Genomic DNA, 72,089 nt, shown 5'->3' with positions numbered 1-72,089 from the left:
GTGGGTAGAGGAGCTGGGGCTGGCGTTGGAGGAGGGACTGTGGTGAGGTGCTGCGGAGGGTGAATGCATCAACCGCGTACGGGAGGCTGGGGCTGATACAGCTACAGGCAGTGCACAGAGTGTACCAGACAAAGTCGAGGATGTGCCGGCTGTACTGGGGGGGGGGGATATTTGGAATCGGTGTGCGAGGGGTCTGGCCAATCACGTTACCCGTGTTCTGATCCAGCCTGAAGTTGGAGAGGTTTTGTGGTTGTTCTTCAGCACCATGTACCGCGGTGACCTTGCATGTGGATTGGGAGCCCAGACGCCTGGGGCCATACTCGGGGTGTTGGTCCTGCCAGAGTTACAGACAGGTGTGGGGCCAGATGCTTAGCCTTCGCCTCGTTGATCACTCACAGGCAGGGCCTGTTGGGGTGGAGGTCAGCTTCCCCACCCTGTGCCTCTTGGCGTGGCTGGAGGATTTAATGGCATGCTTATACTTGGAGAGGGTGAACATTGCTCATTACCACGAGAGACTGCAGTACAGGATGTGAATTTAATTTCACTGTATTGGTATTCATAATGCAGAGCAATTTAAAACAAACACCACTCCCACGCCTCCAGCTGTGGGCCTCAGCACAACGAGCAGAAGACCAAAAGACGTAGGAACAGAAGGAGGCCATTCGGCCCATCGAGTCTGCTCTGCCATTCTTTCGAAATCACGATCGGATAATCCACATCTCCACTTTCCCGCCTTCTCCCCATAACCCTCCATTCCCTCTCCGATTAAAACTCTCTCAGCACCGACCATACTTAACGACCCGGCCTCAACAGCTCTCTGCGGTGAAGAATTCCACAGATTCACTCCCCTCGGAGAGAAGAGATTCCTCCTCATTTCTGTCTGAAATGGGTGACCCCCTCACTCTGAGATTCTGCCCTCTGGTCCTAGACTCTCCCACAAGGGGAAACATCCTCTCAGCATCGATCCTGTCAAACCCCCTGAGAATCCGAGATGTCTCAATAAGGTCGCCTCTCATTCTTCTAAACTCCAACGAGCACAGGCCCAACCTACTCAACCTCTCCTCACAGGAAAATCCCTCCACACCCGGGATCGGCCCAGTGAACCTTCTCTGGGCGGCCTCCAACGCCGGTATATCTTTCCTTAGATACGGGGATCAAAGCTGTTCACAGTATTCCAGGTACGGTCTAACTGGTCCCTTGTATAGTTGGAGCAACATTTCCCTATTGTTATTCTCCATTCCCTTTGCAATAAAGGCCAACGTACCAGTTGCCTTCCCCATTACCTGCTGAACTTGCAAACCAGCTTTTTGTGATTTATGCAGAACAATCCCCAAATCCCTCTGTGCTGCTGCTTTCTGCCGTCTCTCCATTTAACTAATATTCAGCTCCTTTATTCTTCCCAGCAAAGTGCAGAACTCCCATTTTCCCACTTTATATTCCATCTGCCGAGTACTTGCCCACTCCCCTAACCTGTCAATATCCCTCTGTAGACTCTGTGTGCCACCCTCACCACTTCCTTCCCACCTATTCTTGTGCCACCCGCAAAGTTGGCAACAGTGCATTCACTTCCCTCGTCCAAATCATTGAGGCAGGGTCCCACAGCGCGAGTTGAGTGTGCCGCACAGTCAGAGCTTCCACCCAGTCCTCCAGCATTGGCTTCATATGTCACCTTTGCAACTGGATCCACAAAAAAAATCAAGATGGGCAGCAGGGTAGCATGGTGGTTAGCATAAATGCTTCACAGCTCCAGGGTCTCGGGTTCGATTCTCGGCTGGGTCACTGTCTGTGCGGAGTCTGCACGTCCTCCCCGTGTCTGCGTGGGTTTCGTCCGGGTGCTCCGGTTTCCTCACACAGTCCAAAGTTGTGCGGGTTAGGTGGATTGGCCATGATAAATTGCCCGTAGTGTAAGGTTAATGGGGGGGTTGTTGGGTTACGGGTATAGGGTGGATACGTGGGTTTGAGTAGGGTGATCATTGCTAGGCACAACATCGAGGGTCGAAGGGCCTGTTCTGTGCTGTACTGTTCTATGTTCTATGTTCCATTTGGCTTCACATCAAACATGAGATCAGACCGAACGAGACTGTGAACGATTGATCTGCTTGCTGTACACTCATCGTTCGCAGCGAAGGGGTCTTCCTCAACTCTCTGCTGTTTGGATGTTTGACCAGATGCCATTCGAGTCCCACAACAATGCAGTTCATTCTGAACCACCACAACAATGCAGTTCATTCTGAACCACCACAACAATGCAGTTCATTCTGAACCACCACAACAATGCAGTTCATTCTGAACCACCACAACAATGCAGTTCATTCTGAACCACCACAACAATGCAGTTCATTCTGAACCACCACAACAATGCAGTTCATTCTGAACCACCACAACAATGCAGTTCATTCTGAACCACCACAACAATGCAGTTAATTGTGAACCACGCTGAATTGGCCTGACAAGCAATTCACTTGTATTAAGTGACTACAAAGAATATAGTTGCTGGTCAAGAAGGTGGCATGGGGGCAGCATGGTGGCGCAGTGGGTTAGCCCTGTTGCCTCACGGCGCCGAGGTCCCAGGTTCGATCCCGGCTCTGGGTCACTGTCCGTGTGGAGTTTGCACATTCTCCCCGTGTTTGCATGGGTTTCGCCCCCACAACCCAAAGATGTGCAAGGTAGGTGGATTGAACACACTAAATTGCCCCTTAATTGGAAAAAAAAATGAATTGGGTACACTAAATTTATAAAAAAAAAAAAAAAGAAGGTGGCATGGGCACTAAATGCCAGGCATGGTCATTACGCACACCTTCTGAAAACAAATCATAAAAACTCTTTGTGCAGTGGAGACATTGAAACAAGGAGCATTAGACACGACTGACTGATTTTGTTTGTTTCACTGACTGTAGCAAATAGTCCCATCGGGGGTTTCTCCAGGTATAAATCAGGAGAGGCTGGAGTGTGTGGATCAGTGTATCAGGCAGAGTGGGTGCCTGTGACAAGAATAGATATCATTGCTCAATAAGATGCAACGTGCCATCATCCTGCAGATACAAGACATTTACTACCCTGTGCTGGCAGCTGTTGGTGTCCCCGGTAAGTACGGCAACTTGTTGGTAAATAGATGACTGGCTGACGCTCAGAGACATTAACCTGTTTTCCTATTTCAGGTTCTGACTGAGCTGCCCTTCATTTCCAGAACTCTAAGCCCTTTCGTTCAGACCCGTTAAAAGTTGTGGCTTGAAATCTGACTGCAGAAATTTAAGCTGACATCTATGGTGCAGGGCTGAGGGACTGCAGCACTGTGTGTGGTGAAGCATTGGCTGCCCTTTCAGCTGGATCTGAAAGATCCCTTCATACTACTTTGAAGAGCAGCAGGACAGTTCTACCTGTGGTGGGTTTGCTACCTGCTCAGTTAGCCTGTGTCAGCAGGGCCCATCTCGAGGCCTCTCTGGCCTATTTAATGAACTAAATACCTCACTCTTCCACCAGTCTTTGGTCACGTTTTCCAACAGCAGAGTGTCGAATCTTACTGAATAACACTACCATGTGTCACCTTGAGCCTCTTTTCTGCATTGGTGGAAAAGGAGTAGAAACATCAGCCAGCATCCGTCTACCCTTCTGTGAATGCTTATTGCTATGGATAGTGGGCAAGGATTACACTGAGTTAACCGTGAAGCTGGTTAACATTCTGTGTCCAAGCTCACGAGTGACCATTTTGGAAAAGAACACCGAACAAACATTGATTGGTACCTTGAAATAATTCAACATCTTCAGGAGAATTTTTAGGTAGCAAATAAAAGGATCAAAGTTAGAGTCATCCAAATTAAGTCACCTTAAAATCAAACAATGAATTTAGGAGAAAGGTCTTTACCCAGGTGAGCAGCAGAAATGTGGAACTTGCTACCACATGGAGTTCTTTCCTTAATTTTCACCAAGGTGAGGACCTTGACATTGTAATGTTTATTCTCTACCTTTCTTCAAATCTCTCTCAATCCATGTCTCAATATTTACCGCCCATCCAATGTTATTTCTTCCTCTTCTGCTTGCAGCCTCAATTTCTCTTTCAATTGTTGCCAGGACGAAGCTTTTGTTTCTTTATTTCCCATGTTTTGCACTCCGCTATCTTTCCGACTCTGACTGTACTTGGCAACCCTTTTTCTTTCTCTGAACTTGTACTCTTCATCAGCGCACTTATTTGTCTTTCTGCCCATCCACGTTGAGTGGTAAGACAAATGGCTTAGATATTCTTCAAGGGAAGCTGGATAAACAATCAGCGGAGAATGGAGAAGAAGGATATGCCCACAGGGCGAGATGAAGTAGAGGACATGGCGACCCATGTAGGGCAGATGGGCCAAGTGGTCTGTTTCTGTTCTGTACATTCCATGTAATTCTGTACAATTTATTTGTGAGACAAGAGAAGCTCTCATATAATCAGCCTGCAGTAAGCCTAATCCTTTTGTTTGTTCTTTTTTTAACCAGTCAACTTGGTTGCGTTGATCATTCTTTCCCGAGGAAAATGTGGTCTCTCCAAGTGTGTCACTCATTACATGATAGCCATGGCATCGGCCGATCTAATGGTGATTATCTTCGATGTCATATTGACTCAGATTAATAACATTTATTTCCCATATTGTTTCTTGGACATCACCGTTATCTGCAGTCTCAAATCAGTCCTGCTTTTTATATCCACTGATAGTTCCCTCTGGTTTACTGTTGCCTTCACCTTTGATCGATTCGTGGCTATTAGTTGTCAGAAACTGAAATCAAAATATTGTACAGAGAAAACTGCAGTTACAATTACAGTCGTGGTGTGCGCATTATTCCTAGCAAAAAATATTCCAGTGTACTTTACCTATACATCTCTGGACACGTATGATAATGTGGAATGGTTCTGTGCTGTACATCCAAGTTACTACATTGCACTCGGATGGAGGGTATTTGAGTGGCTTGATTCTATCTTAACCCCGTGTCTTCCACTTTTCCTCATCTTACTGCTCAATGCCCTGACTGTCAAACACATTTTAGTGGTTGGTCGAGTGCGTAGGAGACTTCGAGCTGATAGCCACAACAATGGGCATGATGATCCAGAGATGGAGAGCCGAAGGAAATCCATCATTTTACTCTTTGCTGTTTCGGGCACCTTTCTGTTTCTGTGGATGACGTACGTCTTACAATTTTTGATTAATAGGTTTATCACCCTTTCCCTGACCCGTGGATTCTATGGCGCCGTCGGTATTTTCGGTGAAGTTGGATTTATGCTTCAGCTTTTGAGCTGCTGCACAAACACATTTATTTATACATTGACTCAGACTAAATTCAGAGAGGAGTTGAAGAACGCGGTCAAACATCCTTGGACGTTGATTGTTAAGTCAATGAAACGATAGAAACAATTGGGATCAAATCGTTTGGAAACAGGATCCTACAATGCAAGAGGCCATTTGGCCCTTTACTAACTCTGTGAAAGAGCTATAAAATAGCCCTACTCAATGCTGCTCTTTATCCTTAACCACGCAATTTTTACCCCTTCAAAGTGTTGTCAAATTCCCCCTTCAAATTTACGATTGAATCTGCTGCTATCGCCCTTTCAGGCAGAGAAAGACAACTTGCTGCATCAAAAGGGTTCTCTGAATCTCCCCTCTGGTTCTTTTACCTATTCTGTCCAATATTCGCCCTTTACACTCACTGCATAGCCTTGCAACAAGAACCCTTCTGCAATCTTCCAACACCTTTCAACTTGCGATTTTCCTAATGACTGTGTTTTCTACCCTTTCACACCAAAGAACAAAGAAAGGTACAGCACAGGAACAGGCCCTTCGGCCCTCCAAGCCTGTGCTGACCAGGGTATCTGCTTAAACTAAAACCGTCTGCACTGACAGAGTCCTTATTCCTCCATTCCCACCCTATTCACATATTTGTCTAGATGCCCCTTAAATGTCGCTATCGTACCTGCTCCCACCACCTCCCCAGGAAGTGCATTCCACATATTTACCTTACCCACCCTCTGTGTGAAGAACTTGCTTCGCACATCTGTTCTAAACTTCTCCCCACGCACTTTAAATCTATGTCCTGTAGTACTTGACTCTCCTACCCTAGGAAAGAGCATCTGACTACCCACTCTGTCCATAATCTTGTAGACCTCTATCAGGTCGCCTCTCAACCTCCGTCGTTCCAGTGAGAACAGACCGAGTTTATCTAACCGCTCCGTATCTAACTACCAGTCAGGATGACGGTGGCTTAGCGGTGATGTCGCCGGACTAGCAATCCAGAGTCCCGGTCTCTGGTGACATGGGTTCAAATCCCACCATGGCATCTGGTGTCATTTAAATTCAGTCAATAAACTCTGGACTATGAAGTTAGTCTCAATGATGGTGACCATGAAACTACTATCGATCGGCATATTGGAAGAAATCTGATTTACTAATGCCGTGGAGGGGAGGAAATCCTCTGTCCTTACCTGGTTTGGCCAATGTGATTGACTTTTAACGCAAATGGCCCAGCATGCCACTAAGTGCTATGGTTTGGGGCTTGGTTTAGCACAGTGGGCTAAACAGCTGGCTTGTAGTGCAGAACAAGGCAGCAGCGCGGGTTCAATTCCTGTACCGGCCTCCCTGAACAGGCGCCGGAATGTGGCGACTAGGGGCTCTTCACAGTAACTTCAATTGAAGCCTACTCGTGACAATAAGCGATTATTATTATTATTATTAGGTGCAAGGGCAATTCGGGATGACGAACGCATACTGCTCTTGGCAGTGACACCCCATTCAGGAACGTTCCCGTCAATGTCAGTGCTTCAGACGGTTCACTAACCTCAATACAGCAAATTAGCAGGGGAGCGCTATGTACCAATCCCACCGTGCTACACGGGGTCTTCACTTGTTATCATTAACAAACTGAAAGTCTGAAGCCAGTATTACTACACATTTCTGCAGAATTTAAATGGCTGCTGTGGCTTTTCATGTTAATTATTCCTGCAACTCGTTGTATTTATGTTTAAAGTACAAAATGCATATTTAAAAGTGTGTGCAAAGGAACAGATTAATTTCAGAATTTGGCTGTTAAATACTAAAAGGAGTATTAATGTTGCTGCCGTTTGAGGATGTTCATTGCCACGAGGGACGGCAGTACAGGACGGTCAGTTTGCTTTCACTGAAACAGAGCTATTTAAACACCCACAACCCATTCCTCCAGCTCTGGGGCTCAGCAGAATGACCAGAAGACCATAAGACAGAGGAACAGAAGTAGGCCATTCGGCCCATCGAGTCTGCTCTGCCATTCTTTAGAGATCATGATGTAATAATCCACAACTCCTCTTTCCCACCTTATCCCATCCCCCTCGATTCCCTCTCTGATTAATAATCTGTCTCCGCCTTGAACATACTTTAACGACCCGGCCTCTACAGCTCTCTGTGGTGAAGAATTCCACAGATTCACTCCCATCGGAGAGAAGAGATTCCTCCTCATCTCTGTCTGAAATGGGCGACCCCCTCACTCTGAGATTCTGCCCTCTGGTCCCAGACTCTCCCACAGGGGGAAACATCCTCTCAGCATCGGCCCTGTCAAACTCCCCGAGAATCCGATACGTCTCAATAAGGTCGCCTCTCATTCTTCTAAACCCCAATGAGCACAGACCCGACCTACTCAATCTCTCCTCATGAGAAAATCCCTCCACACCCGGAGTGAACCTTCTCTGAACGGCCTCCAATGCCGGTATATCTTTCCTTAGATACGGGGATCAAAGCTGTTCACAGTATTCCAGGTACGGTCTAACTTCTGCCTGGTATGGTATTAACAAGACTTCCTAATTTTTACTGTATTCCCTTTGAAATAAAGGTCAACATTGCATTCGCCTTCCCCATTACTTTTTGAACTTTAGCTTTTTATGATTTCTGCACATAAATCACTAAATCCCTCTGTACCGCAGCTTTCTCCATTTAAATAATATTCAGCTCCTTTATTTTTCCTCCCAAAGTGCAGAACTTCCCATTTTCCCCACATTATATTCCATCTGCCAGGTTTTTATCCCCTCCCCTACCCTGCCTACATCCTTCTGTGGACTCTCTGTGTAATCCTCCCCCCTGCCTTCCCACCTGTGATCCTTGTGACACTCCACTAGTTACAGGTGACCATCCTGAAGATACTTCTGTTTTCCCAACTCTCTGGCTTCTATTGGTTAGCCAATCCTCTATCCGTGCTAATCTACTACCCCCAAAACCGAGCTCTTTTTACCTTATTAAGGAGCCTTTTGTGTGGTACCTTATTGAATACCTTTTGTAAATCTAAGTACATCACATCTACTGTCTCCCTTTTATCTATATTTCTCGTTACCACCTCAATTCTAGTAAATTTGTGAGGCATGATTTTTCCTTCATGAAGCCATGCTGACTCCGATTTATTATATTCTGCTCAATGCTCTGCTATCACATTCTTTGTAATGGACTCTAATATTTTTCCAATGACAGATGGCATGCTAACTGGCCTATAATGACCATTTTTTTTTGTCTTCCTCCCTTTTTGAATCGACAGTTTTCCAATCCTCTGGGACTTTTCCAGAATTTAAGGATTCTTGGATGATTACTGTAGGTGGATCCATTATCTCTGCGGCTACTTCCTTTAATATCCTAGGATGCAACCCATCTGGTCCAGGGGACTTGGCCTCCTTAGTTTCCCCAGTATTTTTTCTCCAATGATAGTTTTTCTATTTGTAATCTTTTTTTTTTATAAATTTAGATTACCCAATTATTTTTTCCAATTAAGGGGCAATTTAGCGTGGCCAATCCACCTACTCTGCACATCTTTGGGTTGTGGGGGCGAAACCCGCGCAGACACGGGGAGAATGTGCAAACTCCACACGGACAGTGACCCAGAGCCGGGATCGAACCTGGGACCTCAGCGCCATGAGGCGGTTGTGCTAATCTATTTGTAATCTTAATGCTATTAGTGTTTTCTACCCTGAAGACTGACGTTCAAGCCCCACTTGCCCTGACATTTAGGAAAACACTCCAGTACAATACGGAGGGTGCTACACTGTTGGAAGAGCTGTCTTCCGGAAGAAACTGAAACACTCAGATACGTGTAAAAGGCCCTGCGCTGTGATTTTGAAAGAAGGGGATTATGATCACCTCACGCCCAGTTCCCTGGCCAATATTTATTCATCAACCAATATCAGGAAAGGGATTATCTGGGCTATTTGAGCTTGCAATGTGTGGGCAATCGCGGGCATATTTGCTACATTACATCAATAAATTATTTTCAAAAATACTTGATTGGTTGTAAAGATGTTGAGATGCTGAAATTGTGAAAGTCTGGAGTCTCTCTCTCTTTTCTGGAAAGAATGCTGTATCGTTTCGATTCAGCTTCCACAGAAGTGAAATCACTTCAGTAACAATAGAATACTCGTGCCTCTGTTTTGTTTCTCTGTCCCTTTTCCTGAAGTTCACATCGTCCAATTGATATGGTCCCATGATTGAAATCAAGGTATCGCTGCGTGGGACATCACTGACAGATCCCCATCACTGTGCGGTGTATCATGTTATAGTATTCCTCCCGTAAAATAAGGTTGACCAGAAAATATAGTGAATAGCACAGTTTAGTGTGTCTTATAACTGGACAATTATTTTTTTTTAATTTAGATTAGCCAATTATTTTTTCCAATTAAGGGGCAATTTAGCGTGGCCAATCCACCTAGCCTGCACATCTTTGGGTTGTGGGGGCGAAACCCACACAGACACGGGGAGAATGTGCAAACGCCACACGGACAGTGACCCAGGGCCGGGATTGAACCTGGGACCTCAGCACCGTGAGGCAGCAGGGCTAACCACTAGGCCACCGTGCTGCCCTATAACTGTACAATTATAGTTACATTATCCTCAAAACATTTTGTTAATTTTCCCCTGGGAGTCACATTGCTTCAAAGTCTCTATGGCTTCATTTAAATTAATCCTTAAAATTGATCCCTTTGGGACTTCTGGTGGTGACGTGGAGGTGGGGGTCACACATTTGTACCGCCTGCTGGTGTCTGCACCTTTATGCCCGATTTCAGGGGGTTTGTGAATGAGTTGGTGTGGGAAGTTAGGGGGAAGGTGCGAGATGTTGAAGACCCAGGAAAAGGGCACTGGAAAGAAGGGATGAGTGATGGTTCGCCGTCAGGCCAGTTGCTGTGTCCTGCAGGAAGTAAGATGGCGGGGGGCTGGGTGACTGGCTCCCCTTCGGGTGGATTTCGGTGGAGTTTGAGAGGCTGATTGCCAAGCAGATGGAGGTGGTGCGGAGGGAGATGGTGGCTGAGGTGACGGAGTGGGTGGAGGAGGCGATTGCCCCGGTAAAGGAGCAAGGAGAGAAGGTGAGGTTGGTGGAGGAGGCTCTGTCACAGCACAGTGACCAGTTCACCTCGAGGGACGAGGAGCCGCGGAGGGTGGTAGCATCAATAAAGGGGCTCAGAGCTAAGGTGGAGGACCTGGAGAACAGGTCAGGGAGGCAAAATCTGCCAATTGGGGACCTGCCTGAGGGGGTAAAGGGCCCAAGGCCGACCCAGTACTTCACAAAGATGCTGCCGGAGTTGATGGGGGGGGGAGGGGGAAGAGCCTCTGGGAGTTGGACAAGACACATGGGTCACTCAGGCCAAAGCCGCAAGCAAATGAGCCAACAAGGCTGTTTCCAATCTGTTTCATAAGTTCCACGTGGAGGAGAAGGTCTTGAGTTGTGTGAAGCAGAGATGAGAGGTGAAGTGCAGGCAGCATGGTAGCACAGTGGTTAGCACTGTGGTAGCACAGCTCCCGGATCCCAGGTTCGATTCCCGGCTTGGGTCACTGTCTGTGCGGAGTCAGCACGTTCTCCCCGTGTGTGCGTGGGTTTCCTCCGGGTGCTCCGGTTTCCTCCCACAGTCCAAAGATGTGCAGGTCAGGTGAATTGAACATTCTGAGTTCAGTGGGGAAAAGTGAGCTCTCACTTTCCCCCACTGTTCGCATCTTCTGGATTTCCCACACGACCTGGCATTTCTTGCCCATTGCTTTTCAGCTTCTGACTTTGCAGCTGGAATAGAGAATCCAAACTGTGATTCTGAAAGCTGGCCTCTCGCAGTAGCTGGCTCTGTCCATATGGTGGGGCTGTTAGCCTGGCATGCAGTTCCACATTCACAACTGCAGAAAGGCACCAGACACTGCAACACATGACCAATAATAATAACCTTTATTATTGTGACAAGTAGGCTCACATTAACACGGCAATGAAGTGACTGTGAAAGGCCCCTAGGTACCACATTCCGGCGCCTGTTCGGGTACACAGAGGGAGAATTCAGAATGTCCAATTCACCTAACAGCACGTCTTTCGGGTCTTGTGGGAGGAAACCGGAGCACCCGGAGGGAACCCACGCAGGCACGGGGAGAACGTGCAGACTCCGCACAGACAGTGACCCAAGCCGGGAATCGAACCCGGGACCCTGGCGCTGTGAAGCCACAGTGCTAACCACTGTGCCACCCATAATTAAACAGCACCTTCAATAAATAAAAGCGAATTACTGCGGATGCTGGAATCTGAAACTAAAGGGAAAATGCTGGAAAATCTCAGCAGGTCTGGCAGCATCTGTCGGGAGAGAAAAGAGCGAACGTTTCGAGTCCGATGACTCTTTGTCAAAGCTTCCAATAAATATTTCTGTTCCCTCCCATCCTGGTTTATACTGCACTCCACCCTACCTCTGTAATCTCTCTAGGCCGACGATCCTCGGAGATCTCTGCACTCCTCAACCTGGATTCCTGAGCGTTCCCAATTTTAATCATTCTGCCAGGAGTGAGTGTGCCTTGCTGACTGGGCTCGAAGCTCTAGAATTGTTTATTGTCACGTGTACTGAGGTACAGTGAAATGTATTTTTCTGCGAGCAGCTCAGCAGATCATTAAGTAGGGCAGCACAGTGCCTTCACGAGGGTTAGCACTGCTGCCTCACGGCGCCGAGGTCCCAGGTTCGATCCCGGCTCTGGGTCACTGTCCGTGTGGAGTTTGCACATTCTCCCCGTGTCTGCGTGGGTTTCGCCCCCACAACCCAAAGATGTGCAGAGTAGGTGGATTGGCCACGCTAAATTGGAAAAAATGTATTGGGTACTCTAAATTTAATTTACAAAACAGATCATTTAGTGCAGCACGGCAGCATGGTGGTTAGCATAAATGCTTCACAGCTCCAGGGTCCCAGGTTCGGTTCCCGGCTTGGGTCACTGTCTGTGCGGAGTCTGCACATCCTCCCCGTGTGTGCGTGGGTTTCCTCCGGGTGCTCCGGTTTCCTCCCACAGTCCAAAGATGTGCGGGGTTAGGTGGATTGGCCATGCTAAATTGCCCGTAGTGTCCTAAAAAGTAAGGTTGGGGGGGGGGGGGGTTGTTGGGTTACGGGTATAGGGTGGATACGTGGGTTTGAGTAGGGTGATCATTGCTCGGCACAACATCGAGGGCCGAAGGGCCTGTTCTGTGCTAAACAACAAAAAAAGAAAAAAAAAAGAAAAAGAAAATACATAAAAGATTAGAACGATTATAGGTAAAAAGTGGATCTGTTTGGGAGAACTGGCAGAGAGTTGCCACACTCCGGCGCCATCATGCATGAAGTAACACGAGGAGAAGTTGAAAGCCATCAGTGGGTTCTGAAGAGGTGTCGATGGTCCTCTGTCACCAGTACCTCCGAAGACTGTGCCACACGCCAAGCGGGCACACCATCCCATCCCCTCGCTCCTCTCCGACCGCCTAAAACACATGATGCAGAGGGCGCTGGTTAAGACCCCAGATCTCTGAGGCCTGATGGTTGCTGTGGGGAGGAGTGGACATGTTCCCAGCCCCAACAGCCCTTGACCCGAGCGGCCTGTCGAGCCATTACCGGTGGATCTGCAGTCACTCATCAACCAGGTAAGGACACTGTGGTCACTGTTACCAAGATAGCCTTTTAGTTCCGGATTTCTGAACTGAATTTAATTCCCACCAGCTGCTCAGTTTCCAGGAATAAGGAACCACAGTTCGGAGAGATAGATTGAAGAAGTTGGAACCTATTTCCCTCGGAGAAGAGAACTGATAAAGTTGATAAAATCAGGAAGGGTCTGGCTGGAAATATAGGGAAAGACTGTTCCCATTGCTGGAAGGATGGAGACTGAGAGGGTGAATGTAGTCATCGGCAAAGGAGACTTGAGGTGAAACGTTTTCACACCAGGAATGGTCAGGATTTGGAATTCGTTGCCTGAGAGTGTGAGGTCCAATCGAGGATTTCAGAATTAGATCTGAAAAGGAAGAATGTGCAGTTACTGGGAGAAGCGAGACTGAACGTATCAAGACAGTGGTGCAGAGCTGGTGAAGAAGTGAGCTGGATTCAACATGCTCAAGCTGGTGTTGTAGCGAAGGACTGGGGGAAAAGAGAGAGCTTGCTGTGTGAATAAGCCCCCCAAATGCCGAGTGAATACTGGTCCTATCCATCCCTTCCTCAACCTAAGCTGGTCCTTTACCCGGAGATCTGTCTCCATTGGAAAGATCACATCCTCCTTCAAACTCCTCAGGTGCGCAATAACCCGAGACCACTTAATTCCAGGTGAGATTATCTCGTTCAAGGCGCACAGGGATAGGAGGAGGAGGGAAGAATATGGGTGGTTGTTGGACGCGATAGTCGAGGTGGACAGGAGATACGCGCGGGCCCCCGGCTAACTAGCTGCTGGAGGAGAGGAAGAGGTTGCAGGGGCAGTTCGATAGGTTGATGAGGGGAAGGGCAGTGGGGCAGCTACAGAGGGTGAAGGGGAGGGGGGGGGGTGCAATATGGATATGGGGAGAAGGTGAGCCGAATGCTGGTGTGGAAAATTACAGCCAGCAATCTCCACTCTCACTTTCCTTGGGTGTATCTCATCTGGTCCTGGTGCATTGTCGCTTTATGTTCAGCCTGGTGTATTACACATTGGCCGTGGAGTACTTCATCTCTGTCCCTTTCCGAGTCGGAGAATGACAGCTGGTGAGAGGGCAAGATCGAGACAGACAGACAGAGGACTTGGTCAGAGAATGCGTCTTCTCAAGTTCACTCACCTTGCTCTCTGTACCTGCTGACTCCTGTCTCGGCCTGGAGACCAGTACACAGCTCCTGCTGGGGATCTACTTCACCCAATCGCTACACATCCCAAAATGAAGACACAACACAGACATTTAAGCTGGAAGGAGAGTGAAAAGAAACAACGAGAGAGAAGAGGAGAAACTAAGACTAGGACCAGGTGAGAGGATGTCCATTTTCTGCGACGTACCAGGTGGAATGCTCCAGCAGGTTAACGGGTGATGGCATTAAACTAGCCCCTAAATCTAAGATAGTGGGGTCGGATGTGCAGCATTCCCTCAGCAGTGCATCGGAGCAACAGTCTAACGTTTCAACTTAAATCCTTTTAGGAGCATAGGATTCAATTTGGCGGAGCGGCAGTGTGGCACAGTGGTTAGCACTGCTGCCTCACGGTGCCGAGGATCCGGGTTTGATCCCGGCTCCGGGTCACTGTCCGTGTGGAGTTTGCACATTCTCCCCGTGTCTGCGTGGGTCTCACCCCCCACAACCCAAAGATGTGCCGGGTAGGTGGAATTACATTTGGTGCTGTATTATGGGGCGATTTGATTGAGGTTTTAGACATTCGGAAAATGCTGGTCAGGGTGAAATAGCAACAGATTGACGGATCAGAGCAAAAGGGACGTTCACATGGAAGTAAGATTAAGTGCAAGGAATTTATAGCAGGGAGCAGGATAATTTATGTATTCGCCCAGAGCTGAGGCACTGTGGAACTCACTATCACAACAACATCTTGCATTTGTATGGTGCCTTTACTGTGGTAAACCGTCCCATGACAGTCAACAGGAGCATTATCAGACTGCATTTGACAGCGTGCCACAGAGGGACAGTGAGGCAGTTGTACAAAAGCTTGTTCACAGAGGTAGGTTTTCAGGAGTGTTGGAAAGTTGTGCGATTGAGAAGCAGAGAGAGTTTTGCGAAGGAAACTCAGGGCCCAGACAGCTGACAGTATGGCTGAGTGGGTGGAGCGAAAGACAGCTAACAGACGACAGGCCCTTCCTGCGCCATTCTTTCTATGTTTTCATTTTTTAAAAATAATCTTTATTCGTGTCACAAGTAGGCTCACATTAACACTGCAATGAAGTTACTGTGAGAAGCCCCTAGTCGCCACATTCCGGCATCTGTTCGGGTACACAGAGGGAGAATTCAGAATGTCCAATTCACGTAACAGCACATCTTTCGGGACTTGTGGGAGGAAACCGGAGCACCCGGAGGAAACCCACGCACACACGGGGAGGACGTGCAGACTCCGCACAGACAGTGACCCAGCCGGGAATCGAACCCGGGACCCTGGAGCTGTGAATCAATTGTGCTAACCACTATGCTACCGTGCTGTCCTTGACGGGAAAATGATTCCAGGTGGAGAATAAATTGGACATGACTTTCATAGATGTACCACAGCTGAAAGGTTTGCATCTATCATTCTGCAGTGACATGACGTGCACAGACTGGGGTCATCAAATGAACTTTGGCATTGTGCTAAAGTAAAAGCCAGAGGGCGCTGAGCAAAGTTGGTCATGAGGGCTAGCAGTGGGGCAAGGGGCTGAATGGTCTTCTCCTTTGTGTCCTCTGCGAGCCAGATAAAATTGACAATCTGTCTGAAAACGACGTCAAGGATTTTAAGTTGTCGAGCCATAGACCGACTTGCCAAAGGTGGAGAGATGTGGAAATGAAATGGTTTCCTGGCCACCCTCTTCGAATGCTGCTTCTTTGTTGAATGTTCGTGTCCCTCTCAGTAATGGGGTTTTAATGCAGAAAGGGCATATTGGCAAACTTGCTTTACGCAGCTGTGTCAAGCTCGCTGTGTAAACAAAGGAGCTTATTCAGCAAAGGAAACATTTATCCCGCCTTCCTTCAAAAAGAAACAATTTGCTTTTAATCTCTGGAAATCCAATTTAATGGCTCGTGACACCGTGGCTCAATCAAGGCGAGCGAGAAAGAAAGCAGTCTTCAAACACTTGGGCAAACGGTGTGTCACACCTTGTCAAAGTAGGTAGCATGAAAGGGAACCTACTGTGTGTGAAGAGAATGGGAGCTGGGGTCCTCCTCGTTCATTCGGAAGTTGATTGAGTTTAGAGGTGTTACCTTTCCCACAGGTATCTGGCCAGGACCCCACGCTGGGGCCTGGGCATTCACAGTAAACACAGCATTTTTAATTAACCTACTGATTGTTGGTGAAATGATTATAACCTTCCCAGCCACTTTCCCCACCCAGGCCCTTTATGATCCCAACCCTCACACGGAGATTGGCGGGGCTTTGATGTGGGGAAAATACAAAAAGACCTTTCGAAGCTCTTGCTCACAATGTATCCAGGTAGCGATGGGCTTCAATCAAAGCGGATTACGGGACTGCAGTGGGAACTTTAACCATTCGAGAACCGGGAGCTTTGAAGAAACCCTTTCGGCCTTCCGACTGAGAGGAGATCTTTGGAGAAGAGAAAGAAATGGAAGGAAAAGTAAATCCGGAAAATTACTTTCAATTAACTTGTGCAACCAGGTCGCAGTGGGGGTTGGGGGGGGGGGAAGGAAACTGAGGTTAAAGCCGATGACAGACACATTCTGGACTGCTTACAGCTGGACACAAGCAAGTAGATTTTGACTGTGTTACGCTGGCGTGCAACAAGACAGCAGCCCGTTTCACACCTCGGACCAAGAAAAAGAGAATTCCGAAAGTACGGAAGGAGGGCATTCGGCCCATCGAGTCTGAACCGACCCAGGCCCTCTCCCCTGCAACCCCACCTGACCTGTACATCTCCCCAATTTAACTCCACTGACTCGAGTGGGAGTCACCCATTCCGAACTACCAACTTTCCTTTATCTTTAATAAATTTAGAGTACCCAATTATTTTTTGTTTTTCCAATGATGGGGCAATTTAGCATTGGCCAATCCACCTACTCGGCCCATCTTTGGGTTGTGTGTGTGTGTGTGTGGGGGGGGGGGGGGGGGGGGGGGGGGGTGAGACCCACGCAGACACGAGGAGAATGTGCAAACTCCACACGGACAGTGATCCAGAGCCGGGATTCGAACCCTGGTCCTCAGCTCCGTAGGCAGCAATGCTAACCACTGTGCCACTGTGCCACCCTACCAACTCACCTTTAACAGTTCCATGTGGCACTGGGGGTCCTACCCCAGAAAGTGACCCAAACGTGAAATGTATTCCGAAAGTCAACACCAAGGTACGTTTATATAGTGCCCTCAATGAAATAAAGGCCCATCACAGAATGATCAAGCAATATTGACACCCGACATGAGGAAAGGTCGGGGAGCGGCTGACCAAAGCTTGATTTAAGGAGCAGCTTTAAGCAGAAGAAATAGATAACGAGGCAGAGGTGTTTAGGGTGAGAACTTCAGAGTATTCGCTGGGACCTACATCTTTTTTTTTTAATTATAAAATATTTTTATTCTCCTTTTTCATATTTATCATATTTACAACAACAAATAATTAATAACAACAAATACAATGGCGATCCCCAAACCAACAATCCCTTTATCCCATCCACCCTCAAACAGATCCCAACATTTCAAACACAAAACAATGAAGAAGAATCAGCATTTGTACATTCCAACCCCCCCCACCCACCCCACCCCCACCCACCCACGCCACCCCCCCCCACCCCCCCCCACCCCCACCCCACCCCCCAACCACCCCACCCCCCCAACCACCCCACCCCCCCACCCCCCACCCCCCAACCCCACCCCCCAACCCCACCCCCCACCCCCCACCCCCCCCCCACCCCCCCCACCCCACCCACCCCACCCCCACCCACCCCACCCCCACCCCCACCACCCACCCCACCCCCCACCCCCCACCCCCCCAACCCCCACCCACCCACCCACCCACCACCCACCCCACCCCACCCCCCCCACCCCACCCACCCACCCCCCACCCCCACCCACCCCACCCACCCCATCCCCCACCCACCCCACCCACCCCATCCCCCCACCCCATCCCCCCACCCCTCCCCCCCACCCACCCCATCCCCCCACCCCCCCACCCACCCACCCCCCACCCACCCACCATGCCCACCCCCCCACCATCCCCCCACCATGCCCACCCACCCCACCACCATCCCCCCCACCCCCCCACCATGCCCACCCCCCCCCACCATCCCCCCCACGCCCATCCCCCCCCACCATCCCCATCCCCCCCCCCACCATCCCCCCCCACCATCCCCATCCTCCCTTTCTCCAGTGTGAGGAACTCCAGTAGATCCTCCCCCTCCCCCCCGAGGCACAGTGTGGATCCGCCTTGGGTTAAGTAGCGAGGCGAAGGCTAAGACATCTGCCTCCGTACCCGCTTCCAACCCCCACCCACCCCTACCCAATCCCCCCAACCCTAGCCGGTCCAACACCCCGAATATGGCTTCTAGGGGGCGCTGACTCGAGTCTCACGTGCCCCACCTTCGAAATTACCCTAAAGACCTCCCTCCAATACCCCTCCAGTTTTGGGCAGGACCAAAACATAGAACATACAGTGCAGAAGGAGGCCATTCGGCCCATCGAGCCTGCACTGACCCACCTAAGCCCTCACTTCCACCCTATCCCCGTAACCCAATAGCCCCATCTAACCTTTTTTGGACACCAAGGGTAATTGACCATGGGAAATCCACCTGACCCGCACGTCTTTGGACTGTGGGAGGAAACCGGAGCACCCGGAGGAAACCCACGCACACACGGGGAGGACGTGCAGACTTCGCACAGACAGTGACCCGAGCCGGGAATCGAACCTGGGACCCTGGCGCTGTGAAGCCACAGTGCTAACCACTGTGCTACCGTGCTGCTGCCATAACATATGAATGTGATTTGCAGCCCTTCCCCCACCATAACGTTCACAAAGATCCTCCACCCCTTCAAAAAGTCGGCTCACCTTTGCCCTTGTGAGAGGCGCCCTATACACCACCTTCAGCTGTATCAGCCCCAACCCTCCGGAGCACCTCACACCACAACCCCTCCTCCATGCCCTTCCCCAACTCTTCCTCCCACTGAGGGGATCTTTGGTAACACAAAGCCACCTTTAAAAAAAAATACACAATGTTTTTAAAGCTGTCACCCAAATCATAACCAAAAACAAGACAGAGACACAATGATGGATTTCTTTCCAACGTCCCTTTTCCTGATGCTCGGAAGCCAACAGGTATCAATATCAACGAGAGACGGCATTTGATTATCAACAAAGATTTGTTTTCCATCGAATTATGCTTTCTCACCAGGACAATGTCACTAAAAGCTTTTTTTTTTAAAGACAAAAAATTAGACCATTTCTTACCTGGAGAGAGATTCGGAGGTAGAAGCAGGCTTGGAAGGAGCTGGGAGCAGCGGGATGGGAGTAAATTGAAACCCAGGTTTGGGCCTATCTTGAAGAAAGAATCAGGAGCACCGTGAACCTGGGGGGGAGAGAGGGGGCAGGAACTATGAAGGGGCCAAGAGGTGTGGGGAGAGTGCAAGGGTACAGCGTCAATCATATTGAATGGCTGAGCAGGTTCAAAAGGACCTACTCCGGTCTTTATTTTCTATGTTTCAAGAATAAATTGAAGCCCAGGCTTGGGGCCCATCCCTTACCTGGAGAGAGTGTGGGGAGCAGGACTGAACATTCAACCTTCAACTTTAGAAAAATAAGAGAAAAAAAGAATCAAACTGATTGGTTGGTGAGAATTGTGACTACGTTTGCCAGGTTCCAAAGTTTGGGAGTTAATCCTAGCAGCTGGGAAGTAAAAAAATGTCAACTTTTGGTAAACTAGTGAGGGTGAAAGAAAACAGTGAACTAAATGGGGAAATGGTGGTGTAACTGGACTAGTAATCCACTGATTTATGCTCTGGGGACATGGGTTCAAGTCCCATGGTAACTGATAGAATCGGTTCAGAAGTCTGCTTTCACTCCGGGTCACCATGCAGCTCCCCATCAGCTGTGAAAGGCCACATGCTTCATTTGACTTTATGCAAGGAAATCTTGGGCAACACGGTGGCCTAGTGGTTAGCACAACCGCCTCACGGCGCTGAGGTCCCAGGTTCGTTCCCGGCTCTGGGTCACTGTCCGTGTGGAGTTTGCACATTCTCCCCGTGTCTGCGTGGGTTTCGCCCCCACAACCCAAAAATGTGCAGACTAGGTGGATTGGATACACTAACTTGCCCCTTAATTGGAAAAAATAATTGGGTACTCTAAATTTAAAAAAAAAAATGCAAGGAAATCTTCCATCCTCACCTGGTCTGGCCAACATGTGACTTTGTCTTGCTGTCTCCATGGCAATGCCTCGGCCAATTGGAATCAGAGACCTTCCAGCCAATCCAGCCCCTTTTCTCCTGCGGTCCAAACGGTGGTGAGATTTTGAAATTTGGCATTCTTGCATTTGTCCTGATCAGGGCAAGGTGAAAGGCTGCCACGAGGCGTTCCTTGTGTGTCCGAGCATCGGAGATTCACCTGTGTTTTTTTTCACATTTTCTAAGCGATTAGTTTATTCGATGTAAATATATCGGAGATGCAGTGAGTGAGGTGACTGGAAACAGGAAGCCATGTGATGAAATCTTCAGGAACACATCCAATTGGAGTTGGCATTCCCATGAATCCCCAAGATTGAGGCCTGGACTACGGGAGATGTTTCAAAATGTTAAAAGGATTCACCGGGTTAAAGAGGAAGAAATTACTTCAACTGGTGGTGTATTAAAGAACATGGAGGGATGAAATTTAGGACCAGGGTCATTCCGGGATTAAATTAGGAAGAATTTCCCCACACAGTGGGTAGCTGGAATCTGGAATGCATTACCTCCAAACAAAAACTGCGGAGGCTCGAGGTCAATCAGAGATTTCAGTGCCGAGATTGACTGGTTAAGTGAACGGCGCTCAGGTGGGTACAGAAGATTTACAGAGGGACAGGTAGTATTGAGGAAGCAGGGAGGCTGCAGAAGGATTTGGACAGGCTAGGAGAGTGGGCAAAGAAGTGGCAGATGGAATACAATGTGGAAAAGTGTGAGGTTATGCACTTTGGAAGGAGAAATGGAGGCACGGACTATTTTCTAAATGGGGAAATGCTTAGGGAATCAGAAGCACAAAGGGACTTGGGAGTCCTTGTTGACAATTCTCTTAACGTGCAGGTTCAGTCGGCAGTTAAGAAGGCAAATGCAATGTTAGCATTCATGTCGAGAGGGCTAGAATACAAGACCAGGGATGTACTTCTGAGGCTGTACAAGGCTCGGGTCAGACCCCATTTGGAGTATTGTGAGCAGTTTTGAGCCCCGTATCTAAGGAAGGATGTGCTGGCCTTGGAAAGGGTCCAGAGGAGGTTCGCAAGAATGATCCCTGGAATGAAGAGCTTGTTATTTGAGGAACGGTTGAGGACTCTGGGTCTGTACTCGTTGGAGTTTAGAAGGATGAGGGGGGATCTTATTGAAACTTACAGGACACTGAGAGGCCTGGATAGAGTGGGCGTGGAGAGGATGTTTCCACTTGTAGGAAAAACTAGAACCAGAGGACACCATCTCAGACTAAAGGGACGATCCTTTAAAACAGAGATGAGGAGGAATTTCTTCAGCCAGAGGGTGGTGAATCTGTGGAACTCTTTGCCGCAGAAGGCTGTGGAGGCCAAATCACTGAGTGTCTTTAAGACAGAGATAAATAGGTTCTTGATTAATAAGGAGATCAGGGGTTATGGAGGGAAGGCAGGAGAATGTGGATGAGAAAAATATCAGCCATGATTGAATGGCGGAGCAGACTTGCTTTATGTTCCTGTATGACAGGCTGAAGAAGTTGAATGGTCTGCTCCTGTTCTGATGGAACAGGTTTGAGTTGGTGTGTGGCTTTACCATGCCCCGATATTCCTCTGTCCTGTTTGATTGGTAATTCTGGTTAACCAGGGTTAATGAAAGGTGGAGGTGACACAGACGCTGCTAAGTGCCACTTGCAACCAACTGGTGACTGTAAATTGCTGCATTTATTTGCAGTGGAGACAAAATAGTTGATCTTCACCTTCCTTCCGATTGCTAGCTAACACTGTGTGTGTCCCTGGTCTGGTTTACAGCATCAAAGTGTCCAGCAAACGATATCGAAGCAAAATACTGCGGGTGCTGGAACTCGGAAACGAAAACAGAAGCTGTGACTCTTTCACAAGAGTCAAAGGGATTCTGTTTCTCTCTCCACAGAGGTTGAGCTTTTCCACCATTTGGTGTTTTATGTACGGCTACCTTTGTGACTGAGATCACAGTCACCCAGAGAACACGGAGCAGGAAGGGAAAGACCTGAGCCCCTCACTCCTCTGTGCAGCCAATCCTCACTCTGCTCTGCCGGGACACGGCAGTGAGACTCGGGGAAAGGTCAGCCTCTCCACATTGTTATTGCAATGCGTGCTTATGGGTGGGCAGGATTGCAGATCACGTTATATTCCCCCCCCCCCCCCCCCCCCCCCCATGGTTAAATAGCCACCCACAAGCTGGGGGTCAGTTCATTCATTTCACTGACATCAGGGCAGGATGCCTTTGGTGTTTAGAAAGATGAACAAATAGAAGTTGTATTGTTTTTCAGTGAGTTTTATTGGGCTAATTTAAATAGATTTCACCCACAGTGATAACTGCTGCTATAATAATCTTTATTATTGTCACAATCAGGCTTGCGTTATCACTACAGTTGAAGGATGTCACGGTGGCACAGTGGTTAGCACTGCGGCCTCACGGCGCCGAGGTCCCAGGTTCGATCCCGGCTCTGGGTCACTGTCCGGGTGGAGTTTGCACATTCTCCCCGTGTCGGCGTGGGTTTCGCCCCCACAACCCAAAAATGTGCAGGGCAGGTGGATCGGCCGCGCTAAACTGCCCCTTCATTGGAAAAAAATGAATTGGATACTCGAAATTTATTTTTTTAAGACACTGCAATGAAGTTACTGTGAAAATCCCCTAGTCGCCACATTCCGGCACCTGTTTGGGGACACAGAGGGAGAATTCAGAATGTCCAATTCACCTAACAGCACGTCTTTCGGGGCTTGTGGGAGGAAACCCGAGCACCCGGAGGAAACCCACGCAGACACGGGGAGAACGTGCAGACTCCGCACAGACAGTGACCCGAGGCTGGAATTAAACCTGCTAAACACCGTGCCCCCGTGCCACCCTGGCACTGAGGCAGCAGTGCTAAACACCGTGCCCCCGTGCCACCCTGGCACTGTGAGGCAGCAGTGCTAAACACCGTGCCCCCGTGCCACCCTGGCACTGTGAGGCAGCAGTGCTAACCACTGTGTCACCGTGCCACCCTGGCACTGTGAGGCAGCAGTGCTAACCACTGTGTCACCGTGCCCCCCTGGCACTGTGAGGCAGCAGTGCTAAACACTGTGCCCCCATGCCACCCTGGCACTGTGAGGCAGCAGTGCTAAACGCCGTGCCCCCCTGGCACTGTGAGGCAGCAGTGCTAAACGCTGTGCCCCCATGCCACCCTGGCACTGTGAGGCAGCAGTGCTAAACACTGTGCCCACATGCCACCCTGGCACTGTGAGGCAGCAGTGCTAAACTCTGTCACCGTGCCCCCCTGGCACTGTGAGGCAGCAGTGCTAAACACTGTGCCCCCCTGGCACTGTGAGGCAGCAGTGCTAAACTCTGTCACCGTGCCCCCCTGGCACTGTGAGGCAGCAGTGCTAAACACTGTGCCCCCGTGCCCCCCTGGCACTGTGAGGCAGCAGTGCTAAACACTGTGCCCCCCTGGCACTGTGAGGCAGCAGTGCTAAACACTGTGCCCCCGTGCCCCCCTGGCACTGTGAGGCAGCAGTGCTAAACACTGTGCCCCCGTGCCCCCCTGGCACTGTGAGGCAGCAGTGCTAAACACTGTGCCCCCCTGGCACTGTGAGGCAGCAGTGCTAAACACTGTGCCCCCCTGGCACTGTGAGGCAGCAGTGCTAAACACTGTGCCCCCCCCGGCACTGTGAGGCAGCAGTGCTAAACACTGTGCCCCCCCCCGGCACTGTGAGGCAGCAGTGCTAAACACTGTGCCCCCCTGGCACTGTGAGGCAGCAGTGCTAAACACTGTGCCCCCCTGGCACTGTGAGGCAGCAGTGCTAAACACTGTGCCCCCGTGCCACCCTGGCACTGTGAGGCAGCAGTGCTAAACACCGTGCCCCCGTGCCACCCTGGCACTGTGAGGCAGCAGTGCTAAACACTGTGCCCCCGTGCCACCCCTGGCACTGTGAGGCAGCAGTGCTAAACACTGTGCCCCCGTGCCACCCTGGCACTGTGAGGCAGCAGTGCTAAACACTGTGCCCCCCTGGCACTGTGAGGCAGCAATGCTAAACATTGTGCCCCCGTGCCACCCTGGCACTGTGAGGCAGCAGTGCTAAACACTGTGCCCCCGTGCCACCCTGGCAGAAATGAACCTGTTTCCTGAACCTTTGCTTTGTTCGCTGGTAGGTTTCACCCTATTGCGTGTTCGGGATCTCTGCTTCTGCATTTGCCCCGATAACGCTGTGAAATGGGGGGGGGGGGGAACAAACAGGACCCTAGGACCTCCCCGTGGCCTGGGAAGTTTCCTCAGCGGAAGAGTTGTGGAAACTTTCCCGGCACTCATTCCTCACGTTTTACTGGAAGGGGGATGGAGGTATTTCAAAGACACTGCGTGTCGTGACATTGTGTTCCATTAGGTTGGAGTGTCATCGGAACCTCGATGATAGGGGAGACTGGAAAAGGGAAGAACTTACGTTCTTTACTGACTTTCATGATGTCAGAATTTCCCAAAGCACCTCACTGCCAATGGCTTTCTTTCACATTGTCGTCGTGACTGTCATGAAGGAAAGGCGGGGGCAGCATGGTGGCACAGTGGGTTAGCACTGCTGCCTCACGGCGCCGAGGTCCCAGGTTCGATCCTGGCTCTGGGTCACTGTCTGTGTGGAGTTTGCACATTCTCCCCGTGTTTGTGTGGGTTTCGCCCCCACAACCCAAAAATGTGCAGGCTAGGTGGATTGACCATGCTAAATTGCCCCTTAATTGGAAAAATGAATTGGCTTATCTAAATTTATAAAAAAAAAGAAATATTAAAAAAAAAAAATGAAGGAAAGGCGGTAGCTGGTTTAAACACCGCAAGCTCCCATCAACAGCAATGAGGCTGGTGATGCTTTGGTCAAGTTGGCCGAGGATCAAAATTGGCCGGGTACACTGGGGAAATCTCCCAGCTCTGCCTGGAAATCCTGCCATGAGATAGTTTGTGCCTAATCGAGGAGGTCTGGCTTCAATGTCTCATTGTAAAATCAGTAAAGCACTTTGGAAGGTCCTGAGGATGTACCTGGCGATATAGGAATACAAATCCTTTCCTTCTTTATATATCTGACCAGGATTTCCTCAATGATCTATCCATGAATTCAAACACAACAATTCACAATCCAGCACACATTTGATTTTTAATAGCTTGTTTCATTTATTTTTTTTTATTTAATCTATTTTTTTTGTGCTTTTTTTTTTAAAAACCTGCTTACATCGCACCATCTACCCTTTAAAACCAAGTATAAAAAAATAGAACATCTTATTTAAAAAATATTGAGAGTCATGGGAGCTGATCCATCTCTAGGTCCGGTGTCTCCTCTTCGGCAGACGTGTCCGCCGAGTCCTTTTGGTGACTGGGTAATTTATAAACTCAAAGTGCCTTTGTCGGTTCCGGTTTGGGAAGAGAGGTTCCCCTTTGAAGAGTCTCTTCATGAAGTGGACTTCCCTCTGATTCTGCCTGGTCTTGGTCGCTTTCCTGGGCTGCCCCTTCCTGGTGAAGGCCATGTACCAGCCGTCGTACTTGGTGTTCCTCAGCGCCGTGTAGTTATTTTCCAACAGTATCTCGGTAAAAATGCAATCCTTCCCCTTTCCAACCAGCTGGGTAAAAACAAAACAATTGCTGCATTTTAAATCTTAAAACGTAAAGCCACAATATATTTACATTGCGTTTTTATATATGTCCCCTGTTTTCTCACGTATGGAACGATCTGTCTGGACTGTACGCAGGACAGTACTTTTCACAGCTCCAGGGTCCCAGGTTCGATTCCCGGCTTGGGTCACTATCTGTGCGGAGTCTGCCGCAACTCGGGCAGTCGCCCGGGGCGCCATGTGCTAGGGGGCGCCAGACTCGGGTCCCGCGCATGCGCAGTTGGGCCGGTGCCAACCAGCGCATGCGCGGTGGCCGCCCGCCCCCCCCCCGCTCGGTCCGCTCCCCCGGCTCGGTTCGCTCCGCCCGCCCCCCCGCCCCCTCCTCGGGTCCGCTCCCCCCCTCGGGTCCGCCCCCCCGCCCTCGGGTCCGCCCCCCCTCGGGTCCGCCCCCCCCCCCCCCCCGCTCCCCCGCTCGGTCCGCCCCCCCCCCCGCTCGGATCCGCCCCCCCCGCTCGTCCGCCCCCCCCGCTTGGTCTCGCCCCCCCCGCTCGGTCCGCCCCCCCCGCTCGGTCCGCTCCCCCCGCTCGGTCTGCCCCCCCCTCGGGTCCGCCCCGCCACCCCCCCCTCGGCCCCTCCCCTCGGCCCCACCCCCCCCTCCGCCCCCCCCATGGCCCCGCCCCCCCCCCAAGGGCGCCGAAGATCAGCTTGCCCGGGGCGCCAGCAACCCTAGGGCCGGCGCTGTCTGCACGTCCTCCCCGTGTGTGCGTGGGTTTCCTCCGGGTGCTCCGGTTTCCTCCCACAGTCCAACGATGAGCAGATTAGTTGGATTGGCCATGCTAAATTGCCCCTTAGTGTTCAAAAAGGTTGAGTGGGGTGACTGGGTTACGGGTATAGATTGGAACTGTGGGCTTAAACAGGGTGCTCTTCTCGATGGGCTGAATGGCCACCTGTAAAGTCTATGATTCAATGAAATGGATACGGCAATGGGACCGGATGAGATGCACCCAAAGAGACTGAAGGAAGTGAGGGTGCACATTGCAGACGCACTGGCCGTAATGTTCCAGCCTCCCATCTACCCAGGGGTGGTACCAGAGGGCTGGAGAATTACAAACGTTACCCACCCTTGGTCAAAGATAAGCCCAGCAACTACAGGTCAGTAAGTTTAACATCCAGAAAGAGTAATTTGGGACAAAGTTATTAGTCCCACAGGCAGGGGCAGCACGGTGGCTCAGTGGGTTAGCACTGCTGCCTCACGGTGCCGAGGTCCCAGGTTCGATCCCGGCTCTGGGTCACTGTCCGTGTGGAATTTGCACATTCTCCCCGTGTCTGCGTGGGTTTTGCCCCCACAACCCAAAAAGGTGCAAGCTAGGTGGATTGGCCATGCTAAATTGCCCCTTAATTGGAAAAAATGATTGGGTACACTAAATTTATAAAAAAAAAAAAATAGTCACACAGGCAAACATGGGCTAGTTAAGGAAAGGCAGCTATGGATTTGGTCAGGGAAAATCATGTTGAGCTAACGCGCTGGGGTTTTTGTTGAAGAAGTAACAGAGAAGGGTGGCATCAAACAGACTTGTGAGCAAAGTTATAGCTCATGGTACCAAAGGGACAGTAGCAATATAGACAGTGGGTTGGCTGTATGGCGGGAAAGAAGGAGTAGTGGGTAATGTGTTTTGTGCTGGAGGAAGGTCTGTATTGGAGCTCCCCGGGATCAGTGTTGCCTCCTTCGCTTTTTCTGATATATATTAATGACCTGGACCTCGGCATACACAGTATAACTGCAAAGTTTGCAGACCATACAAAAGTGAGGAAGCTTTGTGAGCGGTGAGAATAGGGTGGTATAGAATACAGGCAGGTTGGTACAAAGGGCAGACAGGCGGCAGATGAAGTTCAATGCAGAGAAATACGAAGGGATTTATTTTGAAAATGGAAAGGCAGTCCAAAATGAAGAATATGATTCCAGAAGGGGTGAAGGAGCAGCGGGATCCGAGTGTTTATATATGTCTGACCCCGAGTGGCGCAGTGGTTAGCACTGCGACTGCAGCGCTGAGGACCCGGGTTCGAATTTAGGTCAATTGGCCATGCTAAATTGCCCCTTCATTGGAAAACAAAATAATAATTGGGTACTCTAAATTTTTTTTTTTTAAATCACTCTGACCCCCCACAACCCAAAGATGTGCAAGGGAGGTGGATTGGCCACGCTAAATTGCCCCTTCATTAGAAAAATTAAAGAAAAGCACATGGTTTCCTCGGCTTCATCAGGAGGGTCACAGAGTGCAGGGCAAGGAGGTTTTATTGACCTTTTGTAAGCCACTAGTTAGGCCTAAGTTGCAGCTTGCGTGCAGTTCTGGAAGCCTCTCTTTAGGAAGGGTGTGTAGACATCCGAGAGGGTGCAGAAAAGATTCATGGGAGTGATTCCAGATATGAGGATCAGTTCTGAAGATAGATTGGAAAAGTTGGGACTGTTTTCCTTGGAGAAGGGAAGGTTGAGAGGAGATTCGATGGAGATGTTCAAGCTCACGAGGGGTCTGGGCAGAAATCAAGAGGGAGAAACTGTCCCCACTCATGAAGGGATCGAAACCAAGCGGGACATCGCACAGCCCTGTATTGCCAACAAATTACATCTAAAGCGCAGTCACTATTGCTTTGCAGGAAAAAGGTAATGGGCAATTTGGGCACAGCAAGATCCCAGTCCAAGAGCGAATCCTATCAGCAATAACTTGCAATTCTACAGTCCTGTTCACATCATCAAAAGTCCCAAGATGTTTCACAGGTAAGCAGTCAAACAAAACTTGGTATCCTGCCACACACAACGATTATTACCAAAAGCTGGGCCAAAGTGGGAGATTGTTTAGGTGGTGCCTTGAAGGGGGAGAGAGATTTAGAGAGGAAATTGCAGAATTTAGAGCCTTGGCTGTCAACAGTGGAGCTATAGGAATTGAGGATGGCCAAGAGGCCATAATAGAAGGATTGCAGAGATCTTGGCGATTTGCAGAACCGGAGGAGGTCAGGAACACGGTGATAAAGAGGATATGGGGTCAGAATCGCAGCTCAGGGTCAATCTGATTCCGCCTCAGATGCCGGCTGGGAAGGCAGAAAGAATCAAAGGTTGGGGAACAGAGATGATGGTGGGCTCTCGAGGCAAATAACAGTTTCATAATAATCAGTACTCAACCATACCATCGCCAGAGGGTTGAATAACTGCCCACACACAGCACGTTCCGTCAGAAAGTCAGCCGAATACATGGAATCATTCTCTCCTCCCACCTCCCTCTCCTTGGCAGGTTGCAGCTGATTAAGCAGCAGAGTCAGCACACTGTCATTCCCTACTGACTGCAGACCTCCCAAAGGCAGGGAGATGGAGTGAGACTCGGGCAACTTATCCAGTCTCAGTGGCTAAAACCAGCCCTTCAACAATTCCCCAACAGTCACTCTGCAAAGTGACTCCCTGTTACAACCTTTGTAACAGAATGTGGAGTCTGGTCAGATGAAAGAGGACGGTCATTTCAGGAAACAATTCCACAGCCACTGTCTCAAAGAAAGACAGGGAAGTTTCCCCCCAGTGTCCCAGGGACGATATTTATTCCCCAGTCACCGTCACTGAAGCAGATTACCGAATCGCTGTCACATTGCTGTTCGTGGGGACTTGCTGGATGTCAGTTTTGTATTTTGGGCTCCAGACTCCATGGCACCAAGAGATTGGAGAGGTTTGTTTTGATTGATTGGTTGGTGGTCAATGGATTGGCCAGGAACAGTATTCTGCCCGGCAACTGTCAGCGATTGGTTCCTGCCAGATGGAGTTTTTTGGAGGGAACCCAGGAGGAGCCACTCAATTTGGAAGCAGCTCTCTCTCTCTCTCTCACTGCTCTGCTGCCTGCTGTCTGAAGGCAGAGGCTCCTAGACCCTGCTGTCTCTCTCTCTCTCTCGCTATCTGCCTGATATTTCTGTGGGTCTACAGTGAAAACCATCACAAACTAAAAAAGATAACATCCATCTGGAAGCCTCGACTGAAGAAACTAACTGGGAGAGGTCCCCTCTTTCCCCTCTGTGTCTGTGTGGAGGGTGGGGGTGAGTTAGGGGGGGTGGGTTAGAGATTAGATAGTACTTAACCAGTTGTATTTGTTGCCTATTTAATTCTAGATGCTGTTAATAAAAGTCAATGATGTGAAGACACCCTGGGCCAGTGCGCAGTTAATTCCAGCTCCACAGGGGGCTGTTAGACATTAGATGTTAATTTAAAATACCCGTGCTCTTTGGCTGCCCAATAACTACAGACACCAGCTTTGTAAATTGAAGCACTATTAACTTTTTATTTCCAACTGTATCTATTTTTTTTTATAAAGTTAGAGAATCCAATTATTTTTTTCTAATTGAGGAACAATTTTCCATCTTTTGGGTTGTGGGGGCGAAACCCACGCAGACACGGGGAGAATGTGCAAACTCCACACGGACAGTGACCCAGAGCCGCGATCGAACCTGGGACCTCGGCGCCATGAGGCAGCAGTGCTAACCACTGTGCCACCCTGCTGCCCGACAGAATCCATAATTAAATAGGTAACAAATGGAACTGGTTAGCTGCTATCCAATCTATAACCACCCCTCTTTAAAGCATCCACCCTCTGTGTATATATAGAAATATATATACACACACACACACACACACACACACACACACACAGAGGGGAAAGAGGGGTGTAAAACGGACGTATCCCAGTTAGTTTCTTCAGTTGAGGCTTCCCGATGTCATCTTTTCTTTTAGCTTGTGACATTTGCCGGGCAGAATACTGTTCCTGGCCAATCCACCGGCCACCAGCCAACCGATCGAAACAAACCTCTCCAATCTCCTGTGTGACGTAAAGTCTGGGTTCTTCTGTCCAAAATAGAAAACTGTGTAACACAGCGAACCATTTTGACGCTACGTTCCTTACTTCCTCTGTTCAACTTAAAAGGCATGTCTCTATTAATGATCCCTGGACCAAAAACAACGAAGATAAAAAAGAAATAGGAATGAAGGGAATGGACAGGAAAGGACCCTGACAATACATTGGTTGCCACATTTCCTGAATTGCAACATTGGGAAGGCTGCAAGACACTTTGGGATTTCCTACGGTCATGAAAAGTGTTGTATAAATGCAGGTATTTTAATAAATGCCGATATCGGATGACTCAAATGCTTGAAATGCTAAATCCCACAATGCGGAATAAAGCCATTCAGCTCCCCAGACGTGTGCTGGCTCTGTGGGAGAGCGACCCAATTAGTTTCTGCTCGTTCCCCAGAGACTTGCAATTTGGTTTTCTTTTCAAGTGCTTATCCAATTTCTTTTTGAAGCTTACTATTGAATCAAGGCGCCTACTCCAGATCGTAGCAACATGGGCAGCACGGTAGCACAGTGGTTAGAACTGTTGCTTCACAGCTGCAGGGTCCCAGGTTCGATTCCCGGCTCGGGTCACTGTCTGTGCGGAGTCTGCACGTTCTCCCCGTGTGTGCGTGGGTTTCCTCCGGGTGCTCCGGGTTCCTCCCACAGTCCAAAGACGTGCGTGTTAGGTGGATTGGCCATCCTAAATTACCCTTACTGTCCAAAGGTTAGGTTTGGTGGAGTTATTGGGTTAGGGGGATGGCGCCTGGCTAGGGTGCTCTTTCAGAGATTCAGTGCAGACTCGATGGGCCGAATGGCCTCCTTCTGCACTATAAATTCTATGTCTGTATTTCTTCATTTCAGAACCCACAAATCTATCAGAGTACAAATGAGCACCACTGATCTGGCACCTTGTTCCAGAGCTGTAAGCTCTGATCTGGCACCTTGTTCCAGAGCTGTAAGCTCTGATCTGGCACCTTGTTCCAGAGCTGTAAGCTCTGATCTGACACCTTGTTCCAGAGCTGTAAGCTCTGATCTGGCACCTTGTTCCAGAGCTGTAAACTCTGATCTGACACCTTGTTCCAGAGCTGTAAGCTCTGATCTGGCACCTTGTTCCAGAGCTGTAAGCTCTGATCTGACACCTTGTTCCAGAACTGTAAGCTCTGATCTGACACCTTGTTCCAGAGCTGTAAGCACGTACAGAGCCCGGAAACTGTGTGGACACAGCTCTGCCCAGTCACTCACTTTTCCAACCAGCTTTCCCCTTCTGTTCATACAGATGTAATGTCCAGTCTCCGCTCCTCGGATCCTCACTCGGCTGTCAAACGTGTCTGTCTCCACCAGGAGTTTAGCTGCAAGAAGAAAATCCCCCATTAAAATATCGGACCTTCCTCAAAGAGGCACTGGATCCACATCTGCCCGGCCACACGGACACAGGACACAGTCACTGTTACTGGGGATAAAATACCCCGGCCACACGGACAGACACAGTCACTGTTACTGGGGATAAAATACCCCGGCCACACGGACACAGGACACAGTCACTGTTACTGGGGATAAAATACCCCGGCCACACGGACAGACACAGTCACTGTTACTGGGGATAAAATACCCCGGCCACACGGACAGACACAGTCACTGTTTTTTTTTTTTTTTTTGTTTTTTTTTTAATAAATTTAGATTACCCAATTATTTTTTCTATTAAGGGGCAATTTAGCGTGGCCAATCCACCTACTCTGCACATTTTTGGGTTGTGGGGGCGAAACCCATGCAGACACGGGGAGAATGTGCAAACTCCACACGGACAGTGACCCAGAGCCGGGATCGAACCTGGGACCTCAGCGCCGTGAGGCGGTTATGCTAACCACTAGGCCACCGTGCTGCCCTCAGACACAGTCACTGTTACTGGGGATAAAATACCCAGGCCACACGGACACAGAACACAGTCACTGTTACTGGGGATAAAATACCCAGGCCACACGGACAGACACAGTCACTGTTACTGGGGATAAAATACCCAGGCCACACGGACAGACACAGTCCCTGTTACTGGGGATAAAATACCCAGGCCACACGGACAGACACAGAACACAGTCACTGTTACTGGGGATAAAATACCCCGGCCACACGGACACAGAACACAGTCACTGTTACTGGGGATAAAATACCCAGGCCACACGGACACAGAACACAGTCACTGTTACTGGGGATAAAATACCCAGGCCACACGGACACAGAACACAGTCACTGTTACTGGGGATAAAATACCCAGGCCACACGGACACAGAACACAGTCACTGTTACTGGGGATAAAATACCCAGGCCACACGGACACAGAACACAGTCACTGTTACTGGGGATAAAATACCCAGGCCACACGGACAGACACAGTCACTGTTACTGGGGATAAAATACCCAGGCCACACGGACAGACACAGAACACAGTCACTGTTACTGGGGATAAAATACCCAGGCCACACGGACACAGAACACAGTCACTGTTACTGGGGATAAAATACCCAGGCCACACGGACAGACACAGAACACAGTCACTGTTACTGGGGATAAAATACCCAGGCCACACGGACACAGAACACAGTCACTGTTACTGGGGATAAAATACCCCGGCCACACGGACAGACACAGTCACTGTTACTGGGGATAAAATACCCCGGCCACACGGACAGACACAGTCACTGTTACTGGGGATAAAATACCCAGGCCACACGGACACAGAACACAGTCACTGTTACTGGGGATAAAATACCCAGGCCACACGGACAGACACAGTCACTGTTACTGGGGATAAAATACCCAGGCCACACGGACAGACACAGTCACTGTTACTGGGGATAAAATACCCCGGCCACACGGACAGACACAGTCACTGTTACTGGGGATAAAATACCCAGGCCACACGGACACAGAACACAGTCACTGTTACTGGGGATAAAATACCCCGGCCACACGGACACAGAACACAGTCACTGTTACTGGGGATAAAATACCCCGGCCACACGGACACAGAACACAGTCACTGTTACTGGGGATAAAATACCCCGGCCACACGGACAGACACAGTCACTGTTACTGGGGATAAAATACCCAGGCCACACGGACAGACACAGTCACTGTTACTGGGGATAAAATACCCAGGCCACACGGACACAGAACACAGTCACTGTTACTGGGGATAAAATACCCAGGCCACACGGACACAGAACACAGTCACTGTTACTGGGGATAAAATACCCCGGCCACACGGACACAGAACACAGTCACTGTTACTGGGGATAAAATACCCAGGCCACACGGACAGACACAGAACACAGTAACTGTTACTGGGGATAAAATACCCAGGCCACACGGACAGACACAGAACACAGACACTGTTACTGGGGATAAAATACCCAGGCCACACGGACAGACACAGTCACTGTTACTGGGGATAAAATACCCAGGCCACACGGACAGACACAGTCACTGTTACTGGGGATAAAATACCCAGGCCACACGGACACAGAACACAGTCTCTGTTACTGGGGATAAAATACCCAGGCCACACGGACACAGGACACAGTCACTGTTACTGGGGATAAAATACCCAGGCCACACGGACACAGAACACAGTCACTGTTACTGGGGATAAAATACCCCGGCCACACGGACAGACACAGTCACTGTTACTGGGGATAAAATACCCAGGCCACACGGACAGACACAGTCACTGTTACTGGGGATAAAATATCCCGGCCACACGGACAGACACAGAACACAGTCACTGTTACTGGGGATAAAATACCCAGGCCACACGGACAGACACAGTCACTGTTACTGGGGATAAAATACCCAGGCCACACGGACAGACACAGTCACTGTTACTGGGGATAAAATACCCAGGCCACACGGACACAGAACACAGTCACTGTTACTGGGGATAAAATACCCAGGCCACACAGACAGACACAGAACACAGTCACTGTTACTGGGGATAAAATACCCAGGCCACACGGACAGACACAGTCACTGTTACTGGGGATAAAATACCCAGGCCACACGGACAGACACAGAACACAGTCCCTGTTACTGGGGATAAAATACCCAGGCCACACGGACACAGAACACAGTCACTGTTACTGGGGATAAAATACCCAGGCCACACGGACAGACACAGTCACTGTTACTGGGGATAAAATACCCAGGCCACACGGACAGACACAGTCACTGTTACTGGGGATAAAATACCCAGGCCACACAGACAGACACAGAACACAGTCACTGTTACTGGGGATAAAATACCCCGGCCACACGGACAGAGAACACAGTCACTGTTACTGGGGATAAAATACCCAGGCCACACGGACAGAGAACACAGTCACTGTTACTGGGGATACAATACCCAGGCCACACGGACAGACACAGAACACAGTCACTGTTACTGGGGATAAAATACCCCGGCCACACGGACACAGAACACAGTCACTGTTACTGGGGATAAAATACCCAGGCCACACGGACAGACACAGTCACTGTTACTGGGGATAAAATACCCCGGCCACACGGACACAGAACACAGTCACTGTTACTGGGGATAAAATACCCAGGCCACACGGACAGACACAGAACACAGTCACTGTTACTGGGGATAAAATACCCAGGCCACACGGACAGACACAGTCACTGTTACTGGGGATAAAATACCCAGGCCACACGGACACAGAACACAGTCACTGTTACTGGGGATAAAATACCCCGGCCACACGGACAGACACAGAACACAGTCACTGTTACTGGGGATAAAATACCCAGGCCACACGGACACAGAACACAGTCACTGTTACTGGGGATAAAATACCCAGGCCACACGGACACAGAACACAGTCACTGTTACTGGGGATAAAATACCCAGGCCACACGGACACAGAACACAGTCACTGTTACTGGGGATAAAATACCCAGGCCACACGGACACAGAACACAGTCACTGTTACTGGGGATAAAATACCCAGGCCACACGGACAGACACAGAACACAGTCACTGTTACTGGGGATAAAATACCCAGGCCACACGGACAGACACAGTCACTGTTACTGGGGATAAAATACCCAGGCCACACGGACAGACACAGTCACTGTTACTGGGGATAAAATACCCAGGCCACACGGACAGACACAGAACACAGTCACTGTTACTGGGGATAAAATACCCAGGCCACACGGACACAGAACACAGTCACTGTTACTGGGGATAAAATACCCAGGCCACACAGACACAGAACACAGTCACTGTTACTGGGGATAAAATACCCCGGCCACACGGACAGACACAGTCACTGTTACTGGGGATAAAATACCCAGGCCACACGGACAGACACAGAACACAGTCACTGTTACTGGGGATAAAATACCCAGGCCACACGGACACAGAACACAGTCACTGTTACTGGGGATAAAATACCCAGGCCACACGGACAGACACAGAACACAGTCACTGTTACTGGGGATAAAATACCCAGGCCACACGGACAGACACAGAACACAGTCACTGTTACTGGGGATAAAATACCCAGGCCACACGGACAGACACAGAACACAGTCACTGTTACTGGGGATAAAATACCCAGGCCACACGGACAGACACAGAACACAATGAAGGTATCACTGTTACTGGGGATAAAATGCTGTTTATTCCGAAAATATGTTTTGGGTTTTTCCCCATTCTCTTTAGGTTTGGGGACTATTGTCTGCGTGGGTTTCACCCCCACAACCCAAAAATGTGCAGAGTAGGTGGATTGGCCACGCTAAATTGCCCCTTAATTGGAAAAAATAATTGGGTATTCTAAATTTATTTAAAAAAAAAGATAATCCACCCCGATCCCCAGGATTAATTACCCACATGTAACCCACTCCCGGGTATCTGTTATTCTATAGATAAACCACCCCGATCCCTGGATTAATTACCCTCATGTAACCCACTCCGGGGTATCTGTTATTCTATAGATAAACCACCCCGATCTCCAGGATTAATTACCCTCATGTAATCCACTCCGGGGTATCTGTTATTCTATAAATGCCCCCCCAGATCCCCTGGATTATTAACCCTCATGTAACCCACTCCAGGGTACCTGTTATTTTATAAACCACCCCGATCCCTAGATTAATTACCCTCATCTAACCCACTCCCGGGTATCTGTTATTCTATAGATAAACCACCCGATCCCCTGGATTAATTACCCTCATGTAACCCACTCCGGGGTATCTGTTATTCTATAGATAAACCACCCCTATCCCTGGATTAATTACCCTCATGTAACCCACTCCCGGGTATCTGTTATTCTATAGATAAACCACCCCGATCCCTGGATTAATTACCCTCATCTAACCCACTCCCGGGTATCTGTTATTCTATATATAAACCACCCCAAACCACTCGATTAGATTGCAGTCTGTAACTCACTCCCGGGTATCAGTTATTCTATATATAAACCCCCTGAACCCCTCGATTAGATTCCAGTCTGTAACACACTCCCGGGTATCTCTTATTCTTTATATAAGCGAGCACTTTCCAGTGAGACTCATACAGAGTGGAGGATTGAAACTTGGTAATTTGGTGCAGTGAGGTAATTCGGTGCTGAGTGTGAGGAGGTGCTTTTTAACCCTGGTAAGTGACTGGTAAGTAGTCTCTCTTTTTCTTTTCATTGTCTAATTTATTTATTTTATTTTGAAATTGTAGTTGTTTAAGTTTACCAAGGGTTTAAGACATGGCAGGAGATCCCAGACCCGTGTCATGCTCCTCGTGTGCGATGTGGGAGCTCAGGGACACGTCCACTGTCCCTGGCTCCTTCACGTGCAAGAAGTGTGTTCAGTTGCAGCTCTTGTTAGACCGCTTGACGGCTCTGGAGCTGCGGATGGACTCACTTTGGAGCATCCGCGATGCTGAGGAGGTCGTGGATAGCACGTTTAGCGAGTTGGTCCCACCGCAGGTGAAGGTTACTGAGGGAGATAGAAAATGGGTGACCAAAAGAAAGAGCAAGAGTAGGAATGCAGTGCAGGTGTCCCCTGCGGTCATCTCCCTGCAAAACAGATATACCGCTTTGGATACTGTTGAGGAAGATGGCTCACCAGGGGAAGGCAGCAGCAGCCAGGTTCATGGCACCGTGGCTGGCTCTGCTGCACAGCAGGGCAGGAAGAAAAATGGCAGGGCTATAGTGATAGGGGACTCGATCGTAAGGGGAATAGACAAGCGGTTCTGTGGACGCAATCGAGACTCCAGGATGGTATGTTGCCTCCCTGGTGCAATGGTCAAGGATGTCTCGGAGCGGCTGCAGGACATTCTGGGGGGGGAGGGTGAACAGCCAGCTGTCGTGGTGCACATAGGCACCAACAATATAGGTAAAAAACGGGATGAGGTCCTACAAGCGGAATTCAGGGAGTTAGGAGTTAAACTAAAAAGTAGGACCTCAAAGGTAGTAATCTCAGGATTGCTACCAGTGCCACGAGCTAGTCAGAGTAGGAATGTCAGGATAGATAGGATGAATGCGTGGCTCGAGAGATGGTGCAAGAGGGAGGGATTCAAATTCCTGGGGCATTGGGACCGGTTCTGGGGGAGGTGGGACCAGTACAAACCGGACGGTCTGCACTTGGGCAGGACTGGAACCGATGTCCTAGGGGGGGGTGTTTTCTAGAGCTGTTGGGGAGGGTTTAAACTAATGTGGCAGGGGGATGGGAACCAATGCTGGAAGTTGGAAGGTAGTAAAACAGGGACAGAAACAAAAGGAAGTAAGGGGAAAAGTGCAAGGCAGAGAAGACATAGTCAGAAATCCATAAGGGCGACAGTACAAGGTACAGTGACTGAGGGGAGCACAGTGAATAGGCCCAGTAATAACAAAAGGAATAAAACTGGAGATGTTAAGATTCAAAACAGAGGTAAAAAAACCAACATAAGTGTACTTTACCTGAATGCTCGTAGTATTCGGAATAAAGTAAATGAGTTGGTGGCACAAATCATCGTAAATGACTATGATTTAGTGGCCATTACTGAAACATGGTTAAAGGATGGTCACGACTGGGAGTTAAATATCCGAGGGTATCAAACTATTCGGAAGGACAGAGTGGATGGTAAGGGAGGTGGTGTTGCTCTGTTATTTAAGGATGACATCCGGGCAATAGTAAGGGATGACATCGGTGCTATGGAGGATAAGGTTGAATCCATTTGGGTGGAAATCAGGAATAGTAAGGCGAAAAAGTCACTGATAGGAGTAGTCTATCGGCCACCAAATAGTAACGTTATGGTGGGGCAGGCAATAAACAAAGAAATAACTGATGCATGTAGAAATGGTACAGCAGTTATCATGGGGGATTTTAATCTACATGTCGATTGGTTTAACCAGGTCGGTCAAGGCAACCGTGAGGAGGAGTTTATAGAATGTATCCGCGATAGTTTCCAAGAACAGTATGTAATGGAACCTACGAGGGAACAAGCGGTCCTAGATCTTGTCCTGTGTAATGAGACAGGATTGATTCATGATCTCATAGTTAGGGATCCTCTCGGAAGGAGCGATCACAATATGGTGGAATTTAAAATACAGATGGAGGGTGAGAAAGTAAAATCAAATACTAGTGTTTTGTGTTTAAACAAAGGAGATTACAATGGGATGAGAGAAGAACTAGCTAAGGTAGACTGGGAGCTAAGACTTTATGGTGGAACAGTTGAGGAACAGTGGAGAACCTTCCAAGCGATTTTTCACAGTGCTCAGCAAAAGTTTATACCAACAAAAAGGAAGGACGGAAGAAAGAGGGAAAATCGACCGTGGATATCTAAGGAAATAAGGGAGAGTATCAAATTGAAGGAAAAAGCATATAAAGTGGCAAAGATTGCTGGGAGATTAGAGGACTGGGAAATCTTTAGGGGGCAACAGAAAGCTACTAAAAAAGCTATAAAGAAGAGTAAGATAGAGTATGAGAGTAAACTTGCTCAGAATATAAAAACAGACAGTAAAAGTTTTTACAAATATATAAGACAAAAAAGAGTGGCTAAGGTAAATATTGGTCCTTTAGAGGATGAGAAGGGAGTTTTAATAATGGGAAATGAGGAAATGGCTGAGGAACTGAACAGTTTTTTTGGGTCGGTCTTCACAGTGGAAGACACAAATAACATGCCAGCGACTGATAGAAATGAGGCTATGACAGGTGAGGACCTTGAGAGGATTGTTTTCACTAAGGAGGGAGTGATGGGCAAGCTAATGGGGCTAAAGGTAGACAAGTCTCCTGGTCCTGATGGAATGCATCCCAGAGTGCTAAAAGAGATGGCTAGGGAAATTGCAGATGCACTAGTGATAATTTACTGAAATTCACTAGACTCTGGGGTGGTCCCGGTGGATTGGAAATTAGCAAACGTGACGCCACTGTTTAAAAAAGGAGGTAGGCAGAAAGCAGGAAATTATAGGCCAGTGAGTTTAACTTCGGTAATAGGGAAGATGCTGGAATCTATCATCAAGGAAGAAATTGCGAGGCACCTGGATAGAAATTGTCCCATTGGGCAGACGCAGCATGGGTTCGTAAAAGGCAGGTCGTGCCTAACTAATTTAGTGGAATTTTTTGAGGACATTACCAGTGCAGTAGATAACGGGGAGCCGATGGATGTGGTATATCTGGATTTCCAGAAAGCCTTTGACAAGGTGCCACACAAAAGGTTGCTGCATAAGATAAAGATGCATGGCATTAAAGGTAAAGTAGTAGCATGGATAGAGGATTGGTTAATTAATAGAAAGCAAAGAGTTGGGATAAATGGGTGTTTCTCTGGTTGGCAATCAGTAGCTAGGGGTGTCCCTCAGGGATCCGTGTTGGGCCCACAATTGTTCACAATTTACATTGATGATTTGGAGTTGGGGACCAAGGGCAATGTGTCCAAGTTTGCAGATGACACTAAGATGAGTGGTAAAGCGAAAAGTGCAGAGGATACTGGAAGTCTGCAGAGGGATTTGGAAATGTTAAGTGAATGGGCCCGGGTCTGGCAGATGGAATACAATGTTGACAAATGTGAGGTTATCCATTTTGGTAGGAATAACAGCAAACGGGATTATTATTTAAACGATAAAATATTAAAGCATGCCGCTGTTCAGAGAGACTTGGGTGTGCTAGTGCATGAGTCACAGAAGGTTGGTTTACAAGTGCAACAGGTGATTAAGAAGGCAAATGGAATTTTGTCCTTCATTGCTAGAGGGATGAAGTTTAAGACTAGGGAGGTTATGTTGCAATTGTATAAGGTGTTAGTGCGGCCACACCTGGAGTATTGTGTTCAGTTTTGGTCTCCATACTTGAGAAAGGACGTACTGGCGCTGGAGGGTGTGCAGAGGAGATTCACTAGGTTAATCCCAGAGCTGAAGGGGTTGGATTATGAGGAGAGGTTGAGTAGACTGGGACTGTACTCGTTGGAATTTAGAAGGATGAGGGGGGATCTTGTAGAAACATTTAAAATTATGAAGGGAATAGATAGGATAGATGCGGGCAGGTTGTTTCCACTGGCGGGTGACAGCAGAACTAGGGGGCATAGCCTCAAAATAAGGGGAAGTAGATTTAGAACTGAGTTTAGGAGGAACTTCTTCACCCAAAGGGTTGTGAATCTATGGAATTCCTTGCCCAGTGAAGCAGTTCAGGCTCCTTCATTACATGTTTTTAAGGTAAAGATAGATAGTTTTTTGAAGAATAAAGGGATTAAGGGTTATGGTGTTCGGGCCGGAAAGTGGAGCCGAGTCCACAAAAGATCAGCCATGATCTAATTGAATGGCGGAGCAGGATCGAGGGGCCAGATGGCCTACTCCTGCTCCTAGTTCTTATGTTCTTATGTTCTTATAAACCACCCCGAAACCCCTCGATTAGATTTCAGTCTGTAACTCACTCACGGGTATCTGTTATTCTATATAAAACCACCCCGAACCCCTCGATTAGATTCCAGTCTGTAACTCACTCCCGGGTATCTGTTATTCCATATATAAACCACCCCGAACCCCTGGATTAGATTCCAGTCTATAACTCACTCCTGGGAATCTGTTATTCTATATATAAACCACCCCGAACCCCTCGATTAGATTCCAGTCTGTAACTCACTCCCGGGTATCTCACTCCCGGGTATCTGTTATTCTATATATAAACCATCACAAACCCCTCGATTAGATTGCAGTCTGTAACTGACTCCCGGGTATCTGTTATTCTATAAACCACCCTGAACCCCTCGATTAGATTCCAGTGTGTAACTCATTCCCGGGTATCTGCTATTCTATATATAAACCACCCCGATCCCTGGATTAATTACCCTCATCTAACCCACTCCCGGGTATCAATTATTCTATATATAAACCCCCTGAACCCCTCGATTAGATTCCAGTCTGTAACTCACTCCCGGGTATCTCTTATTCTATATATAAACCACCCCGATCCCTGGATTAATTACCGTCATCTAACCCACTCCCGGGTATCTGTTATTCTATATATAAACCATCCCAAACCACTCGATTAGATTGCAGTCTGTAACTCATTCCCGGGTATCTGTTATTCTATACATAAACCACCCGTATCTCTGGATTAATTACCCTCATGTAACCCACTCCCGGGTATCTGTTATTCTATATATAAACCATCCCAAACCACTCGATTAGATTGCAGTCTGTAACTCACTCCCGGGTATCAGTTAATCTATATATAAACCACCTCGAACCCCTCGATTAGATTTCAGTCTGTAACTCACTCCCGGGTATCTGTTTTTCTATATATAAACCACCCCGAACCCCTCGATTAGATTCCAGTCTGTATCATAGTCTCGCGTATCTGTTATTCTATATATAAACCACCCCGAACCCCTCAATTAGATTCCAGTCTGTAACTCACTCCTGGGAATTTGTTATTCTATATATAAACCACCCCGAACCGCTCAATTAGATTCCAGTCTGTAACTCACACCCGGGTATCTGTTATTCTATATATAAACCACCCCGAACCCCTCGATTAGATTCCAGTCTGTAACTCATTCCCGGGTATCTGTTATTCTATATATAAACCACCCTGAACCCCTCGATTAGATTCCAGTCTGTAACTCATTCCCGGGTATCTGTTATTCTACAGCTAAACCACCCCGATCCCTGGATTAATTACCCTCATCTAACCCACTCCCGGGTATCAGTTATTCTATATATAAACCCCCTGAACCCCTCGATTAGATACCAGTCTGTAACTCATTCCCGGGTATCTGTTATTCTATACATAAACCACCCCTATCCCTGGATTAATTACCCTCATGTAACCCACTCCCGGGTATCTGTTATTCTATAGATAAACCACCCCGATCCCTGGATTAATTACCCTCATGTAACCCACTCCCGGGTATCTGTTATTCTATATATAAACCATCCCAAACCACTCGATTAGATTGCAGTCTGTAACTCACTCCCGGGTATCAGTTATTCTATATATAAACCACCCCGAACCCCTCGATTAGATTTCAGTCTGTAACTCCCGGGTATCTGTTATTCTATATATAAACCATCCCAAACCACTCGATTAGATTGCAGTCTGTAACTCACTCCCGGGTATCAGTTATTCTATATATAAAACCCCTGAACCCCTCGATTAGATTCCAGTCTGTAACTCACTCCCGGGTATCTCTTATTCTATATATAAACCACCCCGAACCCCTCGATTAGATTTCAGTCTGTAACTCCCGGGTATCTGTTATTCTATATATAAACCACCCCGACCCCCTCGATTAGATTCCAGTCTGTATCATAGTCTCGCGTATCTGTTATTCTATATATAAACCACCCCGAACCCCTCGATTAGATTCCAGTCAGTAATTCACTCCCGGGTATCTGTTATTCTATATATAAACCATCTGAACCCCTTGATTAGATTCCAGTCTGTAACTCAATCCTGGGTATCTGTTATTCTATATATAAACCACCCCGAACGCCTCGATCAGATTCCAGTCTGTAACTCACTCCCGGGTATCTATTATTCTATATATAAACCCCCTGAACCCCTCGATCAGATTTCAGACTGTAACTCACTCCCGGGTATCTGTTTTTCTATATATAAACCACCCCGAACTCCCCGATTAGATTCCAGTCTGTAACTCACTCCCGGGTATCTGTTATTCTATATATAAACCATCTGAACCCATCGATTAGATTCCAGTCTGTAACTCACTCCCGGGTATCTGTTATTCTATATATAAACCCCCTGAACCCCTCGATCAGATTTCAGACTGTAACTCACTCCCGGGTATCTGTTTTTCTATATATAAACAATCTGAACCCCTCGATTAGATTCCAGCCTGTATCATAGTCTCGTGTATCTGTTATTCTATATATAAACTACCCCGAACCCCTTGATTAGATTCCAGTCTGTAACTCACTCCCGGGTATCTGTTATTCTATATATAAACTACCCCGAACCCCTTGATTAGATTCCAGTCTGTAACTCACTCCCGGGTATCTGTTATTCTATATATAAACCACCCTGAACTTCTCGATTAGATTCCAGTCTGTAACTCACTCCCAGGTATCTGTTATTCTATATATAATCCACCCCGAACCCCTCGATTAGATTCCAGTCTGTAACTCACTCCCGGGTATCTGTATTCTATATATAAACCACCCCGAACCCCTCGATTAGATTCCAGTCTGTAACTCACTCCCGGGTATCTGTTATTCTATATATAAACCACCCTGAACTCCTCGATTAGATTCCAGTCTGTAACTCACTCCCGGGTATCTGTTATTCTATATATAATCCACCCCGAACCCCTCGATTAGATTCCAGTCTGTAACTCACTCCCGGGTATCTGTTATTCTATATATAAACCACCCCGAACCCCTCGATTAGATTCCAGTCTGTAACTCACTCCCGGGTATCTGTTATTCTATATATAATCCACCCCAAACCCCTCGATTAGATTCCAGTCTGTAACTCACTCCTGGGAATCTGTTATTCTATATATAAACCACCCTGAACTCCTCGATTAGATTCCAGTCTGTAACTCACTCCCGGGTATCTGTTATTCTATATATAAACCACCCCGAACCCCTCGATTAGATTCCAGACTGTAACTCACTCCCGGGTATCTGTATTCTATATATAAACCACCCCGAACCCCTCGATTAGATTCCAGTCTGTAACTCACTCCCGGGTATCTGTTATTCTATATATAAACCACCCTGAACTCCTCGATTAGATTCCAGTCTGTAACTCACTCCCGGGTATCTGTTATTCTATATATAATCCACCCCGAACCCCTCGATTAGATTCCAGTCTGTTACTCACTCCTGGGAATCTGTTATTCTATATATAAACCACCCTGAACTCCTCGATTAGATTCCAGTCTGTAACTCACTCCCGGGTATCTGTTATTCTATATATAAACCACCCCGAACCCCTCGATTAGATTCCAGACTGTAACTCACTCCCGGGTATCTATTATTCTATATATAAACCACCCCAAACCCCTCGATTAGATTCCAGTCTGTAACTCACTCCTGGGTATCTGTTATTCTATATATAAACCACCCCGAACCCCTCGATTATATTCCAGTCTGTAACTCACTCCCGGGTATCTGTTATTCTATATATAAACCACCCTGAACCCCTCGATTAGATTCCAGTCTGTAACTCACTCCCGGGTATCTGTTATTCTATATATAAACCACCCCGACCCCCTCGATTAGATTCCAGTCTGTAACACTCCCGGGTATCTGTTAATCTTTATATAAACCACCCCAAACCCCTCGATTAGATTCCAGTCTGTAACTCACTCCCGGGTATCAGTTATTCTATATATAAACCACCCCGAACCCCTCGATTAGATTCCAGTCTGTAACTCATTCCTAGGTATCTGCTATTCTATATATAAACCACCCGAACCCCTCAATTAGATTCCAGTCTGTAACTCATTCCCGGGTATCTGCTATTCTATATATAAACCACCCCGATCCCCTCGATTAGATTCCAGTCTGTAACTCACTCCCGGGGATCTGTTATTCTATATATAAACCACCATTAACCCCTCGATTAGATTCCAGTCTGTAACTCACACCCGGGTATCTGTTATTCTACATATAAACCATCCCGAACCCCTCGATTAGATTCCAGTCTGTAACTCACTCCCGAGTATCTGCTATTCTGTATTTAAACCACCCCAAACCCTTCGATTAGATTCCAGTTTGTAACTCATCCCCGGGTATCTGCTATTCTATATGTAAACCACCCCAAACCCCTCGATTAGATTCCAGTCAGTAACTCACTCCCGGGTATCTGTTATTCTACATATAAACCATCCCGAACCCCTCGATTAGATTCCAGTCTGTAACTCATTCCCGGGTATCTGTTATTCTATATGTAAACCACCCCAAACCCCTCGATTAGATTCCAGTCTGTAACTCACTCCCGGGTATCTGTTATTCTATATATAAACCATCCCGAACCCCTCGATTAGATTCCAGTCTGTAACTCATTCCCGGGTATCTGTTATTCTATATATAAACCACCCCGAACCCCTCAATTAGATTCCAGTTTGTAACTCATTCCTGGGTATCTGTTATTCTATATATAAACCACCCCGAACCCCTCGATTAGATTCCACTGTAACTCACTCCCGGGTATCTGTTATTCTAAAAATAAACCACCCTGAACCCCTTGATTAGATTCCACTGTAACTCACTCCCGGGTATCTGTTATTCTAAAAATAAACCACCCTGAACCCCTCGATTAGATTCTAGTCTGTAACTCACTCCCGGGTATCTGTTACTCTCTATGTCAACAGTTTGAATTTCTGGAGCGAGAAATTTGCTTGAAAGCTGATTCTATTTAAAACAGCAAGTTGTCAGGCAGCACGGTGGCCTAGTGGTTAGCACAACCGCCTCACGGCGCTGAGGTCCCAGGTTCGATCCCGGCTCTGGGTCACTGTCCGTGTGGAGTTTGCACATTCTCCCCGTGTCTGCGTGGGTTTCGCCCCCACAACCCAAAAATGTGCAGAGTCGGTGGATTGGCCATGCTAAATTGCCCCTTAATAGAAAAAATAATTGGGTAATCTAAATTTATTTTTAAAAAACAGCAAGTTGTTGCAGTGAATGGAGAAGTGTTATAGTTTCCAAATGATGTGCATAAAGTCAGTCTCTGTTACTGACAGCAGTCAGTCCTGGGTGTGATTAACAGACCACTCACCCATCACCTCCATTCTAGCCAGGGATTGTGATAAGACTATTCAAAGACAGCATTCTTACCGTATTTGCTGCCATCTTCAGCAGTAGCATTGATTCTCTTGCCAAGGATCTGGACGTGCTTTCCACTGGTCCGGCTGTAGAGCTGGTAGACACGGATATGTCGTCGGCTGAGCTGGTCACTGTTCCTGGCGTGCTCCCTCACGTGCTGATTAAAATTAGGAGACGATTGATTCTCCCCCTTTTGTTTGTAAAGGGAGAAATAAAATCAATTTGCTTTTACTGTGCCGGAGCCCAGTGACCTGGGGCACGCGATCGCGGACAGCACCAGTGTGCGTCCGCTTCCCCCTCCCCCCCACTCGACCCTCTGCCAGTCTGCGCTGGACGGAGGGTTGCCAACTCTGGTTGGACATATTGCTGGAAGTGTCGTCACATGACCTCCAACCTCCCCACCCCCAGAGAACCGCCATTGGCCAGCAAATGTGTCTTCCTTTGCCGTGCTCCTTCTCTCCCCTTGTTCAATATTTTTAAAATTAACAAACAAAGACGTACAAATTAAAATTTAAAACATTCACTTGGTAGTACGGGACATGTGTTGCTGAACAAAGATATACGCCATCGCTGCTTTTAATCGTGCATTCATTAGAACATAAGAACTAGGAGTAGGAGTAGGCCATCTGGCCCCTCGAGCCTGCTCCGCCATTCAATTAGATCATGGCTGATCTTTTGTGGACTCAGCTCCACTTTCCCGGCCCAAACACCATAACCCTTAATTCTTCAAAAACTATCTATCTTTATCTTGAAAACATTCAATGAAGGAGCCTCTACTGCTTCACTGGGCAAGGAATTCCATAGATTCACAACGCTTTGGGTGAAGAAGTTCCTCCTAAACTCAGTCCTAAACTCATTTAATATTCTTGCCAATCTGTGCTGATGAATCATGATAAAAACCTTCAACAGCTTGTCTCTTTTCTCAGCAATACTAAAATAAAGCACTTTTTTTTTTAAAAATGCTCTTTAGAGTTGCTCACGTGTCCTGCAGATGGATTGTTAATTCCTAGAGAATATAGGACAATCCTGGAGGATTAGCAATCCTAAATGAGTAAGGACACAAAGGGGGTTCAATCATCCTAAAGCTATATTGGGAGGAGGACATAGCGTTCTGAAAGCAGTGATAGTTTCAAATAAAAGCTTTTAAAAGCTGCCACAAGGAAAGAAATGAAATGAAATGAAAATGAAATGAAAATCGCTTATTGTCACAAGTAGGCTTCAAATGAAGTTACTGTGAAAAGCCCCTAGTCGCCACATTCCGGCGCCTGTTCGGGGAGAACAGAGAACATAGACATGGAACATAGTGCAGAAGGAGGCCATTCGGCCCATTGAGTCTGCACCGACCCACTTAAGCCCTCACTTCCACCCTATCCCCGTAACCCAATAACCCCTCCTCACCTTTTTGGACACTAAGGGCAATTTATCACGGCCAATCCACCTAACCTGCACGCCTTTGGACTGTGGGAGGAAACCGGAGCACCCGGAGGAAACCCACGCACACACGGGGAGGACGTGCAGACTCCGCACAGACAGTGACAGAACGTCCATTAATCTCACGATTTTCTCCTCCTCGGGTGGTTTCAAAATGCTTCACTCTGCATGGAGTATTTTTGAAATGCAGTCACTGCTTTCTGAGGGACTGGCACCCGTCCACCTGGAGATTGTGATGCGAACACAGTCACGGGTCGGATCAGATCGTCTGCCGCGATTCGTCTGACGGCTGAACAAGCGGAATCCGGAACGCTAGGGCCCGCCCACCACCGCCTCGTGTGCAGGGCTGGCACCCGCTTTGCAGCATCTGAAACTACACATGGTCAAGGTGGCCAACCTCCTGCCCGAAGCTGGTGTCACCGTCTGCCCCGCTTGTGGCCTCCTGTTCTCCCCCACTTGTCGTCATTGATGTCGAGGGTGGTCACGGCACTGAACATGAGCTGGCTCAGCTTCTGGAACATCCTTTGGGATGTGGCCATCTCCCATCCTGGGCACATGCCCAAGCCAATGAAGCTGGTTGTGTAGGCAACCGCCAAATTTGTGCATAGCAAGATCCCATAAACTGCACTGAGGTAAGGAGCAGATTACCTCCTTTTTCATGGTATCACACAATGGGCCGTTATGATTTCTGTGTGATTTCTGTATGGCCGACATTGGTAATATGCATCAAAATACAGAATTTACTCCTATATTAGTTATTTTCGGGCTTGTAAAGTACTTTGGGATGGTTGGAGACTACTATATAAATGCGACCTGGATGCTGGAAGCAGACGAAGGTTAAAATTTGCAGAGATCAGTCCAGGAGAGCCCCTTTGGAGGTTTCTCCCTGGTGGTCTGCAGGATGGAATAGGGAGATCCTCTTGTCCCGCTATCCGTTTGCAGCCATTGCTATTTTTATCATCGCGAAAAAAAAGATCCCTGCTCTCTGTAGCATTTTTTCCATCACCCGAACTGAACCAAGCCTCATTCTATTCTCCTGTGGACATATGTCCACAGCACATAAATATTCACAGATTCCATTTGGCAATCTCACCGGGAAGTCTGTGGCAAACACTGGGAGGGGGGGGGGGGGGGGGGGGAGGCTCCAAGGGTCTGGCCAACTGAATATAATACAGGGGGCGGGGCATTGGATTCAACTCCTAGCCAGGCTCACAGGCCCAGATTATCAATTTTATTTTAAAAGCAGAGACACAAATCTATCTTTCTTGAACTGTAGAGGCTCACAACAAGAGAAAAAGTCTTGGGATAAGCTGAAAGGACTTGAGAGCGGTACTGAGATGTAACTCCTCACATGTTCACATGCCAGGCTTTATCAGCGCAGTGCATCGTTTTAACTCCCTTTATTCCCCCCTTCTGCTTTGCCGTTAGTTTCTCAAAGCTCCATAATTGGTCGCGTGGAAGTTCCAGAGCAGCACTGGTCACATCATTGACACGTTACAGCTGCTTGTGACCACAATTCTTTCACGTGTGGTATGTTACCTCACGCGAGGGGCAGCACGGTAGCATTGTGGATAGCACAATCGCTTCACAGCTCCAGGGTCCCAGGTTCGAATCCCAGCTGGGTCACTGTCTGTGCGGAATCTGCACATCCTCCCCGTGTGTGCGTGGGTTTCCTCCGGGGGCTCCGGTTTCCTCCCACAGTCCAAAGATGTGCGGGTTAGGTGGATTGGCCATGATAAATTGCCCTTAGTGTCCAAAATTGCCCTTAGTGTTGGGTGGGGTTACTGGGTTATGGCGATAGGGTGGAGGTGTTGACCTTGGGTAGGGTGCTCTTTCCAAGAGCCGGTGCAGACTCGATGGGCCGAATGGCCTCCTTCTGCACTGTAAATTCTATGTAATCTATGTTACAATTCGGCGGTGCATTGAACGTTCCAATCCCCACCATCCTCTTCCGTTGGCCACATTTGCTTCCATTCACATTTAGTTGACGATCGCAAGAAGGCTGACCCAGGTGGCAGTGCAGAGGGCGAGACAGCATCGCGGGCGGAGGTTCCCAGCCCTGTCGGGGCAGGGCGGGGCTGGAAAATACCACGAGCCCTCGAAAAGCCCAGTGACGTGGGCGGGGCTGGGAAACCCTGCTGCATGTGCAGGCAACAGGTCAAGTGGGATCAGTCGGCCGGAGTTAATCATTGGGCCAGTTTCAAAGTAGCCCTGTCCTTATTTGTAGGCATGAATTTGATTTCAGGTGAGTGAGATAAATAGATCAACTTTGAGCCATTTGGGAGGGAGAGATAGTTAGAGCAAAGGGAGTTTCTCTGTTCTGGAGCCTGAGGGGCTGGCTGCAAAACAGAGGTGTGGCAGGACCAACACTGGAAGGATTGATAGTGTGACGAGTTTGCATTGGCACTGACCATTAGAAACGTGGACAGAGGAACTTAACATTGGAGAAGTTGGCACTGAAGTGTGTTTATAATGGTGACAAAGGGAAATACGATTTTGGGGCATGTCATGGAAGATGGACGTATCAGTAAGTCAGGAAATATACCTTTCTGTCAAAAATTCCCTGTTAAATACAGCAAGGAGATGTCGGTAGCATCCTGGCCACTGTTTCTGTGTGAGGGATATTGCTCTGCACCAAGGTAGTTGAGTCGGAAACATTAGGGACCTTCAAGCGGCTATTGGATACGTACATGGATTATGGTAGAATAATGGACTGTAGATTAATTTGTTCTTAAGGGCAGCGCGGTAGCATTGTGGTTAGCACAATTGCTTCACAGCTCCAGGGTCCCAGGTTCGATTCCCGGCTGGGTCACTGTCTGTGCGGAGTCTGCACATCCTCCCCGTGTCTGCGTGGGTTTCCTCCGGGTGCTCCGATTTCCTCCCACAGTCCAAAGATGTGCAGGTTGGGTGGATTGGCCGTGATAAATTGCCCTTAGATTATCATAGAATTTTGGACACTATGATTAAACTAGGACAAAAGTTCGGCACAACATCGTGGGCCGAAGGGCCTGTTCTGTGCTGTATTTCTCTATGTTCTAAAGCAGCTTCCACATTTGCCTACAGGACAGCAGTTCACGTGAGCAGAGATAGAGGTGGGGGGGAGGAGGAAGGATTCTCTGGTGATGGGGCTCCCATTCAATGCCTCATTTAAATTGCCCAGATCTGTCTTGGTGGACAACCCAAAGTGCCGTGGACTGGCACAGGAAAGACGGCAACATGGAAGCAGCCTGTCCAGTCCAAGACACATCATGCCAACAATCTGTCCCCCATTTTCCCCAATCACTTCATCCCCTCTTCCTCCATCCACCTATAGTGGCTGGCAGCCCCTACAGATTAACTTCCGACACACTGATTTGGCAAAAAAAAAATCATAAGGCAATATTCAAAATAATTGTACGTTATATTCAGTTTCCTTGTTGTAAAGATACTGGAAATGGGATAAAAAGTGGCATTTTGAGCGAGTGAGGCAGTCTGAGGTGAGGAAACCTCCAGGAATATGTACAACTGGAGTTATCAACCCCCGATTAGTCTGCAGTCTAATCTGGACTATTGCCCCAGCTCCTCCCTCAGCCACTAACACGGGAGTCCCACAATCTGCTGCATGAAGAGGCTTCTCGTCCTCTCTCTCTCTCTCTGATGGCCTGCCGACACTTGGCATCTGTTCTCACCCGGGGGGGGGCTGAATGATGTCCACGGTATCCTTCCCCCAGAACATAGAACATACAGTGCAGAAGGAGGCCATTCGGCCCATCGAGTCTGCACCGACCCACTTAAGCCCTCATTTCCACCCTATCCCCCTAACCCAATAACCCCGCCTCACCTTTGTGGACACTAAGGGGCAATTTAGCATGGCCAATCCACCTAACAACACATCTTTGGACTGTGGGTGGAAAGCGGAGCACCCGGAGGAAACCCACGCAGACACGGGGAGAACGTGCAGACTCCGCACAGACAGTGACCCAAGCCGGGAATCAAACCTGGGACCCTGGCGCTGTGAAGCAACAGTGCTAACCACTGTGCTACCGTGCTGCCCGAGGGAAAGAGAAGGAAAATGTTTTGATTAATTGTTCTCAACCTGCTTCCTAAAAAAAACAAATGCACCAAAAAAGAAACCCCGACAGACAGTCCACATCAAAAGGATGTGTGCCTTAAAGGCTTGGATTGGGTATTGTGTTTGTCTCCATCCACAGTGACCTGCGACTGGGCAGGAGAATTCCACAGCTTTGGAGCAGGGATCTAAATCACTTTTGCAAAATGCACAGCCGCTCGCGCTAATTTTAACCTTTTGCCCAGAGATAAGTGTTAACTTGGTGTCGGATACTGAAACTATTTATGTCTGCGCTAAAAAAAGCTTCCGGTGATGAATTTACAGCACGGGTTAGCACCGGGGTTAGGGCTGGGAGGGGAGGGGGAGGTAACCGACTCTCAGCGAACTGCTGAAGGGCCGTGGGCCAATTAACCCTTTGAGAGCTTCACACCGCACTCAAGCATTCCCGTCTTCTTCTCCGCTGATTTTCACACCTCTGAGCTGTGCCTTATCGTGGTCAGGAATGTATCCTTGTGCCTGCTTGTTGTGGGTGAACCTCGCCAATTGTGTGCAAGCTTGGGGCATTGATGCCTGGCAGGCCACTGGGGGCAGCACACTGCAGCCAGGAATCGTGGTCTGGGGCCCCCTTTTCAGTAGGGCTTATAATGGCAAGCTGCTTGATTCCATCCTCCTTTCCCCAGGCACTGCCCATCCAACAATGCAGACTGATGCCAGCTGGCTCAACAGGAACCGAGAACCATACCTGATTCAGCCATGGCTCAGTCGGAGGACAAGCTCAGCTCTGAGTCAGTAGGTCATGGGGCCAGACCCCCATTCCACACACAATCTATCTAACAAGAGGGAGTGCTGCACCTCGGAAGTTCTGGAGGAGGATGCAGTGCATCCAGCCCTCTAAAATTTGCCAAGATACTATTCTACAATGCAGCACTGTCAGCCATTAAAAAGATCACAAACTGAGATTTTCTCATTCACTTGAGAAAAAGATGTGTTCTATTGACTTGCCTTCAATAGCGCTTTTCACAAACCCATGGTCCCCAAAGCACCCAACAGCAAATGGAAACTGCTGTCCCGTATTTAGACCATCAAACCCCTTTCTAATGTTGAACAGCTCCACTAATTCTCCTCTTAATCTTTTCTTCTCCAATCTCTCCACTTGTGCCTCACCCCTGACTATTCCTCAGCTCTCTCAGAGAGCCTAGTCCAGGTAAAGATCACCCTCATGGACTGGCAGAACCACTTCCATCCCGCTCCCCTTAACCAGGCGACCAACGTCATTGTGGGATTCCCACAATGTTACATTGGATGGAAACAAACACACCTCGATATGCCACAATCGAGTTCCTGCCACACCCATGACGGACAAGTCTAGAAATCACCGATCTCCTCACCGACAGGTACATAGCCTGATCACGGGCCATTCCTCCTCTCACTTGTGCACCAGAGATTTTAACACGTTTAAAACAAACATGGATGTTGCGGACAGAGGAATATCGCGTGCATTGAATCACCCAGCTGGCTCAAGTTCATCGTTCAGGAACTGTGAATCCTCAGGCTTTCCTCAGTGTGCGGTGGGCTCACTGGCTCACACTCGGCGGCAAGTGGTGGATTCAAACCCCACTCCAGAGACTGGGGCACCTGATGCAGTGCCGCCCTGCTGGAGTGGGACATTAAACCGAGACCCAGGGGATCTTCCTTCTCAAGTGGATCTCATGACAATATTCAATGAACTGCCGAGGAGCTCTCCTTAGTGCGGTCGATGATATTCCTCAACGAGTATTGTTGAAACAATCCCATCTGATCTTTGATCAGAATGCTATTTGGTGGATCTTGCTGTGCACAAACTGGTCGCTATGCTTCCTGGATTTTAGCAGTGGCTACACTGGCAGAAATACTCAATTGGCTGTGAAGTGCTCTGGGAAGTTTGCAGAATAATTCAAACACTTGATTTTCTCCTGGGAGCAGATTAAGTGCATTTTGATTGGCGCCTCATGTCTTCAGCTTGATCACTCCCAATAATTATAATTCATTATATTTTCTAGCAGTCTGAAGTTTGTCCCTGTGACTCCCGAGTTGGCTCGGGGTAATATGCTGGGTACACTTTGCCTCGGTCTCATTAGACAGAATTCTGTATTTCCAAAACATGCCGGTTCTCTTGGCTCTTTGGTGAATGACACCATTGACTGCCCAACAGGGAGAAGCTGACTAATGTCAGCATCGCCCGAAATTCCAACCGGTCTTGTCTCCCTCAACCCCACTCTACCACCCACTTGTAGAGTTTAAAACCTTTGTAGGTATTGCTGGAGATTCATCACATTATAGGGGCAGCACGGTAGCATGGTGGTTAGCATAAATGCTTCACAGCTCCAGGGTCCCAGGTTCGATTCCTGGCTGGGTCACTGTCTGTGTGGAGTCTGCACGTCCTCCCCGTGTGTGCGTGGGTTTCCTCTGGGTGCTCCGGTTTCCTCCCACAGTCCAAAGATGTGCGGGTTAGGTGGATTGGCCATGCTAAATTGCCCGTAGTGTCCTAATAGTAAGGTTAAGGGGGGGAGTTGTTGGGTTACGGGTATAGGGTGGATATGTGGGTTTGAGTAGGGTGATCATTGCTCGGCACAACATCGAGGGCTGAGGGGCCTGTTCTGTGCTGTACTGTTCTATGTTCTATATGTATGGGATCAGACTTTCTGCTCTTATCTGCAAATCCCCCAATGCACACACTACCCAGGTTCTATCTTCAGGTAAAGATCAAGAGGCAAATTTGAATTGTGGATAATATCCAACAATACCACAACAAACTATCACTTCAATGTGGAGGAAAAAAATCACGTGGGGATTACAATGGGTGTTGAATGGGGCGGCACGGTGGTGCAGTGGGTTAGCACTGCTGCCTCACGACGTCGAGCTCCTGGGTTCGATCCCGGCTCTGGGTCACTGTCCGTGTGGAGTTTGTACATTCTCCCCGTGTCTGCGTGGGGCTCGCCCCCACAACCCAAAGATGTGCAGGGTAGGTGGATTGGCCATGCTAAATTGCCCCTTCATTGGAAAAAAATAATTGGGCACTCCGAATTTATTTTTTAAAAATGGGTGATGAATTTGGTGTTGCCTGCTTCACACCATCATTCAACATTTAAATCATTCCCAAAGACGGACTATTGAGAGAAATGAAAACTGTTGAGCTCGACAAACCTCCATCACCGCGAAGAACAAGGGGGTGGGAACACCCCCACCTCCAAATTCTCCGCCAATCTGACGTGAAAGTATTGTTGTCATACCGCCATCGGTGCTGGGTAAGAATCTCACCGAACACCATGATGATTGTATCTTCACCCTTCAACACACACACACACACACACACACACACACACACACTGCAAATTGTTGCGAAGTTTGGAAAGTGCTTTGTGAAAGCATAGACCCCCAACATAAAATCTATTGGGAATTCGAGATGACTACAAAATCCACCCAAGAAAAGAAGCTAATCCTAATGGGAGGCAGTCACACAGCCCAGTATTGTCTTGTATCTTTCCTGGTTTGAATGGAATCCGGTGATGGTGATTCTCCGAACGTTGTCAGTGGCCTGAATGGGTATTCCTGTGTTCAGGCAGGTTAGAACTGCTCGTGGCTGGGGCAAAGCTAAAGATTATCAGATGTTTGCAAATTTCTAACTCCTGCTCGGAAAAGTAACCCATTTTGATAATAGATTTACGATAATCTAAAGTCTGATGGATACGGTCAAAACTTTTACAGATGGAGAGACAGAGAGATATAAGCAGTGATAGAGATGGACCAGAACAATGAGATAGACAGATAGATCAATCGACAGATAGACTAATAAATAGTGAAGGATAGATCGATGGATAGCCATCTAGTTTGACATCTGTTTGTTTATTTTGAGGGTATCACTGGGTTGAAGTTACTACTTGTCCCAGACAGGGTTACATTATATGCTGTTTACAGACAGGCACTAAAGATTGTCACATGCTTTACCATGTTGATGCAACAGAGCTGCATTGACACAACTTTCAACCCAGGGTTCCTCACGAACGTGTTCCCTGTAACTTCCTTTTTCTGTGCGCAGTCGGCACCTTCATGGAAATGTTGCTTGTGGGCGGTCTGTTTGTTCCCTGTGCGGCACCTTTCTGATTGCTGCACAGGCTAGCGATTCCCAATCCCAGGTTGAGCTGCTGCGGAGTTTGGTCAGGCACAGACACAAAGAGGGAAACACCAGACTGGCTCAATCGGTGACACGCAGCCCTCACATCTTCTTTCTAAAGATGGTGGGTTCCAGTCCCAGCCAGGGCTGGATCAACTCTGACACTTGCAGCGAGAGGCAACAACAGAAAGATGTTGCCTCATCTGGAGCCTGTACTGGCATCCAGTGAGATGATGCTCGGTTCTGTTCTAACTCCACACACTGCCTCATTCGGCACCTTCTCAGGTGGATGTAAAAGGGTGGGGAGATGTTAATCTCTCCAGTGTCCTGGCCATAACCAATTGCTAAAGCAGGTTACATAGAACATAGAACAGTACAGCACAGAACAGGCCCTTCGGCCCTCAATGTTGTGCCGAGCCATGATCACCCTACTCAAACCCACGTATCCACCCTATACCCGTAACCCCCCCTTAACCTTACTTTTATTAGGACTCTACGGGCAATTTAGCATGGCCAATCCACCTAACCCGCACATCTTTGGACTGTGGGAGGAAACCGGAGCACCCGGAGGAAACCCACGCACACAGGGGGAGGACGTGCAGACTCCGCACAGACAGTGACCCAGCCGGGAATCGAACCTGGGACCCTGGAGCTATGAAGCATTTATGCTAACCACCATGCTACCCTGCTGCCCCAAACAGGTTGTATCACACATTGCTGTTTGTGGGATCTTGCTGTGTACAATTTGGCTGCCCTCCTTCCCACATTCTAACAGTGACTGCACGTCAAACAAGTTTAGCTGCAAAGTCCCATTGGCATTAGGACACCTCAAGGTCATTAAAAGCGCTTTATAAATGCAAGTTCTGTCTTTCTTTCAATGCTGTCCGTCACCTGCCAACAGAAACACCTCTGAGCACTTTCCGCATTTGTCACCAAAGCAGCTCAGTCGAGTAACCTCAACACTGTGGGGCCAGATCCTGAAATAGTCACTAGAAAGAGAGAGAGAGAGAGAGAGAGAGGGCAAGATCTTTGTGCCTCTTCCTGGGAGGCTTTTCCAGCCTTGCTTTTGAAGAATGTCACTATTTTTACATCTTTCTTTAAAGGCTGCGACTCTTCCCAGGAGACAGCAGACGGCATTGCAAATATGGGAGGGCTTAGAACAGCTTTGCCAAAGGGTGGTGATGGCATTGCTGGTGATGGGGGAGGAGAGGAAGGTAGCAGCCTTGCTGCGACCGAGTTCTGCCCACAAACTGTCCAGCAGGTACATTTAAAGATTGCGTTTTAGTTCGAATAGGCCCTTAGAAAAATCTGTGCATATATGCAGAAATATGTATTGATGGTCAACAGGTGTTTACAGACAGAGCAGTGCCCCTCAGTATTCCTCTGATCTGAATGGTTGCTGGCACAACCGCCTCACGGCGCCGAGGTCCCAGGTTCGATCCCGGCTCTGGGTCACTGTCCGTGTGGAGTTTGCACGTTCTCCCCGTGTCTGCGTGAGTTTCGCCCCCACAACCCAAAGAAAGTGTGCAGAGTAGGTGGGATTGGCCACGCTAAATTGCCCCTTCATTGGAAAAAATAATTGGGTAATCTAAATTTATTTAAAAAAAAAGAATGGTTGCTGTTAGGACCCATCTCCTTCACAGATCATATCGAGAGAGAGAAAGAGATACATACAGAGAGATTCCTTGATAGTGGAAAGGATTGAAAATAATCGAATAATAATCTCTATTATTGTCACAAGTAGGCTGACATTAACACCGCAATGAAGTTAGTGTGAAAAGCCCCTAGTCGCCACATTCCGGCGCCTGTTCGGGTACACAGAGGGAGAATTCAGAATGTCCAATTCACCCAAAAGCACGTCTTTCGGGACTTGTGGGAGGAAATCGGAGCCCCCGGAGGAAACCCACGCAGACTCAGGGAGAACGTGCAGACTCCGCACAGACAGTGACCCAGTGGGGAATCGAACCCGGGTTCCTGGCGCTGTGAAGCAACAGTGCTAACTACTGTGCTACCGTGCTGCTTTATATACAAGGATAAATATATATATGTGTGTGTGTCTGATTGTACACAGATACAGATAGAACATGGATAGATATAATCAGATAAATAGCTAAATAGAAATAAGTAGAGATAGATGACTATAGAGAGAGAAAGAAATTGAAGTTAATAGACAGTTAAATAATACAGACAGAAGCATAGATCATAATAAAGAGAGATAGATTTGGATATTTGTCACAAAATAGGCACACAGAAATAGATGACTAGATAGAGATGGAGAAAGGTGAACAGTAGATTGAGTTAAAATTGACCCAGAACAATTAATCAACAGATGTAGATTGACACAGGTTGACAAACTGATTGAGAAAGACTGCAGATAATATTCCTCACACAGATAATGGGAATGAATGGATCAACAGGTAGAGATACTTGTAGATAAAATTGATGGATGGGTGGGCAGACAGATAGAGATGAATACAGGTCATTTTTTTTTCTAATTAAGGAGCAATTTAGGGGTGGCATGGTGGAGCAGTGGTTAGCACTTCTGCCTTGGTAAAAAATAAATTTAGAGTACCCAATTCTTTCTTTCCAATGAAGGGGCAATTTAGCATTGCCAATCCTCCTCCCCTGCACATCTTTGGGTTGTGGGGGGCGAGACCCACGCAGACACGGGGAGAATGTGCAAACTCCACACGGACAGTGACCCAGGGCCAGGATCGAACCCGGGTCCTCGTCGCCGTGAAGTAAATTAACGAATATGTTCACGGCTATTGATAGACCCAGAGAGATGGCTGAAAATATAGAGATCTTCTCATTCAAACTAAGATAATTCAGGATGGAAGTGAGGATAAATTCACACAGGTTTTGCATCCTCCCTGACGACTGGCCTGTCCATTTTTTAAACTGGGAATAGTATCTGTGGAAGGAGGGAATATTGTAAGGCAGTGACACTGGATAAGCTGCTGTGATTGGGACACAGCGCAATCATTCAGTCGGATGGCCAGTGCTGGGTTTAGAAACACCTCCTCAAGCAATTAGTTTCCGCAGTGATGTATCAACACTCACCACTGAAACAAACCCACATTATCACTTTCAATCAACTGGCAAAGGAAAATAGATAGAAAGAAGCAACTTGCATTTTTAAAGCCGAGCAAAGATGGATCACCAACCCCAAATTATTCATAGAATTTACAGTGCAGAAGGAGGCTATTCGGCCCATCGAGTCTGCACCGGCTCTTGGAAAGAGTACCCTACCCAAGGTCAACGCCTCCACCCTATCCCCATAACCCAGTAACCCCACCCAACACTAAGGGCAATTTTGGACACTAAGGGGCAATTTATCACGGCCAATCCACCTAACCTGCACATCCTGTGCACAGAGTCCTCTCCACAGTTTCCAAAATATTAAGGGTGGAATTGCTGTCATCTCTAGGGTCAGTGAAACCGTAAACAGGCCCTGTCTGAATGGCCTTACAATGCACGCACACATCACGTGGAATCTTCTTCAAATCTCCCCCCACCTTCCAAAACAGCTGAAGGTAACTGCTGCTCACAAACGGCAGGGAGAAGGGAAATGTTCCTGTCCAATACCTCACCGCAAACATTCACCTGTCTCTCCTCCTCCATTTATCAACTGACCTGCTCTGCATTTCCGGCATTTCCTGTTCTCATTCAGGCGCATTCACCGGCCAAAATTTTCTGACCTTGCCGGCCGGTGGGAATTGGAGATTCCGCCTGTAGTGAAGCCCCTCCCCTGCGCTGCATCCCCCGGTGATGGAGGGGGCAGGGCCTGTAGTGAAGCCCCTCCCCTGCGCTGCATCCCCCGGTGATGGAGGGGGCACGGGCTGTAGTGAAGCCCCTCCCCAGCGCTGCATCCCCCCGGTGATGGAGGGGGCACGGGCTGTAGTGAAGCCCCTCCCCAGCGCTGCATCCCCCCGGTGATGGAGGGGGAGGGGATGGTGGGAATGGAAGCTCCCACCTCCAGCCAATGGCAGCCTCTGTATCTGGAAAAGGCGCTGTGGGAAGGTAGGAAATCCTTCCCAATCTGTCCCAATAACCACAACTTGTATTGATACGGCACCTTTCAGGCAGTAACACGGAGCTTCACCCATATAATCAGACAAATTGACTGAGCACACATTCAGAGCACAAAAGATATTGGTTTTAATGAGCATCTTAAAGGAGGAGAGAGGGGCTCTGGCAGGGGGTTTCTGAACTTGGGAAAGGCCGACAGCAGAGCAGGATACAGAAAGGAGAATTGGAGGAATACAGAGATCTCAGTGGGTTGTCGGGATAGAGCAGGTTACAACAACATGGAAGGATTGAAAATTCCAGACGTACCATGTGTATGTGTACATACATATCTGCGAACCTTCCATATATACCATGGGGACCAAGGGCAATGTGTCCAAGTTTGCAGATGACACTAAGATGAGTGGTAAAGCGAAAAGTGCAGAGGATACTGGAAGTCTGCAGAGGGATTTGGATAGGTTAAGTGAATGGGCTAGGGTCTGGCAGATGGAATACAATGTTTTTTTTTTTTGTTTCCCCCCCCCCCCCCGGAATACAATGTTGACAAATGTGAGGTTATCCATTTTGGTAGGAATAACAGCAAACGGGATTATTATTTAAACAATAAAATATTAAAGCATGCCGCTGTGCAGAGAGACTTGGGTGTGCTAGTGCATGAGTCACAGAAGGTTGGTTTACAAGTGCAACAGGTGATTAAGAAGGCAAATGTAATTTTGTCCTTCATTGCTAGAGGGATGGAGTTTAAGACTAGGGAGGTTATGTTGCAATTGTATAAGGTGTTAGTGAGGCCACACCTGGAGTATTGTGTTCAGTTTTGGTCTCCTTACTTGAGAAAGGACGTACTGGCACTGGAGGGTGTGCAGAGGAGATTCACTAGGTTAATCCCAGACCTGAAGGGGTTGGATTACGAGGAAAGGTTGAGTAGACTGGGACTGTACTCGTTGGAATTTAGAAGGATGAGGGGGGATCTTATAGAAACATATAAAATTATGAAGGGAATAGATAGGATAGATGCGGGCAGGTTGTTTCCACTGGCGGGTGAAAGCAGAACTAGGGGACATAGCCTCAAAATAAGGGGAAGTAGATTTAGGACTGAGTTGAGGAGGAACTTCTTCACCCAAAGGGTTGTGAATCTATGGAATTCCTTGCCCAGTGAAGCAGTTGAGGCTCCTTCATTAAATGTTTTTAAGGTAAAGATAGATAGTTTTTTGAAGAATAAAGGGATTAAGGGTTATGGTGTTCAGGCCGGAAAGTGGAGCTGAGTCCACAAAAGATCAGCCATGATCTAATTGAATGGCGGAGCAGGCTCGAGGGGCCAGATGGCCTACTCCTGCTCCTAGTTCTTATGTTCTTATGCACATATCTGCTGTCATGTTACATATACTTTGTACATGTGTACATGCACACATATCTGCTATCATTCTATATATACCATGTATATGTGTACATACACATATCTATCATTCCATATATACCATGTGTATGTGTACATACACACATATCTTCTATAATTCCATATATACCATGTATATGTGTGCATACACATATCTATCATTCCATATATACCATGTGTATGTGTACAAACACACAGATCTGCTATTATTCCACGAATACCATGTATATGTGTACATGCACACATATCTGCAACAAATCATTGATTTTCATTCACCAGTTTTACCCTGTACAGGGGACTTTGCCCTAAATTATATATTATTATAATTGGATATTTCACAGGATAGAGCATTGAATGGCAGCACGGTGGCACAGTGGTTAGCACTGCTGCCTCACGGCGCCCAGGACCCAGGTTCGATCCTGGCTCTGGGTCACTGTCATGTGGAGTTTGCACATTCTCCCTGTGTCTGCGTGGGTTTCGCCCCCACACCCCAAAGATGTGCAGGTTCGGTAGATTGGCCGCACTAAATTGCCCCTTAATTGGAAAAAATTGAATTGAGTACTCTAAATTTATTTTTTTTTAATGCACCATTGAATTATTCTCTGGTGGGGGAGGAGGTGGGAGTTAAATTCAGCTTGAGCTGCAGGAAGGATTGGATAACAACAAATCAGAAACCTTGTTTTATGTCTAATCTTTTAAATGACTCAATTGCTTCACTTTTATTTTCACCTTTCATTTTCATTTAATGACTGGAAAACAAAGAATCATTTTCAAAAGTTTTACTGAAGTGAATTTACAGGTGAACTATTTAAATCAGTGCATAAAAGGTAAAAGTGACAGGATATATTACACCTGTTGTGACTTTGGTTGAGAAAGTATTTAAGGGAGAAAATGATCAAAGTGTGTAACGAGAGAGGGACTGCTTTCAGAGAGACAGAGATTGGTTTTAGGCAGACATACAGGAGCAATGGTACTTGTATTTGGCAGAGTGTATCGTCAGGAGGAGGAAATATCGGTGTTGAACCACTGGCACCAACGTTGGCATTCTCTGCCATACAGCTGGCAACATAGAAACTAAAATGGTATGGGGTGGGTCCCAGGACTGGCAGAATGGGCTCTGATTGAGCCCGCCTCGCCAGCAACCTTTGCCAGGGGGGGGGGGGGGGGGGGGGTCAGTGCCCGGGCATGACCCTCTCCCCTCTGAGTGATGCACTCACTCCAGCTCCAGGTGCACACCTCAGGGGACAGCAAGACTTCCTGCTCCCCATTCCTGCCCAATGAAAATGGAAGAGGAAAATCCCCTTCACACTGAGAGAGAGAAATGAAAATGAGAATCGCTTATTGTCACGAGTAGGCTACAATGAAGTTACTGTGAAAAGCCCCTAGTCGCCACATTCCGGCGCCTGTTCGGGGAGGCTGGTACGGGAATCGAACCGTGCTGCTGGCCCGCCTTGGTCTGCTTTCAAAGCCAGCAATTTAGCCCAGTGTGCTAAACCAGCCCAAAACACAGACACATACACACACACAGAGACAGGCAGACACACACACACAGACAGACATACACACAGACAGATAGACAGACACACACACACACAGTCACACAGAGACAGGCAGACACACACACACAGACAGATAGACAGACAGACACACACACACACACACTGTACACGGAGACTAAGAGGATCAGAGCGAGAGAGCGAGACATGGTTTAGAGAGGGAGGGGCATTTACATACAGAGGCCAGCATTGCAAAGAGAGACACAGAGAGAGAGGCTGTGATGGTCACAGGGAAAAGGCTTGTCAAAGCTTTGACAAAGAGTCATCCAGACTGGAAAGGTTAGCTCTGGGGGGCGGGCTGGGGGGGGGGGGGGGGGGGGGGGGAGTCAGGGTGGGGGTGGGGGTGGGGGGGGGGGGGGAGTCAGGGTGGGGGGGGGGAGTCAGGGTGGGGGGGTCGGCGGGGGTGGGGGGGTGTCAGGGTGGGGGGGTAGGCGGGGGTGGGGGGGTCGGGGGGGTCAGGGTGGGGGGGAGTCAGGGTGGGGGGAGGGGGAGTCAGGGTGGGGGGGAGGGGGAGTCAGGGTGGGGGGGAAGTCAGGGTGGGGGGAGGGGGAGTCAGGGTGGGGGGGAAGTCAGGGTGGGGCAGGGGGGAGTCAGGGTGGGGGGGAGTCAGAGTGGGGGGGAGTCAGAGTGGGGGGGAGTCAGAGTGGGGGGGGAGTCAGAGTGGGGGGGAGTCAGAGTGGGGGTGGAGTCAGAGTGGGGGGGGAAGTCAGAGTGGGTGGGGGGAGTCAGGGTGGAGGGGGAGTCAGGGTGGGGGGGAGAGTCAGGGTGGGGTGGGGAGTCAGGGTGGGGTGGGGAGTCAGGGTGGGGGGGGGTCAGGGTGGGGGGGAGTCAGGGTGGGGGGGGAGTCAGGGTGGGGGGGAGTCAGGGTGGGGGGGGAGTCAGGGTGGGGGGGAGTCAGGGTGGGGGGGAGTCAGGGTGGGGGGGAGTCAGGGTGGGGGGGAGTCAGGGTGGGGGGAGTCAGGGTGGGGGGAGTCAGGGTGGGGGGAGTCAGGGTGGGGGGGAGTCAGGGTGGGGGGGGGAGTCAGGGTGGGGGGAGTCAGGGTGGGGGGGAGGTCAGGGTGGGGGGGAGGTCAGGGTGGGGGGTCAGGGTGGGGGGTCAGGGTGGGGGGGTCAGGGTGGGGGGGTCAGGGTGGGGGGGTCAGGGTGGGGGGGGGTCAGGGTGGGGGGGGAGTCAGGGTGGGAGGGGAGTCAGGGTGGGGGGTCAGGGTGGGGGAGTCAGGGTGGGGGGGAGTCAGGGTGGGGGGGAGGTCAGGGTGGGGGGGAGGTCAGGGTGGGGGGGGCAGGGTGGGGGGGGTCAGGGTGGGGGGGTCAGGGTGGGGTGGGGAGTCAGGGTGGGGGGGGAGTCAGGGTGGGGGGGAGTCAGGGTGGGGGGGAGTCAGGGGTGGGGGGCAGAGTCAGGGTGGGGGGCGAGTCAGGGTGGGGGGGCGAGTCAGGGTGGGGGGGCGAGTAGGGTGGGGGGGGCGAGTCAGGGTGGGGGTGGCGAGTCAGGGTGGGGGGGGGAGTCAGGGTGGGGGGGAGTCAGGGTGGGGGGGAGTCAGGGTGGGGGGGAGTCAGGGTGGGGGGGAGTCAGGGTGGGGGGGAGTCAGGGTGGGGGGGAGTCAGGGTGGGGGGGGAGACAGGGTGGGGGGGGAGACAGGGTGGGGGGGGAGACAGGGTGGGGGGGGAGACAGGGTGGGGGGGGAGACAGGGTGGGGGGGGAGTGCAGGGTGGGGGGGAGACAGTGTGGGGGGGGAGACAGTGTGGGAGGGGAGACAGTGTGGGAGGGGAGACAGTGTGGGAGGGGGACAGTGTGGGGGGGGAGACAGTGTGGGGGGGGAGACAGTGTGGGAGGGGAGACAGTGTGGGGGGGGAGACAGTGTGGGAGGGGAGACAGTGTGGGAGGGGAGACAGTGTGGGAGGGGAGACAGTGTGGGGGGGGAGACAGTGTGGGAGGGGGACAGGGTGGGGGGGGAGACAGGGTGGGGGGGAGACAGGGTGGGGGGAGAGACAGGGTGGGGGGGAGACAGGGTGGGGGGGGAGACAGGGTGGGGGGGAGACAGGGTGGGGGGGGAGACAGGGTGGGGGGGAGACAGGGTGGGGGGGAGACAGGGTGGGGGGGGAGACAGGGTGGGGGGGGGAGACAGGGTGGGGGGGGAGACAGGGTGGGGGGGAGACAGGGTGGGGGGGGAGACAGTGTGGGGGGGGAGACAGTGTGGGGGGGGAGACAGTGTGGGGGGGGAGACAGTGTGGGAGGGGAGACAGTGTGGGAGGGGAGACAGTGTGGGGGGGAGACAGGGTGGGGGGGGAGACAGGGTGGGGGGAGACAGGGTGGGGGGGGAGACAGGGTGGGGGGGGAGACAGGGTGGGGGGGAGACAGGGTGGGGGGGAGACAGGGTGGGGGGGGAGACAGGGTGGGGGGGGAGACAGGGTGGGGGGGAGACAGGGTGGGGGGGAGACAGGGTGGGGGGGGAGACAGGGTGGGGGGGAGACAGGGTGGGGGGGAGACAGGGTGGGGGGGAAGAGTGTGGCTGGTCGGGGGGTAACAGACTGGATAAGTGACAGCAGAACATGGGGAGACAGTAAAGGGGTTGAGGAGACGGTTCAATGGGGAGGCGAGAGGGGGAGTACAGTAATGGGATTGGTAGGAAAGTGAATTGAATGATGGGAAAGTGAAAGGGCTGGACACTGAGTGAGCAGCAGGGAGTGAGATCAGCTTGAATGATTGGGGGTGATAGACAGACAGCAGGCTCCCAAATGCATCCTCTTGTCCAGGGTGGCAGCTGTGTCTCAGTGAGCATCACTCTCACCTCCACACTCACCAAGGTATGGGTTCCAGTTTCATTGCCAACACTTACAGAATATTGGCTGAAACTTCACTGGCAGGGCTGAGAGAGAGCTGCATTGTCGCAGGTGCCGTTTCCTTTTCGAGATGTTTAAGTGCGCCCTGAGTTGTAAGAGCAGGGGATTCTTCCTGGTGTTCTGGGATCCCTGAACTAACATCACTAACAGTACATCATCCCATTGCTGTCTTGGAGAGCTCACTGCACATTAATTAGCTCCCCCATTTTCCGCATTACAATCGTAGCTCCAGGTTATAAAGCACTGGATTGGCTGGAAAACCTTGAGCTATCTGAAGGATGTGAAAGTTGCAACAGAACTGCAAGTCTATTGTTCTTTTTCATGGAATAAGTCCAATTTGAACAAATTGTGACATCGGAACCCTTTCTATGATATAAAATTAGAGCAGTAATGCTCAAACATGCTAATAAACTTAGATATATATCACAAGTGATATATATATATATTTTTAAATACCGTGGATTTAATTGGCAGGCAATCTCCTGCTGTCTTGCACATATTATCATCACATTTTAAACAGGATTGGATTGGATTAATTAGGTTGAGTTCATGTTAAAAAGGAATTTAAGGAAGGAAATGTTATTGTTCCGTTACATTTTCCCCCTTCTCCAGTTATGTGAATTTTAAAAAAAGATTGATTCTCAATCCCTGTTGGATACTCTTCAAGTAGCTCGAGTCTATATAATTATACCTATGCATAATAGGTACAAAGGTCTGCACTAAATCATCGTCCAGGTCAATGCTTGCCCTGTCCATTTGCAAATGACCATCTTAAAACAATGTCCTTTAAATAGAAGCAGTGCCAGGATGCCTATGAATCTTCTGGCAGATTGGAGATTAACTAGGAGACACAGGCTAATATGGATCTGCTCCCTTTGTAGATCAGCAGATGTGTTCCCCCCATCCCACTGACTCATCGAGAAACATATCAGTTTTCACACACATCATCGTTTGTGCTCCCACCTCATTATTTTTCCATTCTGGGAAGCACGTTTCAGGAATCTGGGTATTTCCCTGCACTGGCCGGCTAACGGTGAGATTTAGCTCAATGTTTCAAGCAAAGATATTGCTCTTTTCTTTTCGTTTCTTTAGAACAGTACAGCACAGAACAGGCCCTTCGGCCCTCGATGTTGTGCGGAGCAATGATCACCCTACTCAAACCCACGTATCCACCCTATACTCGTAACCCAACAACTCCCCCTTAACCTTACTTTTTAGGACACTACGGGCAATTTAGCATGGCCAATCCACCTAACCCGCACATCTTTGGACTGTGGGAGGAAACCGGAGCACCCGGAGGAAACCCACGCACACACGGGGAGGACGTGCAGACTCTGCACAGACAGTGACCCAGCCGGGAATCGAACCTGGGACCTTGGAGCTGTGAAGCATTGATGCTAACCACCTATGCTACCGTGCCTTTCTCTCGTTCCTTTTCTTTCTTTCTCGCCCGCCTCCGGGCAAGCTCGCTATCTGCAGGATCCTGCCGTGCATGCCCAGTTATGGAGCCCACGTGCTTGCCTACATAACGAGAGTCACTTCGCTCACGTTCAAGGGAATTCAGTCACCTAGTTTCTTCGGGACGCCCTTGAGAGGGGGGGGGGGGGGGGGCTCTGCCAAGGGACAATCTTGAAGACAAGCTCAAACTGTCTCCAGCAAAAGAAATGGGTGTCTTTTGAGATGGGTAGGGAATAAGGAATAATTCTAAACTTGTTGTATAAAGGTTCAAGGGCTTTAAAGGGACAGCACACTCTTAAACAATTCAGCCTCTGCCCAGAGCTTTGGAAAGGTCACTATCTCTTCAAATGACACACACATTTGAACATTTCAGACTATTGTAAATTGTGATAAAGAAGATCATGTACTCACCTGGGCTTGCAAGCAGAGCAGCAAAAACTGGAGGCATCTGTCACAGAAATAATGGCAAAATGCACACACACAAATTAAAAATACAATTCCCAATTGCTGAACATGAGAAAACGTGCTTGCAAACGACAGCACAAGTGGTAATTGGAAATGAGGCTTTCAGTGAAAGAGTTCTTACAGATAAACGTGCTGCAGCGCTGGCGGATGCATAGCTGATGCTCCCATGTATTCTCTCACTGACTCCTTAAGCCGAGGTTTTGGCAGACTGCTTTTTTTAGTTGTTCCCTGTCGGCCGACAGTAATCTTGGGGGGGGGGGGGGGGGAGTGAAGGAACCTTGCCTTTAATGCAGCCTGCAACCCAGTCAGAAGCGTCCAGGACTGAACAGGAGCCTGGGAATTAAATGCTTCCCCCCCTCCCACACACACAGCCACCCACCCCCTCTGCTACTTTTCTGTAACACAGCGGAAGGGTGCAAATTCTCAATGTGCACACATGAAAGGGAATCCTTTGCACACTCTTCCTCCTGATCTTTAAGTCGGATCCTCCAGCATCAGCTGTGCATTTGGGTAGGGCTCAGTCAGACCTGGTGTTCTGCACACTTGTCTCCTTATTTGTGGGCTCGGGGGACTGGCCCAAGCAGCAATCTCATCCTGCCCAAGCTCAGAGGAAGGGCAGACCCGTGCCTTTGAATAGAAAGTTCTCCTCCTGCACTCTCACTCCATTGATGGTTGTGCTGGCAAGGGATGGGTTTGAACAGGGGAAGGAGGAAATGGAGTGATAGAGCGCAGGGGATGGCCCCCAGGGACACGCATTCTCTCTTTCTGTCTGTCACTTGTTGAATGAAAGCCTCATGGCTACTGGCTCCTGTGGTGGGTCAATCACTTGTCCTGATACCAATCCATTGAAAACAGTCGCTGAGTAAACACTTGCCAAATGCCAGGGAATCATGTCCTCTTAATTACTGCAGTAAAAACCACACCAGAATTCATGAACAGTGTGAAGACCTTTCCTTGTATTGTTAGCCTCTGGTTTGTTTTTTCAAGGGTCAGTGCCAGACTGCACATTCAATGAGATCTTGGCCACTTTCGGACTTTGCTGGAATAAAACATGTCCCTTTTTGTCAGGTTGCCCATTTCCATCCTTCACAGGGCTGTGTATGCATCCAGACTGAATATTGAGTGCAGAAACACCACTCCTCTCCTCAACATTTGGGTTGTGTCTCCAGACACAATCCCTCACTTCACCCCTAACACTGTGATATCACCAGCTCAGCCTGAACCCCCACCACAGAAATATAAAGCATCTGCATTTCTATCGCTCGATCACCACGGTCAGCCCTGACCTCCAACGGCAGTAGCTGAAAAGTCCTCGCCCTCAGTTACAAATCCATTATTCTGTCACCTCTGTACCTGCATCTCAGCTACCAAACCTACCCTCCAGCCATCCCCCAACTTCCCTCCCCTCAGCCATTGGCGCAAGCTCCTGCAGCTCTCCCCGACCTTACTTACTTGCAATACTTCCTCCCACCTCCTCAAAGCTTGCCTTCCCTTTCAATCATCTCAATTTCCCAGCCTTCACGTTCTCCTCCACGTACTGATCTTCCCACTGGCTCAGTGGGTGACACTCCCTCGCCTCTCACTTTTCAAGGTTGAAGTTCCACTCTCGGGACTCGAGCCCGTCATGCAGTGCAGTACTGAGGGAGCCCTGCACAGCCACAGGTGTGGAGCAGCTCAAAGCCATTGTGGAGATCTGAAAGCCGGGTAAAGAATTCCAAAATTCAGGGCAGCACGGTGGCCTAGTGGTTAGCACAACCGCCTCATGGCGCTGAGGTCCCAGGTTCGATCCCAGCTCTGGGTCACTGTCCGTGTGGAGTTTGCACATTCTCCCCGTGTCTGCGTGGGTTTCGCCCCCACAATCCAAAAATGTGCAGAGTAGGTGGATTGGCCACGCTAAATTGCCCCTTAATTGGAAAAAATAATTGGGTAATCTAAATTTATATAAAAAAAAGAATTCCAAAATTCATTTCCACGCATTACTTGGGGCCCATCTTATCCTGTGGAAGAGTCTGGATCATTACATTGAATACAGGTGGTTCCGGTTGTTGCTCTTCCGGTGACACAGACAGAAGGGCTTCTTTTGGAACCATGCTTCTTGCTAGATTTGAGATCAGCAGAGATGTCAAGCTGCCCTAAGGTCAGTCTGACTGCAGGAAACCATCAGCACCAATTTGTTCTTGGGGTGTGAGTGTGACTGCCAAGCTGAGCATTGATACAACCCTGCCAAAGTGTTTGTGCACCTTCTTCTACAACTTGCTCTTTCAATGGATGAAGGATTTTGGATGGAGTGAAGCAGGAGAATCTGCTTCCCTCAGCAGGTGAGTTCGTACCAGAGGGCACAGATTTAACAGCAAAAGGACGAGAAGGTGAATGGAACCTTTATTCAGCCAGTGCGTTATCTAGAAAGCACCATCAGAAAGTGCAGTGGAACACTACTGAAATAGGTTGAATACTTCGATAGGAGAAATTTGCACGGGCACAGGGAAAGAGCAAGGGAGTGGGATGAATTGGATAGCTCTTTCGAAAGAGCAGCATCAGCTGACAGGGCTGTGTGATTCTAGGAGCTGGCTTGTTTGGCCTTCACAGTGTGGGACTGCACCTTACCCAGGTAGGGTGGGGGTGTTCGATTCCCTTCTCTGAAGGACATCAGTGAACTGAATTTGCTGTGAGAACAAGGAAGCAGCCTCCATTGGCCTTTCCTGATGCCGGTTCAAAACCAGAGACAGGAGCTTTCAAAGCCATGGACAGTCTCCCCAGGTCACACCATCAATACACAAGCTCCACTCTTAATAGATGAATAAACCTCAATGCACAGTGACAATACCCTTCCCCTAATGACTGCTAGACTGTGTTTACCCACCATTATTATGCAGAAGCTCCAAAGTGCAGGCACACAAAACATTTGTAACAAGGCTCATTCATTTCTTCTTATCAGCTTAAGTAATGCAAAATAACATCAAACTTTATCAAAGTGCTTGGGGGTGGCGAGAGTGTTACAAATCAACTGTTTGGCTAATAACACAATTAAGAGTAATTGGATGAACTTTTCTTTCCAACCTGAAGCGTTTTTTTTATTGGAGATGGGTGGGTGAGGAGGGATTTAGTCTGCAGTTACAGGATGGGTTTGTCCTGGATACGCATTTACATACAGATACTGTGATACTGACACAACAAAAGCAGAAGAAATTGATAGAATCCCAATCCACATTCACGGAAAGACTGCAATCCCCTCCAGCGTGACTTTCAAAAATCAAACCCCTGCAAACATTGAACACGGAATTAAACTTGCTGTCTGCCTTTTTCCTTCTTTCTCTCCTATCTTAACCGTCTTCCCTGCCTGTAATCATTGTGATGTGGAGATGCCGGCGTTGGACTGGGGTGAGCACAGTAAGAAGTCTGACAACACCAGGTTAAAGTCCAACAGGTTTGTTTCAAATCACTAGCTTTCGGAGCACAGCTCCGAGGAAGGAGCACCTTTGGGTGCTCTGAAAGCGGGTGTTTGAAACAAACCTGTTGGACTTTAACCTGGTGTTGTCAGACTTCTTACTGTACTCATTGTGTTCTGTTTATATTGTGCCTCATGTGGTGGGAAAGTGAGGAGAGGCAAGTGCTTGCTCTGAGTTAGTGGAGAGGTATCAATGGCAGAAACACCACTGCAGGGGCTGGTTTAGCACAGTGGGCTAAACAGCTGGCTTGTAGTGCAGAACAAGCCCAGCAGCGCGGGTTCAATTCCCGTACCGGCCTCCTTGAACAGGCGCCGGAATGTAGCGA

General features: G+C 48.9%; 1 protein-coding gene across 2 annotated transcripts; it reads right to left on the bottom strand.

Moving 5' to 3' along the window:
* Positions 1-25,463: 25,463 nt before the first annotated feature.
* Positions 25,464-68,557, bottom strand: LOC119957426 (fibroblast growth factor 17-like). 2 transcript variants are annotated; one of them, XM_038785483.1, is made up of 5 exons: positions 68,440-68,557; positions 68,265-68,301; positions 46,963-47,140; positions 31,940-32,046; positions 25,464-25,847 (listed from the first exon to the last, which is right to left on the bottom strand). In XM_038785483.1, the coding sequence occupies exons 1-5, from the start codon at positions 68,484-68,486 to the stop codon at positions 25,551-25,553; spliced, it is 666 nt and encodes a 221-aa protein (XP_038641411.1). In that variant the 5' UTR covers positions 68,487-68,557; the 3' UTR covers positions 25,464-25,550. The 2 variants fall into 2 exon arrangements, with proteins under 2 accessions (XP_038641411.1, XP_038641412.1); XM_038785484.1 differs by having other exon boundaries at positions 46,963-47,107; positions 68,440-68,547.
* Between the last annotated feature and the right edge of the window lie 3,532 nt (positions 68,558-72,089).

The sequence above is a fragment of the Scyliorhinus canicula genome, chromosome 26, assembly GCF_902713615.1.
Source record: "Scyliorhinus canicula chromosome 26, sScyCan1.1, whole genome shotgun sequence".
Classification (NCBI taxonomy): Eukaryota; Metazoa; Chordata; class Chondrichthyes; order Carcharhiniformes; family Scyliorhinidae; genus Scyliorhinus; species Scyliorhinus canicula.
The sequence above is the reverse complement of the archived record's forward strand: the minus strand, read 5'-3'. Positions and strand labels throughout refer to the sequence as shown.

Coding starts and splice junctions, on each gene's coding strand:
- LOC119957426 (XM_038785483.1), bottom strand. CDS start 68,486: ATGGGAGCATCAGCTATGCATCCGCCAGCGCTGCAGCACGTTTATCT. Junction 47,141..68,264: donor TGCTCTGCTTGCAAGCCCAG/GTGAGTACATGA, acceptor TACAAACAAAAG/GGGGAGAATCAATCGTCTCC. Junction 32,047..46,962: donor TGAAGATGGCAGCAAATACG/GTAAGAATGCTG, acceptor TTCTTCTTGCAG/CTAAACTCCTGGTGGAGACA.